Genomic DNA, 57,784 nt, shown 5'->3' with positions numbered 1-57,784 from the left:
TCCTTCTGCCCAGGCTGTGAAATCCTGTCCATGGTTGTGTTCTCACTGAAGGCTCCTTGCATTCTTCCTTAGTTCCCAATTCATGATGTTTCTCCTCCAGTGTCTGGTCACCACACAAGCTGTTTCACAGCAATAGCTCATAAATACACAGATGGGTGTGAAAAGGGAACATAGGGGTTTTGCTGGGTGTTTGTGGGGGCTGCAGTGTCCCATCAGCACTGACCTGGTGTGGAGAGGCACCGTCAGCCGAAGCTTCTGCCATGCTGTTGTATCTGAGCTGGGTTTTGGTGTGAGATGATTGCTTTACGACTGTTCTCTTGTTTTCAACAGGTGTGAAATGATGAAATCAAGAAGCTTTTGGTTGTCTTTAGTATTGCTTGGGGTTTTCCCGTCGGTCACCAGGGGATGGATGGACGCAGACAGGAGCAGGAGGCTGTATTCGGATGCGGGGAGGCTGCATCAAGAGGTACTGTACACCGGCTGCTGCAGCAGCTGCGACTCCTGTGTGTGTGTGTGTGCGTGCTCTGTTGGGGTCTCCACACCACAGAAAACAAGTGAGGGCTTATCCATGTGTGCTTGTTTTAAACACTTGGTGGGGTGGTCAGTGAAGAAACAGTGAGGCAGAAGCTCTCACGCTTTGTGTGCTGACATCCTTCTGGGAGTGAGGTGGGGGAGCTGGCTGCTGGGGAGATGCTGTCTCTGCCCTGAAGGACCTAGTGGTATGCTCTGTCCTGGGGCTGCTGGGGCCAGTGAAACTGTTTAATGAGCAAACTTTGCCCTGGCTTTTAGTTTGGGTTGCTGGACTTTGCTGGACTTCTGGTTGGAATGGGGGGGGGGGCGGGGTGGGGGGGGTGGGGAAGAAAAAAGTATTCCTTAAAGGAAGAGTGAGTTCTGAGGGAACCATCAAAGTTACTGCTCAGAGTGTTTCCCTCCTGATATTCTGACATCAAATCCCTGTGAAGGACAAAGCAATTGGAAAGGGACCAAGGGAGAAGGGTGGCTGCAGTAAGGGATGAAGATCTTGAGGTGCCCTCTCCAGTGGGATCATGCCAGGTTCAACAGGAAGGTGGGACTCCTGTGTTTGTGTGGGGCAGCGATGGGCTCTGCAGTGCTTGGTCCCTGGGCTTGTAGGAGTGGAGAAGCAGCTCAGGTTGTTGGTGCTGGAGGTGACAGTGTTGGCTTTTGTTGTGGTGATGAGGATGGCACAGGTCCCAGCATGGTGGGTGCCTTCCTGCCCCAGCGCTGGCAGCACAGTGTGGGTAAGCTCAGACCTTCACGTGTCCAAGCCATGCGGATAAGGCCATAAAGATCTAGAAAAGTGATTCTTCATGGGAAGAAAATGATGAATGCTGAAACAATTTTAGTTATTTAATTAGCTCCTGATTAGTATGGGCTTGCTAAACAATTGCTTCAATGCCTGGAAGTGGGAGGTGGTGGGGGAGGCAAGGAGACTTCGGTTATTGTTTTAACTGCCACTGCTTGGAACACTTGGTTACCAGCAGAGACATCAGTCAGTGCCGGGCTAACGATGAGCCTTGATGGATTCATGCTGCAATTGGATCTGTTTAAGCCTCAGGACTTCTGTTCTGGTTAGAGAATCCCGTTTCTCCCAGTCACATCCCATCTACAAATACTGCTGTTGTGTGTGTCATTTCAATAAAGCCATTTAAGCCAATTAAAAAGCTGCTTTTTCCTGCTTAGCAGGACTTGAAACATCATTTTGGTGGAATTGGAGATTCTGAGGTCTGTCTTGGGTGTATTTTTTCCTTGAGGTATCCATCTTCTGTTCTGTCAAAGTGAAGAGAACCAGTTCCCTTCCACACTGCCACTGCTTTGTTGCTGTCTGTACTTGGGTAGCACGTGGCTGTTAAACATGCTTTGGGATTGTCTCAGCTCACTTTTGCTTTTCTATTAAAAATACTCAAATATTTTGCAGACTTCTGCAGTGAAAAATTCTTTCATTCTTCATTAAAATGTGTTAGCTTTGATTTTTCTGGAAAGTTACTCTGAGGAATTAAATTCATTACTCAGATGATTTACTTTAACATAAACTGTAGAGCTATTACGCTGCTTGAAAGATGTTAATTCCCTTGATTTTCCTCTAAAAACCCATGAAGTTCTTGTACCAATTACTTGATCTTGCTTGAGGTGAAAGGATCTGAGCAAGGAATATATTTGTTCTGATTTGCCCAGAATTTAACATTTTTAATGTGCAGAGAGCACAGTTGAAGTCACTTGAAGGGATGTAAGTTATAATGCAGGGCTTTTCTTGAAAAAAAAAAAAAACCTGTACAGAAAGCTTTTTCCACAAGGTGTTTGTACAGTGTGGGACTGAGCACTAAGATGAATCGGGGAGCCCTGAACTTAGCTCTCGGGTAGGTCAGTGACATTGAGAGAAAGGTGGTTTTCTCTCAAAAGGTGTTTATTTTCTCTTTCAGACCATAATTTAACCCTGATACCTTCTGAATAATAAAAATTGCCTGAAATCCTTTTCTAGTGATCACAGAATCACAGAACTGTAGGGGTTGGAAGGTTCCTCCAGAGCCCGTGGGGTCCAACCCCCTGCCAAAGCAGGGTCCCTAGGACAGGGCACACAGGTCGGTGTCCAGACAGGGCTAGAATCTCTCCAGAGAAGGAGATTCCACACCCCCTGGGCAGCCTGTCCCAGGGCTCCCTCGCCCTCACTGGGAAGAAGTTCTTCCCCAGATTGGGGTGGAACTCCCTGTGCTGCAACTTGAGGCCATTGCCCCTTGTCCTGTCCCCACAGACACTGAGAAGGGGCTGCCCATGTCCCCCTGTGTCCCACCCTTCAGCTATTGATACCCATTGATCAGATCCCCTCTCAGGCTTCTTTTCTCCAGGCTGAACAGCCTCAGCTCACTCAGCCTTTCCTCACAGGGGAGATGCTCCAGGCCCTTCATCTCTGTAGCCTCCTCTGGACTCTCTCCAGGAGATCCCTGTCTTTTTTTATCCCAGGGAGCTCAGAACTGGACACAACACTCCAGGTGGGGCCTGACCAGGGCAGAGTAGAGGGGGAGGATCCCCTCCTTTGACCTACTGGCCACACTCCTTTTGATGCCCCCCAGGATCCCATTGGCCCTGTTAGCCACCAGGACACACTGTTGGCTCATGGGCAGCTTGTCATCCACCAGGACCCCCAGTGATGTTGGACTTTGCTCAGTTTGGAGATCCTTATTCAGGAGAAGTATTTGTAAGTTACTGAATTGGTGCTTTGATTAATAAGTAATTTCATTAATATGCTGTTAAACCATTGAATCACAAACAGAAAAGCTCCTAGCAATTTGTTAAAATCACTTAAAAATATGTAAAGGGTTAATTTCCAGGTCAAATAATTTGAAGTGTGCTCTGATCTAAAATTCCTATGAGTTTCATCAAAGCAAATCTTGGGGATGGGTCACTGACCTTCACTAATACTTGCTCTGATCTACGGAGGAACAAGTTTACTGAATCAAAAACATTGCTTAATTTATGTTTGGATTGCTAAATTGATTTCTTCATGGTCTGTGGTAGAATGATTGCAGTTGTGCTCTGCATTTGTAAAGGAAAAGTAAGTCTTGGGGCCAAAGACTGGGATATAGAGCCCTGCTGCATGAGGAATTGACTCTAACACAGCAGGGATGTGTGTTTTTGGATACTCAGCCTTCTGTGTCTCAAACTGTTTGGGGGGGGGGGGGGCTGTTCCTGGGAAGAGGTAATAAGCAGTCTGAGACTCCATAGGAGTAGAATGGGCTAAACCAGGACACCTAGTTTAAAAAAGGGCTGATGTTAGTATTTATTGGAAAAGCCTTAATTTACCTGATCTGTATTAATTTTGGAGAACACTGCTGTCACCTGTGTTGTGAAATTTCTCTTCCCCTCTTCGGAGGTGCTGGAAAGCTCTTGAAGCCCTTGGTTGCTGCATGTGGACCTCTGTGGAGTGAAGTGGTGCAGCTTCCCAGGGTTGATCCATCATGGGACTAAATCTGGTGGAGTTGGAGGAGTATGGGCCAAAATATCTAAGAGGGAGCTCACTGCTGTAGGGAGGTATTTTTGGAGGGGCTTTGCATCTGCTTTCAAGGCTGCTTCCATGCTCAGGGTGGATGCTGTAGGGGTGACCACTTCTCGTGGACAGCTCTGTGCTGGCTTGGAAGGGCTCTGAGTTACCTGTGCAGCACCAGGTGATGTAACCTGGAGTCACAGCTCCTTTCATGAAAGGAGCTTTCAAATGTGGCTCTGTGAGCTGCTGCCATTGTTGGTGGCTGATAGGACCTTCTGGTGCGAGCATGGCAGCAGAGATATGGATAGCCTGGGTCTGAAGTAACCCTGGAGCTACACCTCCAGGAGAACTTGGCCAGGCAATCCTGATGGAAAGCCAGAGGTACTGCTCCCCTCAGTCCCTGTGAGGTAGCTCAGACTGATTCTTCAACCCGTTGGGGCATTTTACAAAGAGCATCTTCTTAAATCCTGAAATTGGACAGCAAGCCTTTCTGCTCTTCCCTGCTTTCTGCAAGTGCAGGAGCCAAGCTGGTTTTGCTGTGATGCTTGGGGCAAGTCCCTCATCTCTTCCCAACCCTTGGTGCAGCAGAGCAGTGCTGTAAGTCTTTGTCAGCCCTTCCAGCAGCAGGGCTCCCATCTGCTGCAGGGAGCTCCACCAGCACGTCAGCACAGCTCTGTGTCTCAGAAATGAAGTTCTGTAGTCTTTTTTCCAGGGCACTGCTGGCAGGTAGCCTGGATATCCTAGCTGGATAGTGTGAGAGCAGAGAATCACCCTGTGTTGGTATGTGTATAGTTGGTTTGTGCTGAATTGCTAATGGAGATGTTGGGATGTCACTGATGGCTCCTGAGCAGTGGTGGTACAGGCTGGCAGGCTGCACAACCAGAACTGCTCTGTGCTTCTGCAGAAATCCTTAATTGCTCTCATTTGGCTTTCAGGCCACACCCAGGGCTTGCTACCCACATTCCTGATGAAGTCTTAGGAGACCCAGGTGCACAGCACCCCACGCTCCTGGGGGCTCCTCAGTGCAGAGCTCAGAGGGATGCTCTGGGTGCTCTCACAATACCGGTGGCTCTTGCACCTCCAAGTGCTGCCAAGCTTCCTTCTTCCCCTTTGCTTTCTCCCCTCTCTGTGCTGTGAGATGTTCAAACTTCACTAATGCACCTTAAATGGCCCCTGTAAGGAGTCAGGCACAGTTGGTGTGCTGTGGGATGCCAAATTTGGACACTGACAGCACAGTCCAAGGGCAGACTAGACCAGCTGTGCCAGTATTTCAGTTCCTTGGCCATTTTTACCCATTATGTTTGTTACCTTATCTGGCTTATGTCTTAAATTATATCTGCAACCCCAGAGCATCACGTGTAGTTACACCCACGCTTGGGTTTGTGCTCATGAATGCAGCAAATGTGCATTTAAGTACTGTAACGCTCTTACTGGCATTTGGAAGGTACTGGCTGTGTAGGGTATCTGTTGTTTTTGGTTTAGTCACTGCTTGTGTGGCACCTGATGGCTTAAAACCTCCCAAGTAATAAATGTCACCTTAACCTTTGCTGTGACCGTGCTCACTGGGTCCTACCAGCCTGTCTGTGCCATCCTGCACAGGCCAAAGCAGCCTTCTGGAGTCCACTCAGCCTCAGCTCTGCTTGTCCAAGAGTCTCAATTACTGATGAAATTTCTAATTACCTTCAGATTGGCAAATGGTGCTTCACTTAATGGTGATCTTCAGCTGCAGTGGTGGTTATTCCAGGTGGCTGGGGAGTCACGGGGATGATTTTGGGCTCCTTCTCCCACTGATGTTGTATTTCCCAGTCTGACACACTACAAAGTTGTGCAAAACTGCAGAGGGTTTTGATAAAAGCTTTCCCTTATAATTCAGATCAGTGTAATTTCAAAGCATGAGCTTGGAATAAGGCAGACACAGTGTATCACTTTTATATGCAGTTGAAGATCTAATATCCTGGCATTATTTTAAGAGTTGTTAGTAATATATTCTCTGCCATGTGTGTGCTCCTCCAGCTTGTGAGGCAGCTTGGAGAAAGGAAGGGAAGAATGAAATTTGAATTAAAATCAACTGGACTACAGCCTGCTCCTGTTTTAAACATTGAGGGTAAAGGGACAGAACACCTAGATTTATTCTGTATCACTTTGTGTACTGATAAATTCACTCCTTGTTACACCCCCATTTATGCGGTATATCTAACAGGCTGTAATTGCTGTCTGTAGACTGTTTTAAATCTTAACTAATGTATTATTTGTGTGGAGATGAGAAGCTTTTCATAGTCTTTGGATGCACGTGTTGGGGTCCTTCCTCTGCATCCCCAAACCCCTTCCCCCTGTACCTAGAGGGTTTAGTAAATGCTGTATCTTGTGGGACAGTCCCCCAGGGGTGGGGTGGTCAGTAAATGCTGCATCTTAGGAGATGCTCTTGCCTGAAGTACTAGGATATCTGGAGGTTGGGTACTTGGAAGCTGGCAGGTACCATGTGCTTGATTATCAGGGTAAAATTGGAACAGTTCTAGTTTGTATAGATGGTTCTGGTTTGATAGTGAGTGGCAGGGACTGTCGGGAGGCCTCTAGAGCACGGCTTCAAGATGAAGTTGATTCAGAGGAATCAACTATTTAAAGGGGCAGATGCTGGCAGGACAAGGGGATGGAGTGGAGCTGGAGGAGGGAAGGGTGAGATGAGATATTGGGGGAAGCTCTTTACAGAGAGTGTGGTGAGGGGCTGGACAAGCTGCCCAGAGAAGGGGTCGGTGCCCCATCCCTGGGGGTGTTCAAGGCCAGGTTGGATGGGGCCCTGGGCAACCTTGTGTAGCTCCAGGCCTGGAGGTTGGTGTCCCTGCCTGTGGCAGGGGGTTGGAGCTCTGTGACCCTTGGGGTCCCTTCCAAGCCAGACCAGTCTGGGATTCTATGAAACCCTCCTGTATGTGGTCTCTTAAAGGAGGTCAGACTGGTATTTTTTAAACCTCTGGTAAGATGCAGTGTGTTACCTCTTGGTGTCCTGCACTGCCCAGCCTGCTGTGGGTTATCCCCTCCTAGCTGAGCAGGACCACCAGCTGCTGCAGGGATGTCCTCCTCCAAAGCAGTGCCCTGGGTACTGATGACCCTGAATTTTTGTGCCAGAGCTGGTGTTGGATGCTGTCCCTAGGGAGCTGAGGGACTGTGGGTTTGGGATGCTCAGCTCTGCCTTGACCAATCTGACCCCAGGAATCCAATTTCTGTAAGTTTTTCTCCTGTCACAGTTGAGCAACTGTGAGTAAATGCTGGTGTGTTCCTGGAGGAGAGAATGAGACCAGAGTGAAACATCTTGCAAGTAAAGAAACTAAGGGAATTTTAACTTGGCTGTGAATGGCAGAGGATTATGCTGTCTGATATTCTGTACAGATGCTACTTAATGTTAGAAGACTAAATATTGACTTTTTTCCCCAATATAGCATATTTTCCCTTCCAGAAAGGCTCAGGCAGTAGCTTATAAAGGAAGACAAGTCTACTTAAAGTCCTTTCTACCATCATGCAGAAGGATTCTCAGCTTCTTAGATCAGAAAGGGTACATCGGTAAATCTGGGGTTTCTGAAATGGGCATCCCCTGAGCTTCCCTGTGACAGCGCGGAAATTTATGGAGCTATACCTGGGTTTCTCATCTAAAGTCCAGAAATAGTAATGAGTAAAATCAGAGATGCAGCAATTATCTCAATTAGCTACCGTATGGGTGAGCAGATGATGCTGTGTGATGTGAGACATCAGAGCTGCTCTCAATGTTTATACCAGACAGGACAAATCTAAACTGCTTTCCTCTAAACAGTAGCACATGATTTGTATTTTTTCCTTGTGCCTGGCTCAAACAAAAAATAAAGTGGATGTTCTCTGCCTCATTAGCATCTTTTTTGAAAATAAACTGTGTTTGTGGTTGTAAACAGAAAATCCTGATTCCCCAACTAAGCTGCATATTAGTCATAGCCACTGCAGTGCTACTGCCTGTGTGTGGAGGCTCTCCTAGCCCTGCATGGGGTGTCAGTGAGATTTTCTTGACCCCTCACTTGAGATAAGGAAGAACACCCTTTGAAGGGGGGAAGGGAAATCCCTGTGATGCTAATCTATTAATAGGAACAGCCATTTCTTTATTAATTTGCTAAATGAGCCCAGGCTGTCTATTTGGAAGGTACAGAAGTTAGGCTGGTCCTGAGAGCAGGTCCCTGGGGACTTGGTGTGTGCAGAGGTAACATCTAATTTAAGTGATAGAGCTGGTGTGAGCCCAGCCACATGTTCTGAGTTTGATTTATCCCCTTGCAGTCTCCTCCCCAAAGTGCTGGCGAATGGCTGTGCTGTACTCTGGCAATACAGGGAACTTGTGGGTCTGGAATCTGTCACCAGTTCACCTGCATCTCTCCCATCTGCCACTTTGGTTGGGTTTTGGTGAAGCTCCCTGTGTTGGCCTTTGCTTCTGGGCATAGAGAAGGGCTCCTTTGGATTTAAACACCTTGGTGTTAAAGGGCTGGATACAGAACTGGATGTGATGTTATCTTACTGCTCGCTGTACGTGAGGCTGGTACCTGGTTGGTACCTGACTTGGTGGCATGTGTTAAGCATCATCCTCGTGGGCTCAGACTAAGAGGAGGATGAGTGTACAGCTGCAAATCCTTGTAAACATTGGGCTGCAAGTGGAGGAAGTTGGGGAGAGAAAGAGGGGCTACAAGGAGATGCTGTGAAGATTTGCTCCTTAAAATAGTACATTGAGCTGTTGCTCAGCGATTCCTGCTTGGGATGTGCCTCTGTCTGGAGTCCAAAACCTCATCCTCTGGCTGTAGTCAAAGGAGAACTAGGTAAAAACAGCAGGCAGGTTCTTGGCTTTCCAGATTTCAAGCCTAATTGTGACTGTTTAATTATTAACAATGCTCTTCTGGTTATAGTGCAGGAAATCACATGTGGGGACAAAAGGATAAGCAGCCCTTACAGAAAACCCAGGAAAGGGACCCCTTCCCCTCCCTATTGGTACATTGTCCATGTGCATTACAGAGTCACAGAATCATAGGGGTTGAAAGGGACCTCCAGAGCTCATGGGGTCCAACCCCCTGCCAAAGCAGGGTCCCTAGGACAGGTCACACAGGTTGGTGTCCAGATGGGGCTGGAATCTCTCCAGAGAAGGAGACTCCACACCCCCTGGGCAGCCTATATTGTGTGCCCATTGCAAGCCAAGTATAAAGTACCATGTAGTTACTGCATTGCCCAATCATGCTTGTCTCTGTGTGCCTTTCAGAGCAGTATTTGAGGGCAGGGAGCCTTCCCCCACTCTCCACCCAATCTTGCTCTGCCTGGTCTGCAGCCCCCTGGGTCAGTGTGGGGCTGAGTGGGCACATATCTCCAACCAAGTGCCTGACAAACCATGTGTGGCTGTGACTGTCAAGTGACTGGGGTATTAGCACTAGGTTGGCATGTTTGTATACAAAAGGCTGTGTACTATGCTCTGCACCTTAGTGTCTGGTCCACAGTTGTAGGATCCAAGTTAACAGATTGCTCTTAATCATGCGTAACAGCTCCTGTTGAACGATGATGAACATCTACTGATGTAGTGTGTGCACCAAGCAATCATCAATTCTGGGCACCTAGGGATTGTTGTGAACAGGCTGTAGATGGTTAATGTTGCCTACCTAAAGGCTGGATTTTTTTTTCTGGAGTTGAGAGTTTCAAAAGCAGCTTGTTTGTGTATCTGCATCTCATTCCCAGTCGCATGGTTGTTTCAGAGAAACTCTGCCTTGTCCTGTGTTTTCCACAGACAGTCCTAGATTTGCTTTGTTCCTGAATGACCTCCCCTTGCTCATGCTGCAGTAATAATTTGGTGTAGCTGGAGCATCTGCGTGATGTTTTGCTCTGCTCATTCCTTGGCAGGAGAGGATGTGTGGATGCTATTAATAGAGATTGCCCTTGAGGTGTGGGAATAGGATTTCTACGTGACAAACAAGTCACCACAGCTTGGCACAGCAGTGTCTTGAGCTTCATAGGTTGTTATTTTCCAAATCAGAAATTAGGCCTTCAGTGCATTGCTCTTGCTGTAGTTACAAATCTAAGAGGAACAAGCATGGAGACATTCCTTGCCCACTCTATTGACTCGAGTGCAGCTTGAAAAGATCAACTGCTGACTAGCATTGGTGGGGTAAAGCTCATCTGAAGTGATGACACCAGAGAATTTAGTGTTCTTAGTGTAGTGGTGGCTCTTCTGAGTTCCCTTGGGCTTCACTTGCTAAAGGTATTAAAGAGCAGCACCCCAAAGGCTGTGCACAATGGTGCTGAATGTGACTGTCTGGTGAACTTGAGTTTACTCAGCCACAGGAGGGTTAAAGCCAAATCTTCCCTTAGCCAAGAGTGTAGAAACACCCAGGAATTTGGTGGAAACTGAAGTAAAACAAAATGTGGGAGGAAGAAAATCTCTGACTGTAAGGTATCTTGGTGGAAATGGGAACCTGAGCTTGGAAGTTCCCTTCCAGCCAGGTCAGGAGACAAGGAGTCTCTTCCAGCAGCAGATGTGCCCATGCTGTCTCTTTTCCCTGCCCTGTACAGCACACAGTCTCTTTGTGGGTGTAGAGGGCACATGTAGATGTGTGTTTATATGGATGTGTTTAAAGGCTTTATTTACACTGATGACAGACAACCTGAAAGCAGTTTTGCTGCTTGTATCCATCACCAGTGACTCTCAGAAACTCCATTTGCAGCACCATGGCTCCCAAGCACTGCACTGTATGTACTGTATAGCTCATTCCCTCCATGTAGCTGTGTTAGCTCTGCACAATGGGGTGTCCCCCCACACCCCACCGTTGGTCCTGAACAAGATCTCACTCCAGAAGTGCTCTGCTCATCAATGGGGCCGTGGTTTGGCAGGAATCAGGAGCCTGGAACACAGAGAGGCTGTTAGGGATGTGTAGGTGCTGTCTTCTGGAAGGCTGGCGTTCCCTCTTTGTAGGAGCAGAGAAGGGTTTTGATCAGAAGTGATGTTAAATGGCACAAGGTTCAGTTAGACATGCCACACGTGGCAGTGATGGGGGAGTGGGCTTTTATTTTTGGCCCTCCTAATCCAGGTAGGGTTAGTAATGGTACCTGATGACACTGTCTGCTCCTGTGCCTTACCACTGGGCTGATCTGGAGAGGTGTTGTTTTTCTTTGATAGTGACACCTCTGAAGCGATGCTGGAGCAAACATACTACATTGATTTCCATGTTACAATGATGAGGCACTTCAGGCAGAGAACAGAGGGCCCTTTTGTTCTGTGTTCAATTAACTAACATTAAAAAGGAGGAAAATAGGTGCTAGAAGCCAGCCTTGACAAATAAAACCCTTGTATGGCGTTAATGATGTGCTATTTGAAGTGGTATTCATAGAGAAGCCTTAGAGAAGGAGGAATGAGGAATCTGAAACAAATTTTTTCCCTTCAAAGCCTATGATTTATGCTCTGATAAAATGAGATTTTTAGTTAAAGGAATTTGCAGTCATTAAATGGTGTCCATGAAATAAGTCTCATTTATAACCATCTGCTCTATGGCTTCTGCAGGGAAGTACTCCTCCTCGGGCAACGCGTCGGGAACTTGAGTGTCAGTTTTATCAAAATAGTTTAGTTCTCTACCAGTAACACTATTAAAACCCCTCTGTGATTTTTTTTTTTCTTTTACTGGAGAGCAGTTTCTTACGCTTCAAAGATGATGACTGCTCCTTTTTGGTGGAGAGATGGCCTGACTCACCATGAGCAGCACGGTGCTGTGCCTCTGGCCGGCTGTAATGTCTCTTAGGGATGTATTAGGTCATGAATGGAAAGGTCTGATGCTCGACATGCCCTCGAGAAGAAAAATTAGCATCATTCCCTCCTTTTCTGTGAGGAGAGAAATGATTTAGCTGAGGCAAACTAAGAAAAATGAGTCCTTGCTGTAGCTTTGCTTTAGAGAGGGATGGAAACCAGAGTTGTGTGTCTACCTGGAGCCTTTGTGGCTCCTCTAAGCTACTCTTGAGGCTACTCTAAGCCCTGCTGTGGTTGCCAGGTATTTTTCCCATTTTTATGAAACTTTTGTAGCTCTCAATGCCTTTGGTGTTTTCCCCATGGGAGGGGATGTTCTGGGGGACACACCAAGGTGATAAGTGCTGTCTTGCAGCCTGACCTCTTTTCTCCCATTGCATTTCTAACAAGCTTTTCCTCTGAATCCTGCACCTATTGTTTGGGGTCGTTTACACTCATCAGAGCTTATAATTATAAGGGGAACAGAGTAAAAGAAGGGGAAACTTTGAAGCCCAGCCTTTGTTTGTCCTGATGTCTGTGTAGCTCTTTTCATGGAAAACCAGGAGGGTGTTTAATACAACAGAGCTGACACTTGAATTTTTTTTTTTAATAGACTGTGATTGTCTTATTTTCTTTTGATCAATGTAATAGTTGTAATTAGTTTTAGTGTTTCTAAGCTTTTGAACTGCAGAGAATTCAAACAGCTTGTTAAAGTGAGGGGACTCCAGGGGAACTTTTAAAAGGACTCTTCCCTCTTGCATAAATTACATGTACACAGGCTTAACGATAGCAGGCTGCATCTGAATTTTTTTTTATCCAGTGCCCCACCTCTCAAACTAATATTTGGAAAAGCTCTGAGAGGTCCCTGGAGTATAACTGCCTGAGCAGCTCAGAGCTTTACTGCCTAAAGAGGATAAATGCTTTGAAGTCTGTGCTAATCCTGAATGCCATTTTACATATTTCTCAAGATCTCTGAGGTAGCAGCATCCTACAGGGAATAACAACTTAGTGTTTTTATAAGCAAATACCCATTTTTGCTTTGTTTATCCCCCTCAGTTGGCTTGGAGGGTGCCAAGGAAACGGTTTCTGCTGTTCTGATCCTTCTTGGCTTTGGCAAAACATTTGGCTTTTAAGGAATAAAACCAGCTTGCTGGTCACTTGTGGGAGTGAGAAGCAGCATCTCCTGCTTACACAGCTGGTGGCTGTGGGCAAAGAAAACTGTGGCTGGAATTGAGCAGAGGTGGTCCAGGAAATGCGTGATGTGCTCTGGTCCCCTGGGCTGGAGGATTCAGTGTCTGGAGCTGGGCATCCACGCAGCTGCCTGCTCCTTAAAGGAAAATAGCAGGTTAAAGGGAAGGGGGGGACGGGGGGGGGCTGACGGGAGGAAGGCCTAGGGCAGCTCCGGGACACGCGGTTCTTGGGGGACGGTCGGGTGCCAGGACGGCTCTGGGTGGCACGGCCTGAGCTGTGGGTTCAGTGAGAAACTGCATTGTGTATCAACAGCTTCATGTATTTTTGCTCTAAAGTCCTGTTAGCATTGTTATATTGTATCTTTCTGTTATCTTAGTAAACTATCCTTATCCCAACCCACGGCAAACCCTGTGCCACAAGGTTTCACGCCAGGGGCAAGGCCGCTGGTGAATTGCTGACAGTCCAGGTGACTGTGCAACCCCTTTAGCCTCAGTAAACAAAGAAGTGGTATTGTAGCTAAAGCACCTTAGCAGACTGATGAAACAATTCATGCAACTTTTGAACATCCAAATATTTTCACACTGGCTTCCTTGGAATTTTCCCTGGAACCCCTTGCTTCTCAAATGCAGTTCACTCATCAATCAAACTTTCAACGTCTAAGTCTTTTCCCGCAATCAGTATTTCAACCAAGTAATGATACTGTGGTGAATGGGTTAATATTTTGTTCATTGAAACAAGGTATGAATGACAGGAAACCACTTAGCTTCTAATATTAGTTCTAATATCAGGGAGGTTGCTGACTTATATCTCGAAACCCGTCACAACATCTGCTGACACATTTCGAAATCGGTCACCACATCTTATTTTGTAAAAATAACTGTGAGGAACTATGGACCAGAGTATTTTTTATTAAGGCTTATGCTAAGCTTAATATGAAATCACTTATGCCAGCAGCTACCAAAAATGTGCAATTGCTTATGCAAGCTACCAGACACCGCTTGTCCAGGATAAGATAACCACAATTGCTTACACAAACTAAACCAGATACCGCTTGTGCAAGATAACCGCCAGATGTCCAGGAACCACAGATAGGACAAAGGAGGAAGACTTCTTACTCCGGCCTCAAAGACCACCAAGAGGCAGAAAACGACCCCCTAACAACAACTGAAGCATGCGCAGAGTATCTCCACTACTTCATGAACACGGAAGTAAAAGATGTATTTAAAAGGGACTGTTTGAACTGATCAGCACGGCAGTTGGCGGAGCGCAGACTCTCCTGCCGTCCAGCGCTGTCTTTGCTCATATTCTACTTGCTATAATTAATAAAATTCTAATTGGATTATGATCCATTGTAGTCTCAATTTATAACACTTTCCTTCTAGGCAGAGGCCCCATGCTTCTCCTCGCAGGGTTGCAGATGCCGTCTGATAGAATTCTGTGCACTGTTAGGAGCTGTTGCTATTTTGGTTTTGGTTTTGGTTTTGGTGGTGGCTGGTTTCTATTGTTGTTACAGCTCTGTACACCAATAAAGTTTAGTTTGGTTCAGTTAATCAAGAGTTTCTATATATAAATTCTTCTACAGAAAATACAATAACCCTTTTCAATTTGCAAAAGCAACATTTCCCAGCATTTTCCACAGTGCTACAAACTCTGACCAAAGGTGTGCCTACTTAGTTAGGTCACACGCTCTTGCAGGAATGTATAATAAATTACTGTTTCACTAATGTTTCTAGCTCAAGTCCTTTCTTTAGGACCATTGGCATTTCTAACACATTGAAATGGAACAGTGAGTTGGAAATGCTGAATGACTGCAGCCATGGGGGTGCCAGAAAACCTGCCATCCAACTGCTTTAGGTGAGTCGGCCCTGGCCATGGGGTCTCTGGCCCTGGCCATGGGGTCTCCGGCAGAGCCAGCACTTGACAGCAGTCCAGTGACCGCATTAGGCTTCGTGCCACCACCCCCACTCACTGAAACTTCAAAGCAATATTTAAGGGCAACTTTCCCTCCCTGGAGATTCCTGGCTCCGTGTTACGCTGCAGCCAGCGACAGGTATCTGCAGCCTCAAAGCTCTGCTGCATTTAACAGCCTCGAGGTGAACTTCTGCTCTTGGACTGCAGCATGTTTAGATGCTCCAGCTGGTACAATTGCTTCCCTAGTGTGATATATGTCCATCTGATTCGTGTTAATATGGAATCGTGTTGGGGGTGCATCATGACCTACCCTTGTATGGCCAGGGGCCTGGGAGGGACAGTTTAAGATTCTTGCATGTGCTGAATGAAGGATGTTGAAGCAGCAACAAACTAGATAAAGGATGTGCAAAGCTTTGCCTAAAGGACCACAGTGTTAGCACATTGTGTGCATTGTGATACCTGAGGAGAAACAACTGGTCTCTGAGGAGGAGGTGATGAAGAGGAACAGAAGAATAGGAAGGCTCCTGAAATCTGCCTCAAGTCTGCAGAACCAGCTGCCTGACTTTGTTAGCAAGACAAAAGCTAAAGCTGCCCTAAAGGATGCCTGGTGGGGGTGGCCTGGCGGGCGCTCCAGCCTGTCAGTGGGGCGGCCGGCGGTGCTGGCCCTGGAAGAGATCTAAGCCAGGGGCTGGGGCTGTACGGGGTGCGGCCTGGCGGAGCGGAGCCTGGCGGAGCGGAGGCTCCCGCAGCAGCCGCCTGCAGCCCGGTGCCGTCTGCTCGCCTTTGTTCGTTTAAAAAATCGTTCCGTTTGGTTCTAATCCTGTTTGGGACCGAGTCACTTGTAACAGCTGGGGGCTCGTCCGGGATGGCTCTAGTACTGAACGCTGAGGTGATCTAGGAGGGGCGCCGCGCCATTCGGTGGCTCCTGCTCGGGTCGGGACTAACGCCATCCTGAACCTGAGAATCAGATTTTTACGAGCTCCCTTGCCGGCTGCAGCAGGTTTTTGTGCCCGGAATTGTGCGCGCAGAGACCCAAAGGAGACGCCAGTCGTGCAGCGTGAGGCGGGTTCCGTTCGGCTGCCCGAGCGAGGCCGGCAGGAGCCGTGTCCGTCGGCCCGGCCCATGGGGTTGGGGCCGAGTGAAGACGACAGAGTCGTAAGTATTTTGCGTGTAGCGTTGGGTTGGGTGGGATTCGGTTGCCTGTGTGTGTGAGAGTGCGACTGAGACGGAACGTGGTTCCGAAGCGAGTGCGGAGGTTCTTCTGACCGCGGCTCCGATCTCCCGCCAGCGACTCGTCAGGGAAGGGCCGGAGCGAGTCCTATAGGACTCGGGGGGTTGACAGGTCCCCAGCCCCCTGCAAGACACTCTTACGGGTAACCGAGGGCTGTAGGAATTGCCGGAGTGAAATTCCGAGGTGGGTCAGACGACAGACCCCGGGACCAGAAGAAAAGGGAGCAAATTACCCAACGTCCATTAGAAATGCTGATTAAAAATTGGAATGATCGGGGCCCCAGAGAAGGAAAAAGTAAATGAAACTGAGTTCAGAGTTGTGTGTGGGATGGCCAGAGGGGCTTGTGAGGCTGCCTGTCCTTTGGCCTGGTTTTGGCTCCTTTGAAACCCCCAGCTGGACAAACAGGCGTGTAAATTCACAAAGGCCTTTTAGTCAGGAGGAGAGGGATTGTGCAGTCAGGACTTGACGTCCTTTTCCAGCTTCAATGTTTGCACTAAAAGCAGGAGAAGGGCTTGAAGATCCGTGGGAGCCGTTGCCAAGCCCGGCGGCGGCTGCCCCTCCGGGAGTCGTGGCATTTCCACCGGTACCAGCGCTGCCCCTGCGCCTCCACCATCAGCAGCACCGGCACTAGACCGACCTCCGGCTGCAGGTGTAAGAAGCGGGGACCCTGTTAGATGATCCCCTCGGAGTAGCCGAAAAACTGGACCAATTCCTAGGCCCTAATACTTCTACCTGGGAAGAAATACAGTCCATTTTAGGGATTTTGTTCACTGCTGAGGAGAAGGGAATGATTAGACAAGCTGGACCGAGAATATGGGAAAGACAGAATCAGGCAGGACCCCCGGGAGGGCAAAAATGGGACAATTTGTAGCTAAATCCGGGGGCTGGGGGAACATAAGAAGAAAGTTAGAGAAGCTGGAGGACTGGCAAGAAGGGAAATACTATTCAAAAGAGGTGCTGGTAGCAGGGCTGGAGCCTCCAAATTGTCAAACTGTTTTTTTCACACTAAGAAAACATTATCCCAACTTAGAGAGATGGAGACGGGATCCTGGCTTTGCTACAGGTGAATGCCTGCACCAGAGTGGCATGTTAAGAAGGTTAATTGTTCTACCTCACTGGGGAAACAGAAGGTTCTTGCTGCCTTTTAAAACTGCGTATAGCAGCAATAAGAACAAAATTCTTCCTGAGCTGGATATTCCAGTGTTACCGAATGTTTTGTAACAGTGATCAATTGTACTTGTGACCTGACAATGAGAATATCTTTCTACAATCTAAGATGCCACGTTACTCAAGGGGTTACAGTGTACAGCTGGCTGTCTTTCTTACCCAGGTGTGTGCAGATGAGCCCAGTAATACCGTATCCGTAGGGAGGCAACAGCAACGAACTACATCTTCACAGCTTTGCAGGCGCTGGACGTGCTGCTGGCTGTAGGGGAGGTGGTGTGACAGCCGGTCACAGGGAGTCTGTATAATCCAGGTCGCTGGGTCCTGAGTGGCAGCCCAAGTAAACTTGCTTGAAACATCTCGCACACCCTGGTGTCTTTATAAATCTTTTAATTGCATAACGTCCTTATGACTTTGTGGCTGTGGGGTTTTTCTGTGCACTGTGGGCCTCTTTCCTGGGTTGCTCACAGGTCATTGTGGAGTCTGGTTTGATTTGTTATGAATGGGCTGGAGATAAAATCTTCCCGGCCACGATGCCATTTGTGTTGGGTTTAAAGAGGTTTGCTAGGGAGTTTGTTGGGAAAATGAATCTGGGCTTGATGATGCTTTGTTTCAGCTCTCTGTGCCTGGCCTCTTGTTCATTAGAGATGTGAATTTGTTCCTGGTTTAGTGCTTTGTCATGGTAAGGAAAGCCACCCCTAAGGTGGGACAACCTTTTGGATAGGAATGTTGTGGTTCAAAGTTCTGAAAGCTGACCCGAGGCTGCTGCATCAGCCAGGAGAGGGGATAACAGTTTGCTCAGTCGTTAACAGATCATTCTGAGCAAATGCCCCCTAATTCCTGAGAGTGATAGAACTCTTTGCAAGGGGAGATGGCTGAGCCTGCAACTGCAGCATGTGCCTGAGGAGCACTTCACTCGGAGGTTTCTTTACAATCAGGCTTCTAAACTGGTGTTAAGATGAGTGAAGTGACTTTCTGCTGGCTGCCAGTAGCGCCTTCGATTTGGGAACTGCAGGTAGGTCAAAATTCTGCAATTTTGAAGCTTAATATGGGGATGTCTCTGTGTTTGGTGTTTGCTTTATTTTTGAGAGAGGGACATCTTCTGCTGTAAAGGCCAAAGGCATGTAGCCAGATGTGTAATATTTTAGCAGAGTATAATGATAATTATGGGTCTGCACTTTTGACATGGCAAAAAAATCCATATAAAATAAGATGAGAACTCATGACTCAAGTTTGGTTTTTTTTTTAAAGTATGTTTGATATTGTTCAGGTATTTATCAAACCAGGAAATAAACCCACTGCTATAAAATGGTAAGTTATGAGGTAAGGTTTTATTTTCTTTTCCTCTAACTTCATAATCAAGTATAAACAACATAATTAGGGCCCCCATAACACTATTTCATGAGGGGCAGATATGAAGAACACCCAAGAATGAGTAAGGGATCAATCAGAATGCTATTACAATATTCTTTGCATTTTCAGATAGGTTCTTTGGATACCCAAGTGAGAATTTATGAAATACTGCCTATTTGTATATTCCTTTATAGTTTATTTGAACATATAATAAATATGAACGTTGGTCTCCATGAAAAAGAATTAATTTTCCCGACCTTATTGTAGGTACTTAGTGAAAAAAATATGCCTCACCTATGTAGTCTTCTGTAAGGGAACAAATTCAAAGTCTTTATTGTGAAATACTCTAGTGGGAGAACAGCAAATTATGGTCATGAAAAGATCATTATAAAGAACTTGTCTATTTTGCTGAGATACCAAATTTATTGATACTTCCATGATCTGCAATAAAGCACAAGATTGTTGGAAAAGGTGAACAGTGGCCTTAGTCAGGACATTATGTGAGGCAGAGCTGATTTATTGGAGCATTCAGGGTCCAGGATTTTAATTCTGGACTAGGTGTTTCCTTTGGAAGCATAGCTTCTTTCCTCTACTGTTTTTTCTGTAGCACATAACACAAAGCAGTCTTCTAATTGTCATGAACATTGATAATGAGTGGTATTTACATTCATATATCAAAGGATCAGTTACTGGAAATCCCAAATACTAGTTTAATGACAATTCTGATTTCAGTCAATATGTTACTAGAAAACTGAATGGACATTTTATTTTTAAATATCTGAAAATGGTTTTCCTAAATTGCTAATAAATGCAGTATTTAAATATTTTGGTTAAACTCAATTAATATTGCAGAAGAGAGAATGGTAAAATACACAAAACTTTTATAGGACTTTGGAGTTGAAGTTCTGGTTTTAAAAGTGTTTTTAAAATGTAGAAGCTTGAATTCTGTTTACTTTCAACATTTAGACTCATAAACTTCATGTCTACTCTTGAAATGTCTAAGAATTGAATAATAAAAAAGACAAACAATAGAAAACCCTACTTTGCCAGATGAAATATACTTCTTGTTTTTATTCCTGTTCTCCCACAGTTAAAAAAAAATCCCAAAGTTAAAAAGTAATCCCAGAATTACTGACTATGAAAACAAATAAATTGTCATCATATTTGTCTTGTTATATGAATAGAAAAGGCAAGACATAAGAGAAAGGCAAGATAAAAAGCCACTATGGAAAAAAAATAGTTTATGTTGCTTGTGTTATGCATCTGTTCTTTTTTCCTCGTAATCCTGTCTTCTTTTCTTAAAAAAAAAAGAGTATATGCTATTTTTCATGCAAATTATGGTGAAGTGAGACCTTGTGATTTGAAGAAACATAGGTAATTGCACTTATTTTGAGCTGGGTAGTTATATTATGGTGCCAAAAAAAGCTAAAAATAAGTGACATACAGATTGACCTCAAACACTGTTTCTGCTGGTTTGCAGTTAATGATGTATAACTTACAGACATGGGATCAAACAGCTGGAACAGAGTCAGAAGGAAGAAGAAACATCTTTCAAGTACTTCACTTCCATCGGAATCATAGAATGTGTGAGGTTGGAAGGGTCATTTAAAGGTCATCTAGTCCAGTCCCCCTGCAGTAGGCAGGGACACCTTTAACTAGATCGGATTGCTCAGAGCTTCATCAAGCCTGACCTTGAAGTCTCCAGGGATGAGGCCTCCACTAACTCTCTGGGAAACCTGTTTTAGTGTCTCATCACCCTCCTAATAAAGAACTTATAATGTCCAACCTAAACCTACCCTGCTCTAGTTTAAAACCATTGCCCCTGTTGCTACATGCCCTTATAAACAGTTCATCCCCAGCTTTCCTGCAGGTCCCCTTCAGGTACTGGACGGCTGCTATAAGGTCTTCCCAGAGCTTTCTTTTCTCCATTGTAGAAACCCACTAGGTTGGTCAAGCAGGGCTTGTCCTTGGTGAAGCCACCCTGGCTGTCTTGAATTGCCTCCCTGTCCTCCATGTGCCTTAGCATAGCTTCTAGAAGAATCTATTCCATAATCTTCCCAGGCACAGAGGTGAGGCTGACAGGGCAATAGTTCCCAGGATTGCCCTTTGTACCCTTTTAAAAACCTGGCTGTAATTATTCCCTTCTTCCAGTCATGAGGGACTTCACCTGACTGCCATGACTTTTCAAGTATCATGGAGGGTGGCTTGGCAACTACATCAGCCAATTCCTTTGGGATTCTTGGGTGCATCTCATCATGTCCTATGCACTTGGGGATACTCACGTTTCAAGGTCACGAACCTTGTCTTCACTTACAGTGTGACGGACTTTGTCCCCCAAGTTCCCATCTTGCATTCAAGAAAAGGCACTATACATTTAAACAGTGTTCCCAACACAAACCAGTACCTCTGCACAGCACTGCAGACAACCATGGGAAGACAGATCAATTCAGGTGCTCTGAATGCCTCTGCAGTACTTCTACTGCACAGCATGTTACTGCTTATTTTGGTGGCATTCCTCTGATTTTGTTAACTGCAGATAAATTGCAGAAAGATGCAGGGAATGAAATCATAGATATCTAGAAAGAGATATTTCTATAGACATCAAAATGATGTGCTGGGTGCAAGGGAATAAAATTAGGCTAAAAATAGTGTGCCATATGAAAAGAGTTTTCATTTTAAAAAATTGGAAGTTTGATAACAGGAAAATGTTCTAATTTTTATTTCACGAACTGCTTCTTTTCCCCAAAACTCACAACACAAAAACGAAGCAATTTCAAGCGAAATATTCCAGAAGTATCTTTGAAATTACTATTATGACATTTCCCTTAATACGGAAAAAACCTCAAAATTCAGCAATTTTGCAATTATATTAGTTTAAAATATAGCAAAAGTTGTCTTTCTATTCCACCTAAGAATGATTTCTAGTAACATCAGCAAACACACTACTTGTCTAGCCTTACTTAGGGTTAATTTTTTGAGCTGAAGGCAAAGAATTTAATCTCTTTTGCTTGCAACTCACATTAGGAATATTACTTCTGAATTCCACAGGGTTGTTCTATATGTGGACATCAGTGAATGCTTGGCAATGGTAATGAGGTATGAGGGACTGTGAGTCAGCTGGGAGTAACCCAATCTAAAAATTAGTTTCTATGTGAAAATGTCGAGAAGATAATTGAGTTTTCAACATTCATAAATGTAATCATGCTGATCTCTTATGTCCTGTGTATGTTGCCAGTTATTTGAGAGGTATTTTCATTCCTCTAAATATTGCAAATCATTATAAAATGCTTCTTGTGGGAAACAAAGCAATCCTTTCAAAGAAGATATTAAGCAGCTCAGCCGGCAATGCAACACGTAGCAAACCACTACTGGGTCGTATACAGGCAATGATACAGAATGACCTCATGGGATAAGACCATGGGTATTTCTGGGAGGACTGTGATTTAGGATTTGACAGGCACAGGCTATGCTGCTTGCTGACTTTGGCATTACTTTTACGGCATGTTGTGCCAGAACAGCTGCAATGCTGATGAACTTGTCTGAACATGCAAACAGATACCACTTACCCTATTATGCTAATTTATGGTGCCTGTTTTTTAATTTTCTTATCTATGGGATGAAGAAAGAATATTCTATCAAGAGCCCTAGCTGATTATCCACAACAACTCATGAGTATTGCTTACTAGACAAACCCACAACACTCAGTCAAGTGGTAACCTATCAGCTGGGAGAAAAAAATACTCATTTTGTGTGAAATATTAATTTTCTCTTTGCTATTCTTCTTGTCTTCTATCCTCCTTCTTATGCTAGTTGCCTTAAGAGTAGATCACCATTCCAAACTGTTACCATACCTTATCTTTTTCTAGACAGAACACTCACATTTCATAGGCCTAATACTGCTTTTATAAGCCTAGAGATTGTGTTAGCAAACTTCATGAAGAGTAAGTCAATAAATGGAGGAGGTCAATAAATATACCCATGACACATTCATTGACACATTTTTGTTGCTTCCTAAAATTTGATACTGAAACCACAGATATTGTTCAGGCTCACAAAATGTGTACTCGCCTCTGAGCTTCCATTATATACTTGCTAAAAGTCTTTAACCATGCTGTATAGCCTTAATTAAAAACTAATGTGTTTAAAGGTCCCAGTAGCACAATCTAACCTTTCTATTGCCTCCTCTGCTTAATTTAGGGATAGTTTCTGTCCTTAAACTGGTTTCACAATGATGAAATAGCACAAAAGCTCTTGTACTTTGAAAGAAAAAAATCACCACAATAAACTGCAGTTTCATGCTCATTTATTCTAAACTTAAATGTTCCCATTATGAGCAAAATGACACAAGAAGACACATGAATGTGCAAAAATATGGTTTATATCATGTGAGTCTCCTTTTTATTTTAATTTTATTATAATGTCTGTCATTTCATGTCTATAGTCACTGCCTCTTGTGCAAAACTGCATGTATGCGAGTGAGTAAAAAATTACAATGCTTTAAAATAAAACAAGAAAACTGATTTTGCCAAAGGATTTGTAGGTATGAATCATGTGAGCAGCTCTAAACCTCCATCACCGGCAAGCAATACCTATCCTGACTGGAATGATACTTATAGAAGTTCACCAACACACACAGATTTTTGTATTCTAATCAATGAGTCTTACTGGACATGAAAGATAATGATACTAATAATCATTACTAATATAAATTCTGACTGTAGCCAGTGAGAGGACAGTGACAGACATCCCAAAAAGCCTGATTCAGTGTCCATGTATCTACTTCTGGAGTACTAGTATGGTTCAGCTGTAGTGATCAGTTCATGGTAGCATTGGGGAGCACAGAGGATATTAAGCCCTGACAATAATAGGGAATCATGAAGCTGACAGAAGCTACAGAATGCTTTACATATATGTTTTGCCCATTCCTAAAAAAAACAAACAAAAAATCCCCCAACCAACCAACCACACAAGAAGAAACTGTGTCTGGGTAACATGATGTGATTCAAGTAACTTCTGCATACCTCAGAAGTGATGATGTGCCATAGGAAAAGAGCTCGAGTATCATTCCCCTGCTACTGATCTTTTCATCCAAGAAACCCAGGAAAAGAAAAAAGGTTTCTTTATAACCTGAAAGAAAACAAGTGCTTTTATTGTTATTAACTGTAGTTAGTCATATTATCTTTGGATGATGGCTCTGACTCTCAGTAAGATGTGCTTGAGTGTCCATAGAGGCTCTTTTTGCACAAAATGGAATTGAAATGCACTGCCGTGATGAATTGAAAATATTAGAGACTAGCAAGAGTACTGATTAAAGAATAATAAACAAAATTCCAGAAAAGGGACCAAAGGACAGATACATCCAGCTGTAATATTAAACCAAGCTATCTTTCACTGCTACCACATGCCAGAGGTGTGGAATAGGTAAAATTATGTAGTGAGGGAGTGATGACAGGTCTGTATCCATACATCATTGCTATTGAATTGCATATGTGCACCTTTTATTTATTTAGGTATTTTTGCTATTACTCTTGGATGTGTTTCAGCAAGTTAGAATTTCTAATTGACCTAATGGAAACAGTCTAAAAAGAAAAAAAAAAAAGAAAAAATCTTTTCTGAGAATGTTACTGATTTCTTTTGGTTTTCATATAAGAAACAAAAAAATGCTGTCTTTTGGAATTATAATGCAGTAGGGATAATAAAAGAAATCTGTAGCTTAGTCTACTAATACTCAAAGTGTTACCCTCATTTTATTTGGTTTGTTAGTTCAATGTGACATTAATTTAGAAGATTATGCAACTTTAATATTTTTACACATCTCTTTTTTTCGGTCACTGTTAAAGACATTGAGTCAGCATTTCTGTTTTCAGTTCTGTTATTCAAGGATCAAAATGGCAAAAAAAAAAAAGAAATAAAATACCCCAAAGTCCATAATTTTAAACAATAAATAGTGGGGAAAAAACCCCAAACCCAACAGTACCAAAATCTCAATAATGGATTGAGGAAGATATTGGTACAGTAGACATTTTTCCTGTCTGACAGACAAAAAATTTCATCATGATCATTTGGTGGTGGGAGGACGTATGTTCTCAAAAGTCCTAAATTAGTTAATTGCCAAATGTTTCTGACTTCCCAAGATCATAATTTTCCCATGTTTTCCCATTTCAATTCTTATTCAGCTGTTAATATTTGTCAATGGGAAGTGATGTTATGTGGTTTGAAAGAGACTTGCAGATGCCATGAATAAAATTTGGGTCGTCCAGATGATTGACATTTCCCCTTTCAATGGTTTTGATCTCTGGTAAAAGCAGCCTGAGTTTAGCAACACAAGTCAGCTTTTATCCTGGAAACTAACAGCCATTGCAGTTCTTAGTAAGACATCTTGAGTACAGGGCATTACTATATGCACGTGGCTTCCAAAAGGGATCTTGCATACATCTGGCTGAGTAGAGGCTTGGTGTTTGTGACTAGGCATTCTAGACTCCAGTAGAGTTAGATCATGGTACCTTGGTACAACAAGGTGCTTTGAGTAAAAGGATAACGTCACTTTATCTGACAAATAGGAAAATATTTTCATTAGGCTTTGAAATTGCTGATGTTGAATCTTATCATGGTTCTCTTTCAATTCTCTCTTTCTGAAGTTACTCTGCTCTTACACAAGTTCTTCATGTTTCCGAATTGTTTATCAAGATGAGAACCATCCCCCAGAACCATATTATGACCTTTAACATATACAGAAATTTACCATTTATCACAGGTTTTGTTTTCCCTCCCTTAGTCAATTTTTTCATGAGATTGTGTCGTGGAATTCTCACAAAGGCCTCAATTAGTTTAAATGGAAAAAAAAAAAAATTGCTTCCATGAAATAGATTTTGAGCACAGAAACAGTCACAGTCCTCCTGTTAGAGATCCTCCTACTATATTGTCAGATTTTTACAGGGAGAGGGAAGCTTCAGAAATACCCCCCCTGAAAAACAAGTTGCACAGGTATGACTAAGGAGCACCCAGTAATTGTATAAAGAAGGCTTTTGTTTTTTAAAATACAGTAATTGCCCATTCACGGGTGATGATTAGTCAAGAGAGACAGGTGCTGGGGAATTAGAGGAGATGCATGACTTTTGAGGCATGACAACTGTATGGAGGGACTAAGATCTCTAATATCTTAAAAAACCACTAAGTACTAGTCAGTGTTCTTGACTTATAGAAAATACATTTTAGGACCTTTACCAAAAAAACCCCATATATCTTTTCTTTACAATCCTGCAAAAACAAAAAATCTGTAACTGTGGGTGCATGGTGATTTTATCTTGAAGTCTTTCCACTGATGAAGAAAGAATTACAAGTACAATTAAAATAAACATTACTATCTGAAAAACTATGATATTTTAGGAAAAACTAAAATTTCCTAGAACCTCTTACAATTACAATATGGTCAGCTGATACAATCCACAAAACATTTCATTTTCATCTACACTCAAATATTTTCGATAATGCCCTGTGATTAAAATGATAAAAAACACCCCCAGACAGTCTGAAGACTGTCTGAGTGACAGCAGGTCAAGTCAGGTGGCCACAATCAGAAGCAACATGGCAAAGACAGATTATGAAACAGTAAAGAAATCTTGACTCCAATATAATTTAAGTTAACTTTTTGGAGGTCTCATGGTTGTTTGTATATTTTATCTTATAAATTTGAGGCATGAAGTTCAAAGTCATTTATATAATATTGAGGCCTGAGTTGAATATTGGATATTAGCGGAATTATATGGTTAATAAAACCCTAAATACTATGTGGTCTTCTAACCAAAACATCAAATAAGGTCTTGCTCATTATTTTATTTTCAAATTAGTGAAAACATTTCCTTCATTGCTGCCTACTGCAAGCATCACTGGGGTTTGTGTAATTTTTGTCCTTGCCATTGCTAGATTCAGGGACAAAGAAATACATTTTTTTATCTGGGGATAAAAAAATGGATAAAACCCAAAAAATATTTCAAAGTAATTACTCTGAGCTAATCAGATTTGATCTGTAATCTGGAATACTGTCTACTTGTTACAGATATTCTCCTCTCATTGAGCTAACTCTACCACAGTGAAAAAATTATGAAAACTAGGTTAACACTAAGGACAAAATGGCTTCAACCCTGAATAGCAGCTAAACTTTCAGCCATACATCAGATTGGATACTATCAGCAAAATAATTATTTAATTAAAAGAATTTGTGTAGCTTTTAACAGCAACTCAAAACCCCAAGTTTCACACTGCCTGAAATAAAGGCAACAAAATAAAGTGCCTAGTTTCTAGTAAAGAGAGTATTCTGTCACTGACACAATGCATTTCAGTAACTTTTAGGGCTTAACCTTCCCCCTATACTGTACCACAGCGTAGTGAAACACATAGATACAGAGAAATGTGGCTAGCTGAGAAAAAACAAACCCTTTTCCAGAAAACTAAGCTTTAAATAGCTTCTTACCCTAGAAGCTACAGAAATGCATGAATCAGACTAATATATGCATAATGGACTAAAATTCATGTGAATTCATTCTGCAGAGTTACATTGTGTGTACCTAAACAGTCTTTGAGACAGAAGTATCAATGTAATTTAAGGAAGTTTTCCATTTACTGTTTTGTTTTGCATTGTGAAGACTTCCTAGAAAGTTTAAACTGGATTTTTGTAACAGGGGTTTTTTATATTAAACTGAAGTAGAAGATGGAATCACGTAATGCACTCCAGCTGCAAACAGGCATTGGGTCTTTGGAACCAGGCTACAGGGAGTCTGAATTTAAACAAAATAAAATTTTATGTGTATTGTGTGAAGACCATACGTGTAAGTATGAATTTTAGGAACATCTTGAGAAACCTAAAAAAAGTTAGCGATACTGTCATATTAAGGTCTAATATTTGAACTAGTCTGAAGCCAAGTGTAACTACTGCATTCCCAATGTCATAAAACAATTTTTGAAGTTGATAGTTCACAAAATGTCAGATCTTGAGGTTTTTTATTAACCTATGAGTAAATGTTCTCTCCTGTATCCCTGCCCTATGTCATTGAGAGCAGAGGATTCCAGTTAGGGAAGGAATATGCCAAGGTGATGGCTTAATCAAATTATAATTATTTAAAAACTGCTCAGAAGCTTGAAATTGTAGGAAACATTTCTATGGAATTACTGAACATAATTCATATAAGACAAAATGAGTGATAAATACTTCTCAATTAACTAAAAGAACAAGTCCTTATCATTTGTGCAACAAATATATATGTAAATATATTTACATTTAAAGATACCAAACTGGATACATTAAAATGGTTAAAAGATTTGATTCCGTCTCAGTTCTTACCTATGTGGGTATTTGTTTTTCTTAATGGCTATGAAAGAAAATATTGGAACAGAGTTCATATATGATAAATTAGATTCTAAATAAATAAGAACTGGGTTTAAACTTCTATCTGATTTCCTGAATTCTTGAGGAACATGAAACATTAATTGTGCATTATTGATTCAACAAGGAAGTGCAATCATTCAAAATCTATAGACCTGCATATATCCAGTGAAGTATCTTGCTCACTACCTTCAAAAGGAAATGAATGAATATCAGCAGCCAGGAGAGTAGTTTCTAAACCTCAGACTAATTCTATGAATGAATGTCCAGAAGTTAAGCCAGTCTTCACCGGAGAGTCTAAACATCTTCCTACAAACACACAAGAGCGCATGAATGTTCATGAAGCAAACACTCAAATAAGAAAGGGATATTTAACAGTGCTTGAGATTCTTCTGAGATTCATGCATTCACTTCCAGATCTCCCTGTGTTTTCTCTGGAAGTCTCTTTATGTTGGAGAAACATGTAGTTGATAGCTAAGGGAAGGTCTTACTGCAGGCATGTCTTTCATGTCTGAGAATGAAATGAGTACAGAGACTGGAAAATATGTAATCTCTCTAGATAGTGCAAAAGAAGGGGGGGAAAAAAACTCCTTGACTTCAAGAGCCTTAGTAAATGATCACTTGCAAAGCAAGATATGCGTACAAGATAGCTCAAAAGAAATTGGTTATTGGTAAGTAACTTTCCCTTTCTTTGTTATCAGTGCACTTTTCAACTGGGAATAACCACGACGAGATGCTGACTCTAGCTATATTGCTTTAGCATTCTTTTAGTACTGATGTAGTGTCACTTTTTAAATCATTCCAGGCTAAAATAAGCACCCAACTTCTCTGGCTTGGAAAAACTGGCTCCACCATCTTCATCTTGTACCTGAGCTGGGATTTATGTAGCTTTTGGCAAGCACAAACGAGGCTTCTCACCCAAATACCTGAACATATATTTAAGCCAATCACATGCACACATACACACATATTTGCCAAATACCATTGATTTTACTGGCTCATTGTACAACAAGATATATAAAATCTGGTTTCATACCATTTTACTTCTTTTCATGCTGTGTGTATAAAAATCCACTATTTAAAAATATTTCTCACTTCAGAATATATTCTTCATGACATTTATGCTTGTCCACCTCTCCTCAGATATAATATAAACATGATAAATTTCCCATATCCATTATTTGCAAACCTGTATAACTTGTACTAATCTTATACACTTAGCTAAAAAGTTCTGATTTAGAAAGTTGAGGTTTCTTGGGAATTGTTTTACTGCTGACCTATTGCCTAGTGAGAATCTATGCTAAGGGGTACCAGAGTGACCATCCATTTTTTGTTCATGCTGATTCAAACACTTTAATGTGCATTATTTTACTTCTAGAGCTCACTGGGGTTCAACTACCACTGTTGAACATCTAATCTGCACACTTGATGATTTCATTATCACTAATTTGTACACAACTATGACCTTCAGTTTTACATCAGTATTTTCTAATGATTTATTTTTAAAATACATTTTGTAGTTTCTAGAAGATTCTGGGAAGCAGTGATCAAAAAGGGAGTGTAAATGCTCCCATAGAAAGGCTCATCTGCTACAGCCTTTCAAAACAGTATCTCCTCCAAGTCCACAGTGTACCTACAACAGGTGCTACACTTTGAAACTGGGAAAACATAGGTAAAATTCAGTGTATAATACATGATATTTTAAAATATTAAGCAAATCTATACTTCTTTAAGATTAAGATTTGAACATAAATGATGTCTGCAATACATTACGCATATTTGTGAGTTCTAAATGACATGTTAACAAGGCCTGAAGAACATATATATACTTATATGTGTTGGTGTAAACTATTTTGAGCAAGCAGAAATCTCTACATTGTTGACGATAACCAATCAAAACTGATCAATTCAGAGCAGAAACTGTGGTTCTGATGAAGGGATTGTCGTGGTTTCACCCCGGCTGAGAGCTGAGATCCACGCAGCTGCCTGCTCTTTAAAGGAAAAGAGGAGGGGGAGAGGTGTGTGGCGGGGGTGAGGAAAGGGAAGGGAGAAGGAAGGGGCAAATAACAACCCAAAACCAAGAAACCAAAAGCCCGTGGGTTGGGATAAGGAGAGTTTACTAGAATAGCAGAAAGGTACAATATTAGAAAGCTAACAGGACTTTAGAGCAAAATTATATGAAGCTGTTGATACCCAATGCAGTGTCTCACTGAACCCACAGCTCAGGCCGTGCCACCCAGAGCCGTCCCGGAACCTGATCATCCCCCCAAAACCGCGCATCCTGGAGCCGCCCCGCTCCTCCTCCCATCAGCCCCCCTTTATACTGAGCAGGACGTAATTGTCATGGAATACTCTCTTTGGCCAATTTGGGGCACCTGTCCTGGCTTTGTCCCCTCCTTCCTCATTAATAGAGAAATATGAAGAGCTGAGAAAGTCCTTGACTGCTTGACCACAACTAAAAACATCAGGGTGTTATCAGCACTGTTTTCATTTTAACTCTCAAACACAGCATTCCATCCGCTGCTACAAATGAAGTGAACTCCATCCTGACTGAAACCAGGACAGGGATTTGAAAAATGGGAAATTTAACTACAGAACTGTAGAATTTTTATATCACAGATTGTACCAGGAAAATGAAGGTTATCAACTGCTGTTCCAATTAATACTGTACTCCCTATGGGATGAACATGTGCAGAGGACCCAAAAGTTCTCTGTGGTACAGCATTAATCTTCTACATGCAGTACAGCTAATGTTGACAGAGCTGTGGCTGTTGTCAGGCCTACTGATGACTTTTGAGTTTTTGACTTCATCTGCCTTCTAGTGATTTGCTCTCTGAAGATAAGTTTGATGAGGAAAAGATAAAAAGTCATCAGCACCTTTAGTTTACAGAGACAGAAACAATGCTGAGTAATTACAGATTGTTTTTCTCTAAGAATGTTTTGAGAAATCATATTCCTAAATAATTTCAGAAAATTAGGTAGAAATTTAAAGTTTCTTCAATAATTAGGAATTAGGAGAAGAAAACACTACAAAAGCTGATAGAAAGAAATCCAAAGTAGGATCACAACTGATGAATCATAGAATAGTTCGGGTTGGAAGTGACCTCTGAATATCATCTGGTCTAATCCCTCTGCAATGAGCAGGGACATCTCAAGTCAATCAGGTTGATTAGAGCCCTGTTCAATTATTCAGCCGTGGTTTGTTTCAGATTTAAGGAGAGGAGAATAAACCAGAAGAGATTCACACTGTTAGGCCAAAAACATTGAATAGTGCAGGTCATGAGTTCATTCAAAATGTGTTTTTTAGGAAGACACATATCAGACCACAATAAATACAGAAAATCTTCTATGCCATAAAAAGAACTGCTCAATCATTTTGATATTCTGGACAACTTCTTTTTCCATGGTTCTAATGAACCATGGAATTCTGATTCTATTATTAGCAAGAAATTGGTAACAATCGTTTGTACCCTTACATCTGAAATTTTATTTTGTGGATAAAAGCTGAACTACTTTTTTCTACATAGCTAAAAAAGGAAGGAATGAATAAACAAGCAACTAAAACAGGAAAGAGCAAAGAGAGAGATAAAAGAAGGGAAGCATTGGGACAATCCAAAGGACCTGAATTTCCCTGCATGGAAATCATAAATGTCTTAAAGAATTGGATAAAACTTGGATAGAAAAAAGGTAAAGATAAATTAATGAAGTTTAGGTGATGTCCATGTGGACATTTAGGATGGGTGACAGGTTTCTCAGACCAAACACTTCGCTTAGTATACATGAAAGCATTCCCCAAAATCTATTCTGCATTTATTCTCATTATTCCTTTATTCAAATGCCTGAGTTGGAAACAGACACTCCACAGCTCTGTGCAGTAATCACTTGAAACCACCATCGTCAGAATTGCAAGAAAATGCATTTCTCCTCCAGTAACAGCTGTGGGAGAGATCAAGGATTATCCTCCTAGATTTAGACCATGTCCACACCAGCACTAGTGTGTTACTAGTTACCCAGCCCCAGCTAGGCAAGCGTTTGTGCATCTGGAGATGGCAGACTAACGCAGAGCTCAGAGTGTCAATTTATCCTGTGTGAAATGACCGGGGGAGGGAGACATAATGAACAGCTGCATTGAGCTGAGAAGCGTAGGAGAAGGTGAATGAGAAATAGGAAGATAAGGAATAAAGTGAGAAATAAGAAAGGATAGAAAATGAAAGGACTGTATTCATATGTAGAAAATGTGTGCAAAGTCACTTGCCATTAAACACAGTAAAAATGAGAAGGGACGTCATTGTCCATCTGACTCCATTTATCTGATAATCAACACTTTTTATACTCGTAATCCTGAACTCTCGTTTTAAACCCACATTAATGAGATGATCAGGCATTTCTACAACTGCCTTATGAACCTTGCCAAAGAGAACTCATTTTCTCAGATCATTTGCTGCAGTATCAGTCCATCGTCTCATCCTGACCAGACTGTCTCACCTGTTTGTATAAAATTATGCAGACAAATAAATTAAAGTGCTTTGACATTCCACTACTCTTTTTTTTTTTTTTTTTTTTTTTTTTTTTTTGGCTGAGGAATCTTTGGTCAGTAACCAAATCAGCAGTTTCAAAATATTAGCATTTACCCATTTTAACACAACTAAATTTTCTTTCACCAATCACATAGTTTCATATGTACCCAGGTGTGACTTGTTATGCTCTTCAACATCTTCTCATTCTGAAAATTTTTATTTGTATCTGCAAATCAAGACATTTCCTGTTACCGTCTACTTTTTAAACAAGCACAATGAGGTTCATTTTGACCTTTTAACTCAATGAGAGTTATGCCAGGAGCAGCAGTCTTGCATGACATTTTTGGGGAGGCTTGTGTTTCAGGCATACAGGGTTTGCTACTGTTAAGCCTCAGACTTCTGGTCTCCATCTCAAGTTTTAAAGCACATTACAGTAGGCTACGTGTGCCGACCCTAGCTAAAACTATGCCAGCATTTCCATAATAAAAGCTCTTATTTCCAGAGGTCCCAGCTGTACATTCAGCTGTAAAAATGCGCTAGGCTAAAATTGGATGTACAGGATTCAATGTGGAATTAATAGAAATTAAAAAAACATTCCACTTGACTATTTCTGAGCTATAGCTTCTGAAAAAGTAACGGTTTGTGAGATTCCTTTTTGGCCTCTCATCTTGTAAATCAAAAAGTAATTTAACTTTTTCAAAATAATTATGTTATTACGTGATGAGACCAGTTCTGCTTCCACAGGAAGGATTCCTCTATACCTTAGACACGGGGATTTATTTTCATGTATACAAGAGGGCAGCATCTGTAGTTGTTTACCAAGAATTCAAAAATGACACACTGTCATCCTGCCTACACAGTTCACTGCTACTGATGTTTTATGCTCATCAGAATCCTACTCCTACAAAAGCAAGGATGTGTACATCAATATATAATTTTGGTTTCTTGGCAGGGGGCAGAACTCATAACGCACTCTGTCTTAAACTAGCTGTGGAAACCTTGTTGCTTTTACTTTATTCCTTGTGCTTTGTGCTGTTCTTTTACTTCATTTAGAATAAAGGTAGAAATAATACTAAATAATAGATTAAATTCTGACAGGTCTTCCTATTTCTCCCTAGTTTTATCTCTTTAATTCCATGAAGCTCTCCTAGGCCCATCCTCAACGATCCCATGTAACATGCCTTGCCTGTGTCTTCTACAACCTTGAAGCATACAGTTCTCTTCCACTCAAGCATATTGTAAGGGCTCAGAGGACGTGTCTGTGTGCTCTTTTGCAGACTGGCATGATTGATCTGTCTCAAACACAAGCTGTGTGACAGCACCCCAGTAGTACTGACCAGCTTGAGCCTACTGATTTGTGGCTGATTCAGGGAGCCTCTCACCTCTATCTACCAAGTATCTCATCATCATAACCAGATTGGCATGGAGATGGATGTTCCTTTTGCATCTTGAAAGCCTCCAGTTATGAGGACTCTGACACGTCCCTGGGAAGGTTGGTCAAGTAAATCACTGTAAAGAAATGTATTTCTTGCATTGAACTAAAACATCTCTTGGTGTAACTTCCACCCCCATGTGACTGCTTGTGAAGAGAGAGCCTGCATCCTATTTTCAGTCACCTGTTAAGTACTTTCCTGAGAAAGAAAGGTCCATCAAGCTAAAGTATGATATCTAAGCTCTGGATCAGCGCAGCACTGACAGGAAGGAACCTCAACTTTCACCCGTGGCAGTGTGCACTTAGAGCCCAGAAAGCCAACTGTCCCCTGGGCTGCTTCACAAGAAGTGTGACCAGCAGGTCAAGGGAGGGGATTCTGCCCCTCTGATCTGGAGTGACGCCCCCTGCAATGCTGCATCCAGCTCAGTGGTCCCCAGCACAAGACAGGCATGGAGCCCTTGGAGCAAGGCCAGAGAAGGCTGGAGCACCTCTGCTATGGAGGCAGGCTGAGAGAGTTGGGCTGGTTCAGCCTGCAGAAGAGAAGGCTCTGGGGAGACCTTATAGCGGCCTTCCAGTCCCTGAAGGGGCTACAGGGAAGCTGGAGAGGGACTGGTGACAAGGGCAGGGAGGGACAGGACAAGGGAGAATGTTCTTAAGCTGGAGGAGGGGAGAGTTAAATTGGGTATTATGGGAAAAAAAATCATCTTCCCAGGGACAGTGATGAGGCCCTGGCACAGGGTGCCCAGAGAAGCTGGGGCTGCCCCTGGATCCCTGGCAGGGTTCAAGGCCGGGTTGGATGGGGCTTTGGGCACCCTGGGCTGGTGGGGGGTTTCCCTGCCCATGGCAAGGGGTTAGAACCAGATGGGCTTTAAGGTCCTTTCCAGCCCAAAGCTGCCTGGGATTCTGTGATTATTTTTTTTCTTGTCTATTCTTATTTGTAGCATTTCCAGTAGGGATTATTTAATCTTATTCCCTAGGTTAATGGAACTAAACTGGTGTAGAAATAACCACAGTAAATACACTACAAGTGCTTTGCAGCCTTTGTGTTCCAGGGGAAAGCTGTGTCTGGCTTGGCAAAGAGCAGCAGTTGGATGTGACAGCAGTGTACAACCTTATTGTTGCTTTGGTGTTGAACAGGGGTGTGCAGTGATATGGGGGTGCTTACTTCCTTGCAGTGTCTTATACTTTGTCATCTTAGATTTGGTTTCTTAACTTCCAGATAGAAGCTTTTAAAAGAAAATAATTGAGTACCCAGAAGCTGCTGTTCAGAGACACCTGCAAACAATGGATTTCTGTGGGATTGGTGCATATAAGAGAGCGAAGACAGAGGCCTCTTGTAGGTCTGACAGAGGACTAGAGCTCCTTTTCTGTGGGCTACAATACTCCACGTCATGACCTTGTTTCGATTATAAATGTAGGAAAATTCTGCTGTGTCCCCCAGATGATGAAGGGAACACAGAGCCTGGGTTTCAGTCAGATCTCTGCATGCCAGGTGAGTGTAACTGGCTTTATCCAATAACAGAACTGTTGGATTTTGTTCGGAATGCAGCTTCGAGCTGCTTCTCCAAACTGTTCCTCCTCAGTGAGTGGGGTTTCAGTTATACTAAGAATGTGCTTGTCTGAAATGTTTGCCTCATCAGATGAGCTGAACTGTGCTGCAGATGGCCCATGGATTTATTTCCTTGTCATGAATCATGAGGGGTTTGTCAGTGAAGTAAACTCATCAAATACTCATTTCATGATGATCTGTAATGCCTGTTTGTCCTTTGCAGCTACCTTAAAATGAGATGTGTGTGCCTAAACTATCACAGATAGTTTTTTGTTCTTCTTGTGAGCCTTAGAGAGAGCTCTTGGAAGAGCTCAGAACTATTTCTGGACTTCTACAGAGCATTTGCCTTTTGTGAAGTATGGGAAATACCTGTACCGACCTTTGTGCTCCTTTAGATTGAAAAATAACAAATTCCCACAGGGAGAATTTTCCAGACTTTTTCTTTTCCTCCTGGAGCTGTCAGTGTGTAGAAAGGGGGTTGAGCACTGTGTAGGTCCAGAAGGGCAGAGAAGATAGAGGATGGTGAACAGGGACTTTGAATTCTTCTTCAGCAAGGAGGTTAAGTCCAGAAGACTAATTTTTACAGATCTCTTCTTCCCTGTAGACTTGTTAATCTAAAGTTATCAGTGTATTAGTGATGCTCCAAGGAAATGTTGAGTGCTTAATTGTCCTGGTTTTGGCCAGGACATTCATGCATTAGGTTAGTCTAATGTTAAAATTTGAAGAAAACTGTACTGGTAATAGTTTCTTTAAAACCAGGCTTTGTTTGGCATTGGGCTGATGATGGTCAGTAAGAATTGCTCTAGTTGCTGTTGCCCTTTTTGGAAACATGCAGCATGTGATTATTTAAATGTAGTTCAGTATTTTCCATCTTGGAAACGAAAAACCTATGAAATGAAATAATTTGATGAAGTATTTTCAAGTTACAAAGAGAATCTATAAGATGTGATGACAGTTGATTTCTATTTTTAAAAGTCCTGTACCACAGCAAAAAAGGGAGACTTATTTTGGCCAAGGATGCACTTTGAACTGTAAGTGTGTAACACTTCATTGCAATGGTTTAATCTTTGCAGGAGATCAATGGGATCACTGCTGCACTGGCTGAAGAGCTCTTCCACAAAGGTAAAGAACCTGCAAGAATTTAACTGGGGATGGTTCCCTCCATGTGCATGCGTGTGTATACCTGTGAGATTTAATCTCCAGACCATGAGATCTGAGCCTTTCACATCAGACCGAGACTTGTTCTTCCTCTTCACCTTTTTCTGCTGTTTGTGCTTTGATCCAAGCTGTATTTGAGGAGGAACTGTCACAGAAGCCCAGCTGCTTTTGGAAATAAATCAGAAATTGATGAATTCCTTGGTATGTTTTAGTGCAACCAGTCAGGAAGTTTGTGTCATTTCAGTGAGCCTTGATAGAGTGTGTTGAATGCATCACTTCACCTGTCTTAATGTTGTTCTTCCAGAATTCAGGAAACATGAGACCTTCTGGTCAGTTAATGAAAGGATGTGCTTTTCTGAGGCTGAGAGCTGAAAATGAAATGCACTACTGCAACATCTCTAAGTGGCTCACCAGGAGCAGGAGGCGTGTGAAATGATTAACCCATGCTGGCTTTGTTTTGAGGGACAGGAGGCTGAATGCTGTGCTGTGATTCTGGCTGGCTGAGGTGATAGGTGAAGCGTGGTTCAGATTGTTCTGGCACAAAATTAACTTTAGGTGAAGCCACTTCAGAGGGGGCACTCAGCAAATTGTGGAACACTTTAAGGAAGGTCCTGAAGAACTGTTCCCTGACTCTGTAGTGCCTGTAGCCTCACTAGTGCCAAAATCATTGATGTCTGACCGCTGTATGTGAGTGGAACCTTGTGGTGATGTGCAGCTGGACTCTGGGACTTGCTCCCACTGAAGCCAAAGGGAGTTTTACTCTTTGGAGAACTCTGCTTATCAGGAAAGCCGATGCTCTCCTGTCTGTCAGGTCAAACTGGTGTCCTTAAAAGGAAGAGGAGGAAGATGTTAATTCCACGTGTGCATGTATTCTGACTGCTGTAATCCACATTTGCTCTTGGGATGCTGTCAGAGGAGGCTTTTGGATGCTGTTTCCTAGTGTTCCTGGAAAGAAATGGGATTGTAAAAATGTTGCCAGATAATGCATTTCCTGCCCTGGGAGCTTGCTCTGGTGGTAGTGTGGTGAAAGTCCTCAGACTGTCCAAGAAAATGCTGCAGCTTTGCACATCAGCAGCTTAGCAAAGGATGTCAGGTTTGTCTGTTAGATGGTAGGTGCTGCTTTTTCTGGTTAGAATAAGTCTGAGCTGCTATTGAACTTAGGGATATCTCAAAGTTTAGCAATTTCTATGTTGTATAAATGAACTTTGGTTCCAGCCCTGTTAAGAGGGAAATTTGCCATTAGTTGCGTTGGGAGCTTAAGGCTTGAATGCAGAGAGTGCCTGTTTGAACACTTGGATTATTCTGGTGTTAAAGAAAATTTATCTGAATTCAGTGCTTCTAGTTTAGAAGCAAAAAGGACATTGTTTTGGTGCCTTAATCATGAGCTTAGAATATAAATGACAGAGATGAAATCGCTGACATTAGGTTTTGCAGGTACCATTTGCTCTTTGGTAACTGGGGCAGCGTTGTGTTCGATACCATCATCCTGTGTTTTTCAGGAGAGCAGCTCTGAATGGCTGGAGAAGTCTTCAACATCAGACCCTTGCAGCCATATGCTGTCACTCTACAGTTGCTGCAGGGGGAGCCTACGTGTGCTAATGGAGATGCCAAAACTGATCTAGGTCATATTCTAGATTTCACTTGTCGACTCCAGTATTTCAAGGTGAGCCATGTTTGCACAAGTACTGGCGGTGTTTCTGCCAGAGTGATGGGATTCTTGGCATGCTTCTGGAGCCTAGTTAGAATGCACAAGATCTTTACTGGCAGTAAACACCTGTAAGCATTTAGAGCTGGGTGTTAAACAGGTGCTTATTCTACCAACCTTCAACATAGTTCTCTAAGGAAGACGTTGATTCTGCCATGTGATGACATCTCTTCAGCGGTGCCCTCTAGGGTTTCTGTGACAGAGCCTTACTGGGTGCTGATAGGCAGGAAGGAGGCAGGAAATATTCATTTCAGCCTTGCATTCTTTGACAACACTATGGCTAGGCCAGTGCATAGAGATGCATACATGCATGTGTGTGTAAGTCCTGTCCCCTTTCTCACCTTTAACTGTATTGGAAAGTTTAAAAAACCCCAAACCAAACTAACAAAACCATCAGTTTTAGAGATGAGTGGCCCAGAATTTCCAGGAAAAATGCCATTACAGAACAAATGTAAAATGGCCTCAGAGAACTTTTGTCTGGAACCAGTTTGATGTTTTGTTCTTCTACCAAATCAGTGAATTACAAAGACTTGTGCTGAGTAGCTTTTTTAACACTGCTTGCTACAGGTCAGTGTCTTTTCAGCCCTTTTATTACATGAAGAATTTCCTTGTAACTGTGTGGTATGTTCAAAGATGAAATGAAGTAGTGGTTTGGGGAAGGTGCACTGGAGGGCTTGGGAAGTTTAGAAAGCAAAACCACAGCTCTACTGTTATTCCTGTGGATCTTCAGTTGCCTTTGCCATCCTCTGTGTGTAGAACCTGTTGTTCAGAGGATTCTCTGGGTGGAGAAGAACATATGATTTAGAAAAATATTATATACAGCATATTATTTAGAAAAATACTTGAGAGTTTCTGGCCCTTCTGAAAGCTTGTGTGTGGGAGCCTTCAGAGTTTATAAGATATATGTAAGACCAAAAAAAAAACCCCAAACCTTAAGAGATTTCTCCCAAAATTTTATTCACAGCAACCAGAACTGCAACCACCTGCCTTTTGCACTGGTGCCATGTGCTCTGGCCAGAATGCTATGGGCACATGGGAAAACTAGATGCCTTTTTATGAGATGGTCTAATGCTTTCTTCAAATCCATCTTGTCAGTGCCTTGGACTTCATCCCCTGGGCTGGAATTGAAGACAGTTCTGTCCTGGAGGATCCAGGTGTTTCAGGGAAGCTGGTTTAGTGAGTGCCACTCTGGCTTGATCAGCTGTGGATGAAGCCTTGCTCAGTCTTGTCTGTGGGATTTGAGTGCCCCATGTGCTACAAAATACAAGCACCAGGTGGCAGCTTAAGTTCAGTGCCTCAAGTTCAGAGCACTTAGCTGGAGTGTAACTGATGGTTTGGGTTTTCTCTGCTGAAGAGTTAATCTGCGAGTTTCCTGTATCATCCCGTGTTTGACAAAGGGGTTGGAGCTGTGGCTGTCCTAGCTGCTGTACTTGTGCTCTTGCCCGTGCACAGCTGTCTGAAGTGAGCACAGGTTGGGTTGTGTACACTGACTGTTCTTCCTTGTTGATGACCAGGTCACTGGAACAGGGGGACCTTTTGGAACCAGTACCATTCAGGAGCATCTGTTGCCGTTTGACCTGTCAATTTTCAAATCTCTTCATCAAACAGAGGTACAACTGAGCTACTGCCTGTAATTTGAGGGGCTCTGTAAATGCCAGGTCTGGTGCATGTCTCTCAGGCTTGGCAATTGCTTTGCTTTGGTGCTGGGGTTGGGGCATGCAGTGTTCAGGAGGAGTGTTTTATTTGGGAAACAGTGTGGGGTTTTTCTCAGGACTTGGCAATACGGATGCCAGATGTAAATATTCAGAAGAGCTTGTGCATGTCTTCCCAAAGGATGTGTGTCATTTCCAGTGTATGCAGAAGCTACCCCAGGGTGGCTTTCTGTCCCTGTGAAGCTCCAACAGATGGGTGCTAATGGGAGCTCTTATTACAAAGTACTTCTTGTTTGGGAAGCAGCAGGGATTTCTGAAGTGATGTGAATTTGCTTGAGAAGGTTCACTTGAGTGCAGCGCTTCTGGCTTGAGAATTTGCGGCATTTTTTCGTTGCTCTGCTCTCAGTGTGGATCACAGGGCTTCCACTGGGAGTGTTCAAAACCTCTTTCATCCCTTTCAGATCTTTCCAGAGTGGGAATGCCTGGTTGTGTCACACAGCCCTTACCCTGTGTTCCCTTCTGTTGGGTTCAGGACCTTTTGTTGGACATGCCTGCTGTCTCACTGATAGGAGAGGCTGTGCTGGTTCAGAGCTGCAGTGCAGTCCCCAAGTCAGGGACTTGCTGACATCTTAGCGTGGGAAGGAAACTTCAGTGGGCTGGTGTTGGGAGTGTGTCTAGCATGGATAATTTCAGGAGTAGCTTTGCTTAGTGTGGGGAGAATAAAAAAGGGTTTTGTTTTGAAGACTTTTGTGCCTGTGGGTTCCTGAAAAGTTCTGGATGGGCTGGCAGCAGACCTGCATTTTCATCTCGTCGTAACTGCTGCCCAAAACCAAACAGTGGTGATCTGGAGAGGTGCTTCCAGGGGCAGCAGGAGTTCTGTGGGAACTGGTTGTTGTTGCACAATGTGCCCAGAGAAGGACCCATTTGCTAGACAGAGGTTGAGTCACATTAAACTGCCGAAAAGACTTTTATAATGTCAAACTTAGTCTGTGTAATGAGCTCATTGGTGTATGAACTGCTGAGCTGGGCATTTTCCCTTCCCCGGACAGTTGTTGTTTATTCTTTGCAGTAAAGAAGGTGGGATACAGCAGTAACTGTGTTTGCAGGTCGAGCTGCACAGCTTGAGGTACCCACCTCTGTGGTTGGTGACAGTCAAACACTGCGCCCTGTTCAACTGCCTGGGCGGTTGAACCTGGGGGAATGCCCAGGGAAGGTAGAAAGTGCCTAGAGAAGATCTTTTGTGCAAAGAAATATTTGGGAATTAGTTTTTCTGTAGTTGTGCCCCTAATTTCTTGCTGTAGCTTTACCAAATGTTGGGCTGTCTGACCTGATAGTCCCAGGTTTGAAGGCAGTGCTGTAACTACTTTCCGGACCGGGAGGGAATCCGTCCTTGAAGCTTTCAGTTGCCTCTGCTGTGTCCCGTGTTTGTTCTGCCATTTCTGACTGTCATGTTTTTCCAATAGCTCAGTCATTGTGGGGGGAAGCTTCTCAAAGGGCTGACCTCATCCAAACATGCTCTGGCCACAATGAGTGTTCGGTTTTCAGCAACATGGATGAAGGTGAGAGGGAGTTTCTGATGGGCGTTCGAAGCGTGTGCAAGAATCACGCCTGTGGTGGGGGAATCCCCATTTGGAGGCCTGGTCCTTTTCTGTCCTGCCTGTTGCAGGTTCTGCTCTTAAAGCTGGGAAGCAGAAAGGGTTTGCTGGCCTCTCAGAACAGACTTGAAGTGATGAGATGTGTCCCTTCACAGGGATGTTTCTGATGCTTTGATTGGAATGTGCTTCTGTTACTCCTCGAGAGCTGAATGCGTGTGGCTTCTTCTCTGGGCTGTGATTTGGCAAGGCTGTGAGGAGCGTACCTTTCACAGTCCCTCTCTTCCTTCCCATTCTCCAGCCTGGGTTGGCTGCCAGTGTTTGGGACTCCCTCCCTGTGGATCTAAAATCATTCTGACACACTCAGCTCCTGCTTTAAGACCTTTAATCTGGGTGATGATAAGGCTTAGGGATCTTTCTTTCATAAGGTCATTTGGATTGCTTGTGAAACAATGGGCTTTCACCGAAGATGCAGGTACCATATTTTTAGGGTGCTTGTCTTTAACAGGAAATCCTGGTGCCAGAGGCCTCTGAGTTTGATCAGTGGGAGCCAGAGGATGCAACTTCAAGCTGTCCAGTGACAGCAGTTATCCCAACTTGGAGAACATTAACAACCTTGGATATGAGTCACAACAGCATCTCTCAAATTGATGATTCAGTGGTAAGAAATCTTTCTTCATTTGTGTGTGGGGGGAAAGGATGGCTGGTCTTCTGTGGCACATGACTCAGCAGGGATTTTGCAATTTCTTCATGTATCTCTCTTCTGAAAGATTTCCCCTTGCACTGTCCGTGCTTGAGCTCCACAAGGTAATGCTGTGGAGATCAATGCACTGCTCAACTTACTCTGATTTTTAGTTCTGTAATCTTTATCCAGGGTTCTGTGTAATACAGACAGGCCTGTTTGAGCTGGAAAGGCCTCTTAATGAGTTTGATCTGTAGTTAGTGGGGCTAAACTGGGGGCAACTTGCTTGTCTTCAGTGAGAACCCAGGTTTCAAATGCAAACGTGACCGTGCTCATCAGAGTATTCTGGTTCTCTCACCAGCAGGTGTCTGCACTCTTGCTGCACTAGAATGGGTGCAGAACGCTTTTTACTGCTGAAAGCTGAGAAGAGGGTCTGTGCCTTGGAAAGTTCCTGCCCTTTGCCTGTTAGTTGTTAGTTGGTTGGTGAAGGAAGTACAGCCAGGTTTCTAAGGTAAAACGCATTTAACATGTGCACCTTCTCCCTTCTAGAAATTAATTCCCAAGATCGAGTTCCTGGACCTGAGTCACAATGGGGTGTCTCTGGTAGAAAACTTACAGGTAAGGGATGCTTTTGAAGGTGATGTTTGCCAGGCTGCCCAGGACCTTCCAACACAGAATCCTTTTGCTAATGGATTTTGCCACTCATCTAGCGGAGAAGAGTTTAAGCCCAAATAGCTTCCTAGCATCAAGCCCTCGTAAGGGTGCATTTCTTACTTGCCAACACTGACATGCAACATGTAGTTCTTGACTAAATTCAGTCGTTGCTGGCTGTGTCAATGGCTTGGGAAAAATAGAGTGGAGGAAGTTCCCTTTCCTGCAGGCTTAATCCTGTGTAATGAGCAAGTTCATGTTGTGTTTGTCAGCTGGGCAGCATCCAGCATGAGCAAATGGACAAGCCTTTGATATGGTTCAATTTTAGCAAATTGGTGTGTGACCTGGATTTTCTGTGGTCTTGTAGCATCTTTACAACCTTGTTCACCTGGACTTATCCTACAACAAGCTGACATCGCTGGAAGGTGTTCACACAAGACTGGGAAACATCAAAACTCTGAATCTAGCAGGAAATCAGCTGGAAAGGCTGTGTGGTCTTAACAAGCTGTACTCTTTAGTCAACTTGGATCTGAGCAACAACAAAGTCGAACAGGTAACTACTGATTTTAGTGTCAGATTGCTTTAGAACACAAGTGATTTCTGTTAGAGGGTGAAAGTGCAAATAAAGTGGCTGGAGAGAATTTTTTTTCCTGGTTACTGTTTGTATGTAATTTAGTCAAGAAATGCTTAGACTGTGGTGGTGTTCTCATTTAGCCAATCTGTGTATTCATCCTTTTACTGAAAAACTTTCAGATTGATGAAGTAAAAAATACAGGAAACCTCCCGTGCTTAGAGAAGGTGGTGTTATCCAGCAACCCACTGAGCATCATCCCTGACTATGGGACCAAAGTACTGGCTCAGTTTGGGGACAGGGCTTCAGAGGTACGTTAGAACAGCTTTTTCTTTCTAAAGCCTGGTGAGGAAAGTTGTGTGAATGCTCTACAAGCCTGAGGAGTTTTTAGTGGGGGTTGGAGTACGTCTCTAGAGAATGGAACCATTTGTACACTGCTGGGCGTGCTCCTCAGATCTAAGGGAGAGCTTGCCCTGCTTTCACTGGGTAACAGGGTGTTCCTGTTGGAAGGTGCCTGTGCCAGTGGGGTGTGGAGCTTCTCAAGCCCTTCTGAGTTTGCATTCAAGTCATGAGGTCTGACGTGGTCATTACCTTGTTTACAGGGTTACAGACATGCACAGCATCTGCATCAAACTATTTATTTATGACATAAGTAACAATAAGTTACAGAGCTGCCTTGTTTTCTGTATTTCTGGATGTTTTTAACATTTTTAGGTCTGTCTGGATAACACTATCACCACAGAAAAGGAACTAGACACAGTGGAAGTGCTGAAAGCCATTCAGAAAGCCAAGGAGGTGAAACACAAACTGAGCAGCTCTGATAAAAAGGTGAGTTGGGTGCTGTGAGAGCAGAACGTGCTGTGTACAAAAGAAGCCTGTGAGTCCTCTCCAGATTGGCTTTGAGCAGAATTCCTTAAACTCACTTCTCATGGAAGTGTGTGCAGTGTTTGTGCTTTACTGCAGTGTGAGGTTTGAACATCACCTCTTTCTCCTATTTAGATTTCAATGCAATTTCAGGATGTTCCTTTTTCTGCTGGCTTGGGCTAGAGGAAGTGGGAGGAAAAGAGAAAATGGCCTAATGGTACACACAATAAATATGCAGCTGACCTCAACAGCCGTATTTTCCATCTTATACAGAGAGTGCTGAGGTGTGAGATCAGTGCTTGTGTTGCAGAGGACTGAAATGATTTTCCCAGACTTTCTTCTTGCGAGTATTGAGCAATGGGAAAGGATCAGAAGTCTGAATTGTCCTGTTCTCCTGTCTGCTGTGCAGTGGGTTAATCTTGTTCTGGAAATAAGTTGTATTATCAGGAGCTGTGATGCCCCTGCAGCCTAAGAATCCTGTTGTCGTTGTGGTTTGTGAAACTTGCTGCTGGTTTTGTCAGTGCAGGGATCAGTGATCAGAATGACTTCTCTAACCGAATTCTTAGTGGAATTCTGCTTAGTGGGAAATGGGAACTTGAGAGGATGTGAGCACCAACGTGTGGCACCCCTCAGAAACCCAACACATTTGGTACTAACGTTCTTTTTACTCCAACTGGGAAATCTTTGTAGACTTAGTGCAGTTCAGGTTCTGACGTGTCCCGTGTGTTTAGGATTTCTCTTTAATTATTGCCTACTTTCTTTATTAGATCAGTGAGGACTCCAGGCTCACCGCTGCCAGCTCCAAACCAAACTGTTCTTCTCTTCCTGTTCATCCTTCGTCTCCCTCTCTGCCTCGTCCTGTCAGCTCCAGCCAAGGTAATCATGTATGTATCGTGCTGCTGGGCTGAGCCTCTGGGTTCTGCGTCTCCAGGCTGCACTGATGTACCTGGATGTTCTGTGTAGGGATATGGGGCTTATCAAGACAGAGCAGACAGACCCGGCAGCTTTGGCGTAGTGCAAGTGACATGTGACCTGGCAAAGCTGACCTGATGTTCACTGTGGTGTTAATTAACTCGAACAGAAGTTGGGGCACGGGGCTGCTTTTACTGCAGAACAAGCAGCAGCAGAGGACTGTATCTCTCTTGCTAGTCTAGATACATGCCTTCATGGGAACTGTGGCATCTGTAGACACGTTCTAAAGCTGCTTCTCTGCTTGTTGGTCTGCACAAGGGGAGCTGGAGCATCTGTTCCATTCCTGCTGTTGGCAAGGGCTGTGTTTCTGTCAGGCCAGAATGGAGGTCGGAAAAGGAGATGAGTAAGAGGCAGTTCTGGAGTTTGGGTTCAGACTGAGCCTGTGATTTCAGCACACTGTTGTGTTCCACAGCACCTGCTGACCTTACCTGAAAATCCCATTTCACTGGATGCTTCAACCAAGGGTACCCACTGCATTAGAACGTAGAACAGTGGCGTGTCTTGCATCTTCTGCAGGGGCCCGTGGGACTGACTGGGAAATTCATGTGTGTCTGAGAAGAGATAAAGATGCTTTTGCTTTTGCCTGAATGAAAGCTTAAAATGCAGTAGGGTATATCTGGTTGGGGATGACTTTGTAACCACTTAGAAAAGTGATGACAGTCTCCATAATTTGGGGCGAAACAGCTTACTCTTACCAGTGAATTGGTGGGTGGGGGAAGAGGTCTTTGGAAAGAGTCTGTTCCTGGCATTTCTGCAGAATCAGTAGAGGTCTCAGATCACTCAGTAAAAATGAAGCGATGGCGTTTAAGTTAAAGGAGAAGCAATTTAGATGCAGGTTTAGTTGCTATTTATGTGCTTGATTTGCCTTTGGAGCCCTTCTGGATAACTTTTCACCTGCAGGTGAAATGCCAGGTTCTCCCAAATTAAGCCAACGCTGGCTTTAAAGCATCAAGCATTGAAGTTGCAGGAGGGAGACAGCCTGGCTATAGGGCAGCCTGGGGTTTTATGCAGGGCTAGCTGTAAAGATGCATGCTAGCAGTGGCTGTGACTGTTTAGGTGTTACTTATTGGTCAAGCATCTTTTTCCCTTATTGCAAATGTTTAAGGAGCACATGAGTCTTGGAAAAAATACCAAGATCTTTCTGAACTACTTGGGAATTTTATAGGAAAACTGGTGTAAGACTGGGGTTACTGACTGTGGTCCTTTTCCATAAGATTCCTGTAGTAGAGTCTTGAGGAAGGGCTTTTATATTTATAAAAATAAATATAAAACTGGGATATAAATATATAGTGGGATATTTATAAATGTATTAATATATAGTGGGATAGCAAGGAGTAGGACAGGATTAGGACATTCCTCAGCTTTAACAACAGAAATGAATTCTTTGCTACATACCTAGCTATCAAGGGTTGTTTTCAAAATACTGATTTTGAGAAGTCTATTTTTTTAAAAAAGGAACTATGCTGGGCAATTTATTTCATTGTTAGACCTGAAATCAGGAATAATGGAATTCATTTTCTGATGCACTATTTCTGTGAATTGTTTTCTCTGCAGTTTCTCTAGACACCATCTGTTTCACTAGCATTTTATTCAACTTAAACATCACTTCCAAATGGCTTATGGCAAAGATTAAACATATATAGAGAAGAGAAATCCAGCAATAATGCTGCCCTGTTCTGGTTTTCTTGTCAATTTGAGTTTCCTTCTGGCTAACATGGTTGCTTTGTTCAAGCAGTAAATCTCTCTTGTGCTTCCTCTGCCTGAGAGATGGTTTGGTGTCATCTACTAAACTTTGCCATCAATCCAGAAAGATACAGGCAGGAGTTCTTATGCCTGAGGAAGAAGCTCACATGCATTGCCAGCATGAGCCAGCTGTGTGCTCCTGCAGCTTGGAAGGCCAATGGTATCCTGGACTCCCATCAGAAAAGGGGTGGCAGCAGGGACAGGGAGGGGATTGTCCCTCTCTGCTCTGCCCTGGGGAGGCCCCAGCTGGAGTCCTGTGCCCAGAGCTGGGGCCCCAGGACAAGAAAGATGTGGGACTGTTGGAGAGGGGTCAGAGGAGCCACGGAGATGATCAGAGGGCTGGAGCAGCTCCCCTACGGAGAGAGGCTGAGGGGGCTGGGATGGTTCAGCCTGGAGAAGAGAAGGCTGTGGGGGGACCTCATTGCAGCCTTCCAGTCCCTGAAGGGAGCAGAGAAACAGGAGGGAATCAGCTTTTTGAAAGGGCAGACAATGGCCGGACAAGGGGGATGGATTAAAGCTAAAGGAAGGAAGGTTTAGGACAGATATTGGGGGGAAGTTCTTTCCAGAGAGAGTGGTGAGGGGCTGGCAGGGGCTGCCCAGAGAGGGGGTGGGTGCCCCATCCCTGGGGGTGTTCAAGGCCAGGTTGGATGGGGCCCTGGGCAACCTCGTGTAGCTCCAGGCGTGGAGGTTGTTGGCCCTGCCTGTGGCAGGGGGTTGGAGCTCTGTGACCCTTGGGGTCCCTTCCAGCCCAGCCCAGGCTGGGATTCTGTGATTGGGATTCTGTTGTTTATTTGCACGTACGTTGTACACGCGTGAGCGGGCCGGCTCTGTGCTGATGCTGAGAACTGGGGTGCTGGGTTGCATTCCTGCCAGGCTGTGAATATCAAACAGGCAAAAAGCCCAATGTCCCTGAGAATATTTCAGTATACTGCATTCCTGATCAGTTTGTAATGACGAGTCAGGCTGGGATCCTTCAGAAAGGTTCTGATCGAGGGAAGATCATTTTCTTGAGTGGCATTTGAGGGACAGGACCTCCTGCGCCAGGGTAAAGGTTTTACAGATCTTCTGCTTGTTTGCTTGACGCCTGCAAAAATGGGAGTGAATGCTGTGAAGCTCACAGACTGCTCTGCTATGGCTTTGCCAGCCTGGCAATGCTTTGGTAACACTCAGGGCAAGTTTCAAGGAAATGGACCAGTTGTGTTAAAACTAAATTACATGGAGAATTCTCACACAAGATGTTGAGATTTAAATTGGTGGTTAGCTTAAAAAATGAGCTTTAGCAGTCTTCAGTGCACCTTCCAGTGCACTTAAGGATATTAAAATTGTGCCTGGTTTTGTTCTGTCCTGGCTGTTCTGTGAAGAGACCCTGCAGCTTTAATGACTGATGGTCACATTTTGATGATACAATCTTAATTCTAGTTGTTTGACAGACACTATTAGACATTCATTTTGGTTTTACTTCAGCAATTTTAAAAGGTCTTTGTATTTCTTCTAGAAATAATTTGTGAAGAAACAGTCCTAGCCAGCAGTCTTTTGCAATCCAGTAGTTTGACTCCTACAGACTATACAGTTCCCCAGAGATATTTTGAAATACCAGACTCTGGATGTAAAAATCAGGTAATTGCTACACTTGTGTTTATTTTATGGCAGTTTTAATGTGGTAGTGTTTGTTTTTTTTGCAAGCTAATTTCTGATATTAAACTTATGTTGTTATAGTAATCCACAGCAAAGGTATTTTCATTCTCTGAGCTGTTATAATTGAGAAAGGAGGTAGCCCCAAATTTGAGTGGTGGGTTTGGTCCACCTTGTACAGTGAGTGCATGATCTGAATTCACCAGAGTTGCAGAGAATTGTCGCTGTTGGGACTGAGATGTTTACCTGGCATTAGCGTCTCATTCAGTGTGCTCTGAGATGCTGAACTGCTATCTGAACTGAGCAGTTCAGCACTTTTTGGAAGACAGGTCTCTTCCTCAGAGAGTGGAAGAACCTTCTCTCTGGCAATAGGTGTTGGCCTAATTGGTCTCCTTCAAACTCCAGCTGTTTAACTTCTGCGTTGTGATGTCATTTTTGATATAGGAAATGCCCTTCATATGCCTGGCTTCAGGGCATGAGACAGCCAGCCCTGAGGGACTCTGCCTCTGCTGCCAGCGTGGCTGGGCTTTCTCCAGGGCCTTTGCCTTTTCGCCTGGCTGTGCGCTGCTGCTGAAGTCTGTAGTGTGCTGAAAGGCCTACAGGCCACATCTGTTCTCACTGCGTTCCTGGCTGCCTCAGAGTGCCCAGCCTGAACTAAAAACCTGGTGTGTCAGCATCCTCACAGGTCAGCTGTTCAGCTGCCCACGGGTACAGCAGTCAGGACTCAGCAGGGAGCTGCTGGCCTTAAAAAGCAGGAGCCAACGTTAACTTTGCTTTTCACTTCTGCTGAAATCTGGCAGCAGCTGCCACTGCCTGATGGTTCTTTGTTCCGTAGGCACCTGCCTCTCTGTTGGATTCCTGTAAAGCACATGGAAGTGATCCTCAGATGTGGTAAGTGAGACTCCTGAGCTCTGGCTTAACCCCCATCAGCTTTTTGAGTCCCAATAGTGGATGGTGCATTTCAAACCCGGCTTTAAGGCAAACCAGTGTGTCTGGTTGCACGCTGCCTCTAGTTGTTTTCAAGCGAAATCAGTGGTAAGAGTATAAAGTCTTTGTAACCTTTGAACCCTGGAATAAAGTCAGTGGCTTCAAGCCAGTGATTTGCAAAGTGCCTGTTGGGTTTGGGAAATGGAAGATGAGCTGAACACTTTATTTTTACTTCTGATAAATTGCACACTCCCAGCCTCTCAACCAGTGGCTGTGCACAGTATGAAGATCACAGAATCACAAGGTTGGAAAAGACCTTTAAGATCATTAAGTCCAACTGTTCCTGTCCCAAGCTAAACCAGATCCCTGAGCACCTCATCTACCCTTTTTTTTAAACCCATCCAGGGAAGGTGACTCAGCCCCTCCCTGGACAGCCTGTGCCACAGCACCATAACTCTTTCAAGGAAGAACTTTTCCCTCCCATCTGCAGTGACCCTGCCCTGGGGCAGCTTGAGCCCATTGCCCCTTGTCCCATCTCCTGTCCCCTGGCTGAAGAGACCATCTCCCACCTCTCTTCACCCTCCTGGCTGGGCAGTGGAGGTGGGGAGAAGGTCTCCCCTCAGCCTCCTCTTCTCCAGGCTGAACACCCCCCCGCTCCCTCAGCTGCTCCTCAGAGGATTTGCCCTCTAGCCCCTTCCCCAGCCTGGTTGCCCTTCTCTGCACTCGCTCCAGGACCTCCCCGTCCTTATGGTGAGGAGCCCAGAACTGGACCCAGCACTCGAGCTGCAGCCTCACCAGTGCCCAGTACAGGGGCACAATCATCTCCCCAGACCTACTGGCCATGCTATTTTTGATATAAAAAATTAAATAGTTACTATGTAAAGACAAAACAATGTATAGACACGAGATGATCTGAAAGCATCTTGAAAAATCAGTGGCAGGACAAGGGAATAATTTCAATTAGGAATATTTCTATCAACTAAATGCTGTAAACGGATAAAAGAAATGCAGAAATGAATACAACTGCAACCTATGCATTCTTGACTGTTTAAGATGTTTTATGAAATTAGGCTGATGTAACTGCAGTAACAAGATTATACCTCAAAGTTCAGAGCAGCAGCAGCACCATGAGCTGTAGGTAGCTGTGACTGTTTTGAAACTCAGGCTCGTACTTTGCCTTGTTATCTCTTTTGCAGTTTGGATCCTTCAGAGGAAGAACAGCGTGCAGTGCCTGACCCCTGTAACACTGTCATCTTGCCTTTTCATTGTATGTCACACACTGCCACAAACCAAGATTTTACCCAGCACCTTTCTGCCTTGATAGTGCAGACTGTGCAGAGATCCCCCCCCCCCTGCTTTACAGAGGAGAAAGGGAGCCCTCTGGGTGACACCAAGAGCACAGACAAAGAAGATGGCTCTTTTGAAATGGGGCTTCACGAAGGAGATGAGACTTCTGAGTTCAGCACTACTTCAGATCCTCGGCCCTCTGACCAGGGAGCAGTGGAGAGTGTTGCAATAGTCAAAATTCTCTGGAGTGTTTCTATTCACATTCATCAAGGCCTCAAGCAGTTTGCTTCCTGTTTGGTTTTGACTGAAGATCTGCCAGCTGTGTTTGAGATTCCTTGTCAGGAATGGAGAGGAAATTGCCAGCACATCCCTTCTGCCTTGAAGCTGGTGCTGTCTTTTCCATATACTGATCTTCTGGAACTTGGCTTTCTCCTGCCAGAAATCTGTTTAACCCTGAAGCTGACAAATGGTGACAACTGCTTGTTTGTTATTTCAGACTCCCAGAACCTGCAAGACTTTTATTCCTGTTTACACATGCGTTGCTCTCAACACTACACGTCAGTGTTAGGAAGCTCCGTGTTGTACTGTGGACCAGCAAACCTCCCAGAGTTTCTCTGCCAGCTTAGGGAATTGAATTGCATTTCAGCAGATGATGTTGAAATAAAAGGTTGTTTCCCAACATACCTTGTTTATGGGAAGAAAACCTGTGTCCAGGAACTCCTGCACCAAGCAGAGTCAGCTGGTAGTAACAAGGACTGGTCAAAACCCGTTTTGTGTCCTGCACTTTATTCTTCAGTGTCTAAGGCTTCTGCCCAGGGTCCCTGTGTGGTCCATCCCTGTTGGATATTTCTAACACGCCAGCATTTGTACCTAGTAAAGGTGGATTTCAGTTTGCTGCCAGGTAAATGGGGAGGCACAGAAGAGTGGAGAAGTGTATTTAAGCTGACTGGGATTCCGTTAGCATCACTGGTGCTGCATCTGACTCATGGCTCCATCCAGCAGAAGGGTTCCTTTCTGGATGGCCACGTGCTGGAGTTGCTTGTTGGATACAGATGTGTTAAAGCAGTGTTTGTTCTACCTCATGAGAAATTCCACTTCCTCAGAATCTACAGTCTTTTGCAGAGGCTCCTGCAGGATGTTAAGACTATTATTGTTGTCAAAGCTTCAGGCAAAGCAGACGCTGTACGGAACCCCATGGTGGAGGCAGACAGGCATGGTCAGTCAGCAAGGGAACAGTTCCCACAGAAGCTCTGCTGAAGCCAGTGTGGCCTTGCTGGTGAGTTTGCAGCTGTCACTGGGAATGGGTTTGGGCCTGCAGTGTTGGCAACGTGCTTCATCATTCTGTTGGCCTGTGGTGTGTGTGGAGGGTTATCCTGGGCCGTAGCTGTCTACCTGTTTTGTTTCTGGTTTGGTTTATAGTTGCAACATGTGTTTTCTTATGGAAGGAGACCTGCCTTTCCCATGCTCCCAGGCTGAGGTCATGCCAGATTGATAGATATGCTCAAGAGAAACCATTTAGAGCAAACTATTCAGAGTAGAAGCTGCCCATTCCTGATTTCTGAATGAAAGGATTAATTTTTGTAGGGGAAGGGCTGTGTAGTTCCTTAAATTTTGTGTGTTTTCTGGATCTCTTCCAGCTTTTGCAAGCCTCATCTGATGCTGTCATCTTTCTATCCATCTGAATTTCTCACGCAGAAGATGACAGAAGATAACCAGATTCCTCTTCACCTTCCTGTTTCTGTGTCTCTGCAGCACGTGGCTGGGCTGAAAGGAAATGCCCTGCTGGAGTTTTTCCATGGCAGCGTAGCAGAGGTACTACCCCCAGCCCAGGTGTATAAAAAGATGCCTTGTGGCCTCTCAGGGCTAGACAGTGTTTTTCAAAGGGCTGTCCCAAAGGGCTTAAACCCAAGGGTCAGGCTCTGCCAAACCTGGAAGGGTTTCTATCACAAACTGGTTTGTGTGACTGCGTGCTGGGTTCCTCGCTGCAGCGACGGGGATCCCGCCGGGCACCTCTCAGGCTCCTCGAGGCAGAACAGGAAGGACATTAGTGTGTGTCCAGCAGGAATGACAACTCCACTTCCTTTTTTTTCCCCTTTCAAGGGTCAAAATGAAATAAAATTGTATCAGTACAGGCTGGGGGTGACCTGCTGGAGAGGAGCTCTGCGGAGAAGGACCTGGGGGTCCTGGTGGGTGACAGGGTGGCCATGAGCCAGCAGTGTGCCCTGGGGGCTGAGAGAGACAATGGGATCCTGGGGCGCATCAAGAGGAGTGTGGCCAGCAGGTCACAGGAGGGGATCCTGCCCCTCTGCTCTGCCCTGGTCAGGCCCCACCTGGAGTACTGTGTCCAGTTCTGGGCTCCCTGGGATAAAATAAGCCAGGGATCTCCTGGAGAGAGTCCAGAGGAGGCTATGGAGATGATGAAGGGCCTGGAGCATCTCCCCTGTGAGGAAAGGCTGAGTGAGCTGGGGCAGTTCAGCCTGGAGAAGAGAAGACTAAGGGGGGACCTTATGAATGTTTATCAATAGCTGAAGGATGGGATGCAGGGGGAAATGGGCAGCCCCTTTTCAGTGTCTGTGGGAACAGGACAAGGGGCAATGGCTGCAAGTTGGAGCACAGGAAGTTCCACAGCAACATGGGGAAGAACTTTTCCCCAGTGTGGGTGAGGGAGCCCTGGGACAGGCTGCCCAGGGGTGTGGAGTCTCCATCTCTGGAGAGATTCCAGCCCTGTCTGGACGCCGCCCTGTGCAATATGAGCTGGGCAGCTGCTTTGGCAGGGGGTTGGACCCCATGGGCTCTGGGGGTCCCTTCCAGCCCCTGTGATGCTGTGAAAATGACTGGAGTGGAATTACTTTGTGATGGGATCTCACTAAATCAGTAGGTGGCGCCTTTGTGCAGTACAGATGTACGAGTATGTACTTGGCTGTAGGAACTCTAGAAACAGGAGGAGATAAACCTAACTTGATGTACAGTCTGTGTGGGGAACACCAAATTTAAAAATACAAATAATACCCTAACCTCAGAGTGTGGCACTTTGATAAATCATTGTGCTCTGAGTACAAATCTCAATTGAAAAGCAACTTGAGAGAGACACTCTGTTCACATCCCTCACTTCCAAATCTTCAGTGAGCACAAATGGTAAGCTGTGCTTCTCTTTTGACATCAAGGGATGCTGATAAAGAAAGGTGACTCACTTGAGGATTCACAGTAAACTCATCAAGCTGGGCAGATGCCTCCCTGGACAGCAGCTGTAACAGCAAGAGGTGCTGTTGCTGTCTCTTAAGGTCTCTTAAGGTCATTAAATCCAGCCCCTCGGTAGCATCTGAAGGCTCAGCAGACTTGTTGGCACTGCTCACTGATCAATTTTGTCTGCAGTGTCTTTTGTGCCAAGTCTTTACTGTGTGCTAGCTCCTACTTGTAGTTTTGGGCAGAAAATGAGGAAGAACTTGACCATGACAGGAAAATATGGTTTTACACAAACAGTGGAGTTCCATTGTGTGCACCTCAAAGCTGTGCTGCATTTAACTGCCTCGAGGTGAGCTTCTGCTCTTTGACCACAGCATCTTTAGATGCTCCAGCTGTTGAAACTGTTTCTCTAGTAGCCTATGATGATAAAGCTGCCTGGATTATCAAAGTGTGCAAGTAACTTGCAGAATCTGCTTTCTGTCTTAGGTGGAAAATGAAGAGTTGAGACAGCTCATGTGGTCCTCAGTTCTGCTGTACAAGACTCCCAGTATGGAAGTGATGGCCTGTGTGCTTCTCTCAGCAAAAGCTATTCCCTTTCTGTTGGATGATTCATTTGTTCATGCTGATGAGCATCAGTCAGGTAAGAGAGCTGGTTAATCCCTTACTAGGGTTACCAACCTGATCCCCGCCTCTGGGCTTGTCTTCAGTCTGACCTCAGTCCCGGGGAAGACCTTGGAGAGGGTCATCTTAGGAGCTGTCATGGAGCACATGCGTGATGCCCAGGGCTTCAGGCCCAGTCAATGACCTGGATGAAGGGATTGGATGCTCCCTCAGTCAGTTTGCAGATGACACTAAACTGGGAGGAAGTGTTGATCTGCCTGAGGGTAGGGAGGCTCTTCTATGAAACTGTTGCTACCCAATGCAGTGTCTCACCCAACCCACAGCTCAGGCCGAGCCTGACAATGAAAATATCTTTCTACAATCTAAGATGCCACGTTACTCAAGGGGTTACAGTGTACAGCTGGCTGTCTTTCTTACCCAGGTGTGTGCAGATGAGCCCAGTAATACTGTATCCGTAGGGAGGCAACAGCAACGAGCTACATCTTCACAGCTTTGCAGGCGCTGGACGTGCTGCTGGCTGTAGGGGAAGTGGTGTGACAGCCGGTCACGGGGAGTCTGTATAATCCAGGTCGCTGGGTCCTGAGTGGCAGCCCAAGGGAACTTGCTTGAAACATCTCGCACACCCTGGTGTCTTTATAAATCTTTTAATTGCATAACGTCCTTATGACTTTGTGGCTGTGGGGTTTTTTCTGTGCACTGTGGGCCTCTTTCCTGGGTTGCTCCCAGGACATTGTGGAGTCTGGTTTGATTTGTTATGAATGGGCTGGAGATAAAATCTTCCCGGCCACGATGCCATTTGTGTTGGGTTTAAAGAGGTTTGCTAGGGAGTTGTTTGGAAAAATGAAACTGGGCTTGATGATGCTTTGTTTCAGCTCTCTGTGCCTGGCCTCTTGTTCATTAGAGATGTGAATTTGTTCCTGGTTTAGTGCTTTGTCATGGTAAGGAAAGCCACCCCTAAGGTGGGACAACCTTTTGGATAGGAATGTTGTGGTTCAAAGTTCTGAAAGCTGACCCGAGGCTGTTTTACAATCCTGTAAAAACAAAAAAATCCGTAACTGTGGGTGCATGGTGATTTTGTCTTGAAGTCTTTCCACTGATGAAGAAAGAATTACAAGTACAATTAAAATAAACATTACTATCTGAAAAACTATGATATTTTAGGAAAAACTAAAATTTCCTAGAACCTCTTACAATTACAATATGGTCAGCTGATACAATCCACAAAACATTTCATTTTCATCTACACTCAAATATTTTCGATAATGCCCTGTGATTAAAATGATAAAAAACACCCCCAGACAGTCTAAAGACTGTCTGAGTGACAGCAGGTCAAGTCGGTGGCCACAATCAGAAGCAACATGGCAAAGACAGATTATGAAACAGTAAAGAAATCTTGACTCCAATATAATTTGAGTTAACTTTTTGGAGGTCTCATGGTTGTTTGTATATTTTATCTTATAAATTGGAGGCATGAAGTTCAAAGTCATTTATATAATATTGAGGCCTGAGTTGAATATTGGATATTAGCGGAATTATATGGTTAATAAACCCCTAAATACTATGTGGTCTTCTAACCAAAACATCAAATAAGGTCTTGCTCATTATTTTATTTTCAAATTAGTGAAAACATTTCCTTCATTGCTGCCTACTGCAAGCAACACTGGGGTTTGTGTAATTTTTGTCCTTGCCATTGCTAGATTCAGGGACAAAGAAATACATTTTTTATCTGAGGCCTATTATCATACATAGGAAAAAAACATAAATATGCTTTGTTCTTGCTACTGCCATGTGGACAAAGATGAATGCATTTTTTGGCTAGCTTTGCTGCTGTTGCCAAGAAGAGATGAATATTATCTTATCTTTTTTGTTTTGCTGAACAAAATCCTGCCCCAAGATGAAGGCAAGGCCAAGGGCAGACAAATACTTCATATGGAAAAGGAAGATAAGTAAATATTCACCACAGGGATGTTTGCTCCTGCATGGAAATGCTAGTGAGAATCATGTGAAGAAGAGAAGCATGTTTACATCTTTTTGATTCACTCTTTAACATAGCATTCTCCTTAGGAGCTTTGGAACCGTTTTCCACTATCTGGAAACATCCTGTAAAGCATTCCTGCTCTGTGCTGCGATAGTGCCACTGCCCTTTGTGCACAAAGACTGCTTAAAATACTGGCTACATTATGCCAGATACAAGAACTTCATTAAATTATTGAGAAAAAAGGAAAACAGTTAATATTGTGTTCAAAGGAATATTATATCTTTCCCACTGAGCTTAGCAGTCCAAAAGTTCACGTTTTAGGAGTCCAAAGCTGCAGCCTTTGTTCATCCAAATGACTTAAATGGAGAGCAAAATTGCTTTTAACTGGACTTGAAGATGAAATTCTTATCAGCTCCTTGATAAGAATGATACAAAGATAGTTTTCAAAAACTGTTCCATGGACAGGAAAGGTCAAATTCAGAACTGCATCTGAATTTTTTGTTTCTGGTGCTTGGTTTGTGTTTGTTAGTGAAGAGAACGTTTGCAAGGACTTAAAATGCTGTCAGAGTTTATCTCAGGATTTTATGCCACTGCTGGTCCAAATTCTGCAATATACCCGTGGACCTTCCAGTGCAAATCAGTCTGTACATGTATATGTATACGTGTCTGTATATAGAATATGCATTGTATCTCTGTGCCTGTGTTCCCCTTCACTGGGCCCTCAGATGTTTATCAGAATGGGTTCCAGAACTGCTCAAACATGACTTGACTTCTCTTTGTAAGGACTTTGCTTTGAGGCGATTCGACATCCCCTCTCTGACCATGACTTTTACGTAAACCACCTCCGCTAGACCATCACCGCTCTGATTGATGAGTTTGACTTTAGGTCTTTTCTGATTGTTTGTTTTGGTACATAAAGCTCTCCAAATGTACCTGAGGCTTTGTTACTGTGATTTTAAGTTACAATTTATCAACATCCCAAACAGCACGCTAAGACTTAGAATTCCTACTTATCAATTTAGTAAAGATCCTGTCTTTAAAAAGAACCTTTTTCGATCTTATATTTATTACGGCTGCAAAACTAGCCAATTG

The 57,784-nt window shown here is 43.7% G+C and overlaps 1 protein-coding gene across 1 annotated transcript; it reads left to right on the top strand.

The window, feature by feature from the left end:
* Nucleotides 1-35,993: 35,993 nt before the first annotated feature.
* On the top strand, nucleotides 35,994-57,543 carry LOC311204520 (nischarin-like; the record flags this gene model as incomplete). Its single annotated transcript, XM_084280933.1, is given in 18 exon segments — nucleotides 35,994-36,032; nucleotides 36,548-36,596; nucleotides 38,132-38,142; nucleotides 38,146-38,295; nucleotides 39,852-39,947; nucleotides 41,453-41,548; nucleotides 42,090-42,242; nucleotides 42,813-42,881; nucleotides 43,282-43,467; nucleotides 43,668-43,796; nucleotides 44,200-44,313; nucleotides 45,117-45,225; nucleotides 48,560-48,681; nucleotides 49,532-49,587; nucleotides 50,820-52,145; nucleotides 52,548-52,722; nucleotides 54,580-54,733; nucleotides 57,476-57,543. Coding segments are annotated over 18 exon segments (3,102 nt in total).
* Between the last annotated feature and the right edge of the window lie 241 nt (nucleotides 57,544-57,784).

This window comes from Gallinula chloropus (genome assembly GCF_964237585.1).
Source record: "Gallinula chloropus genome assembly, contig: HAP1_SCAFFOLD_146, whole genome shotgun sequence".
Taxonomy (NCBI): domain Eukaryota; kingdom Metazoa; phylum Chordata; class Aves; order Gruiformes; family Rallidae; genus Gallinula; species Gallinula chloropus.
Note: the sequence above shows the minus strand (reverse complement) of the source record. Positions and strands in the feature narration are given on the sequence as shown.